Raw genomic sequence first — 72,089 nt, 5'->3', positions numbered from 1 at the left:
AAGCAGGGATCTTACTATGTTTTAGGATTTTGGAGAATGTGACATAGAGGACACTATTGCATTAGTTGAGTCTTGTGCATCTCAACGTGTTTGGGTTGAGGTATAAAATGACTATTACCATAACACAGTCACTATAAACAAGAAACACATGGGCACATTAACTATTGCTTTATTTTATCAACAGAAATGCTGGAATATTTTGTCAGTACTGTTTACCCAAATGCAAAGAAAAGGGGGAAAAGAGTAGGATAGTAGGTATAGAGTTGGAGTTGAAATGCTCTGGTAGTTCATCACACACTAATCAAGCTGGTAAGTATGCTGATGTGTCAGTCTTTTCACTTTCTGATGAATTTTGCACTCGTGCAAAGCTCCATATTGCACGTTGGAGAAGTGTTAGTGTTCTGCTTTAAGCTGTGATCAAAATGTTTATTTGTCTCAAAAACAAGGAAATATTATCTTATCTATCTATACATAAGTGGGCCCATCCCAACATATCCACCCTGCTCAGGGGTCCTCTATGTTTAAGAAATGTTTCTGTCAGCAGCTGGCAGCTTTATTGGTCAATCTGTGAGACTGTCTGCGGGTCTATATCCAGCTTGAAGAGCTTCCAGGAAGTAGCTAATGCACATCAGCCAGAAAGCTGTTTGGCAGCTGACCACGGGGAGTGTGATGACAGGTGTTTGTAACAGTGGCACGGACACTGCAGAAAGTGAGAATAGAAGGATAAGCCAACACAGAGCTTTTTGCGTCTGTGTAATGAGAGCTGTGTGCGTGTCTTTGTATGTGCATAGGTGCATATGTGTGTGTGTCCGAGCATGTTTATTTCCTTTGTATGAATGTAGCTTTGTATGTGAAAGTTGGGAAAAGTGTGTATGTTGCATGTCCGTGCAGTGGAAATAAATATCCCAACTGGTCGTTCTGCCATGTAATTAGTTCTAGAAAATTGCATATCATATAGATTCTGCAATCCATGCATGTTGTGCATTTGTGTCCATGGCAACTAATATACACTGGCTGCGTGCTGTAACGGTCATACTTCCTGTGCCCTTGGATTTGACACCAGAGGTTTAGAGATTTAACTCCTTGCTAAATTTGTCGCCTGGAACCCGGAAGAGATCAGCAGTTCAACTGACACCAACAGCATCAGCACTAGTTCCAGTTCTGATGGGAAACAGATCACCTCCAAATCTGCTCTGTTTTGTGCCTCATCATGGCTCAAATTAGCACTATTAATTAGTTCTATGTACCTGTGTCAAAAAAAGTAATTCACAAAGAGAAGTAAGTCAAGATCTTAAATCAGTGACATGCATACTTTGGTTACTGTTCTATCTCTACAAAACAGGTAACATCAGCATTAACAAACACTGTTTTTAGTTATGTTAGCAAGGCATGGGATGGCAATGTCGGTCGGTCCACCACTTTGGTCTGGAGAGAAATGTCTAGATGAGATGGATTACCACGAAATTGTGTACATTCATGGCTTCCAGAGGATACATCCTCATCACCACGAAACAGTGAAACATCTCAACAGCTCCTGGATGGATTGGCACAAAATACAGACATTCATGGTTCAAAGATGCCATATCCCAGTAACTCTGATGCTCTCCTCCCTCTCCCGCTTTCCCTCTAGCGCCACCAGGAGGTTGGCCTTTTTGGTCAACAGTAAAATAAGTAAGTATTGCTGATGGATTGCTGTGACCTTTGCTGCGGACATTCATGTTCTCCTCAGGATGAACTGCAATCATTTTGGTGATCTCCACACTTTTCATTCAACGCCATCAAGTCAAAATTCTTATCACCAAATACCTGCTAAACTAATGTCACTCCCAGCTGTACTCTATTGAATGATATTGAGCAAATGTTAGTGTTAGCCCTATTCTTTAGTTGGAAGCCCAAGAAAAAACTGGAGCAATGTTCAGTTCACAGATGTAAACTTTATTTCGGTCACAGGTAAAGTAAATGCAGCGCTGGGCTCGGAGTGACAGAGCTCTCGCAGGATCTCAGTCAGAAGGAGCCCCGATGTCCGAAAATGATTCACATTTATCTTCTTGGGCTGGACCTGCCCGGTACAGAGTCGGACTTATGAAATGTGGTATGAAACATGTGTATGTTGTTGGTACGGCGTGTATCTAAAGTATCAGACCTAACAGATAGAATAGAGAAGTTTCAGCTGTCTCCTGGTATGAAAACCAGTTCTAACCAGTCATGTTATCTTCAAGGACGTACATTGTGCTCAGTAGAAAAGTACAAAACAGGATCATAGGTTCAGTGGAGAAATACAGAATCAGAATACATGATAGCTCGAAACATAGCCAATTATAACATTAGCATGCCAACTAGTATGTGAGAATGTTAAAACTAAGAAGGAGACCATTGTAAACGTTTTTTGCTAAATAGCTTAACATTGTCATTGTGAGCATGTTAGCATGCTGATGTTAGCATTTAGCTCAAAGCACTAGCGCTTAGCTCAACCTTCAATCCAGGACTGTTTGCCTGTAACACTCGGGAGCTGCTTGGTTCACAATTATCTGCACTGACAAGCTGAAATGCCCACACACTGCTGGTTCGCTCCTTGTTCTGTTTATTCTACAACTTTTCCACCACAGGTAGTCTACCCACACACTGCTTGTGTTTCTATGTCTGCAGAGAATTGGGGAAAAAACAATTGGGAACATTCACCTTTCTTTTTATTATTTCCATATAGACCTTTTTATTTCTATTTAGAAATAAAAGATGAACAGGGAAAAGCAATCGTTGTGCAGCCTGTATCTTATTGACATATTATTGACCAGTACGGTTAGTCACTCTTCTTTACAATGGAGTTGAATGAGACCAAGGCAATGTGTCCCATTTTCATTGTTCATTCTGTTTTTCCTCCATTAGAGCGTGTGGATGTTGTCTTTAAGGCACAACACAACGTGTGAGCCCGGCTTAATTGGTTGTTTAACATTTTGTTCCTCTTGCTTCACGAAGACAAAACAAGGTTTTCCTCAAGTAAAGTCAGTCTGCAAGCCGCACTGGAATGTTCAACAATTTACACAACTCCTCTCAGTTAAGTAGAGGAAGGGGGAAGAGGTGGCTTGTTTGTGGAGCCGACTGTTCAGGACGTCTGCTAACAAGACAAACTGCAGAGCGTAGATGTGCTATCACACGAGGAAATGTCTGCCCAGGTTGCTCACTACTGAGGGGGCCACGGGCACTTAACAGTCTTCCTGCAATTGTGAGAAACCACTGCCTTGAAGTGTGTATACTGTCTTTGCCTGTTGTCGTTAAGATAGTTATGTTTCTCCACCCAAACCAGTGCGTAGTCGAGGGCTAATTGGAGGGAAAAAATACATTAGAGAAAGCAAAACAAATAACGTACTCAGGGTTTCTATAGTCCCTTTTCTGGAGAGCAAGGAGGTAAGACATAGTACTTTTTGTATTTGTTCAATTCTATAATATTCCAGTTCAATAAAGTGTACAGGATCCTGTAGGATCCATTGAGCCAAGTGCTGAGAAGGCTGCTCAGTCAATATGTAGATGTACAGCATTTGTCACATTGGATATCCAGATTAACTTGTTAACTCATTATAGTTTGTCTGTATAGCCGTCTGGCCCTGCTCCATTGTACCCATTTGTCACCAGTACGGCAAAGTATCAGAATATGCCGTCGACTCTTCAGTCGGCGAGACTATGCACTAAACTGTGCACTACACTGCTGTCTGTGCTGCAGGGACTTTATGCAAACACCACACACCGCAGAGCCATATTGCAAACATAACTGGAGGAGATGGCTCTTTATTAAATAATGAGCTGATCTGATCAGTAATAGCAAGATCAATGTGTCCCAACCAGCTCAATTATTCATATGAGTCATGCCCACAAGAGAAGGGATAGACGCATACATCCTGATAAATCTTCCACTGCAGTTAGTCAGAAGGAACACAATCTAAACACGATCAGGGAGATATATTATTAGTATCAGTATAAGTGAAGTGGGCGTGTGTTTGTGGTAGCGGACGGACCCAGTGGGTATATATATAGACTTCTGCTTCGTCCTTATCCCACTAGCGATAGCCTTAGAGGGAAAAGTCTATACGATATAGAGTGTTAGTTACTAATGTAACTCCAGGTTCTATGAGCTTAGACGCAGCCCTCTGAGCTCTGGGCCTCACTGGTTCCTCTTATAACTGAAGAAAAAGCTATTTTTGGGAGCCGATTGTCCGGTCTCAGTCCAATTCATACACAAGGTGAGACTGAGGTGAGGCCCACACAACGTGTGGGTGTGGACTCAAGTTTTTTCAGTGCTATACCATTCATATGTATACAATCATTGTGTTTACGATTAAATTGTTTACAAGAGCACACAATCCTTCATAGATCTAGCCTCTTAATGACCCCCTAGAGGGTCCGAGGTCCACCCACCACAGTCCCACAAAATCCTGTGGGAAACACTGCAGTTAGTCTAAGATAAGAGGGGTCATGAAATGATTGATGGGGTAGGAACAAAGATCATCACGTTCGTATTCAAAATTCAGACTTTTCTCTGATCTTTGCTTTTTTTGTGAAATGTTGGCAAGTTTTACCTCTTTGAGCCATGTTGTTGAGAGATGAGTGGATTTTGAATGTAAAACAAGAGCTCCTACAGTGGGTTTAGCAGCAGGCTGTGTGCTGCACGTCTTGCATGAACCAGTGTAAGAGCAGGTCATGTACTGTAAATATGCTGGCGTGTCATGAGAATGAACCGCAGCAATCAGCTGAATGAGCATTGCACCTTGCAAAATGCATTACACATGAATGCACACACAGCCCAGCTCGTATAGAGGTGCTCTTAATAAATAATACAATGTCGTTTTTCCGTTTATTACAGTACACATCTGTACACATCTGTGCCAATGTGTCGAATTTTACCAAATTGTCCTTAAAATGAATTAAAGCATCTGACGAACAGAAAGCACTGAACTAGTGCGTCAGGTTAAATGCAGATATTTATTCACCATAATGCACTGGTTCCCAACTGTTTTGGCCTGTGACCCTTCGATGCCCGTCAACACAGATGGTCTGTGGGCTGCAAGCACTTCAGCCAGATAGTGATGTTTTCTTCTCTGACTGTTTCATTTTCTTTAGGTTTTAAAGTCCCGGTGAAGTAGAAGTCTTCAGTATTTCGCCTGAAAAAAAAGCAATTTGAGAAAAGCCAGAAAAAATGAACAAAAATGATGTGCACTGATGTTTTCTCTTCTTCTTTCCTGTCTAGTTAATCATTTCCTGACCCCCTCACATTTATCTTGCAACCACCCGAGAAGTTTCAGGCAGAGCAACAGATGTAAATGCCAAATGTAACTGCGTGTCTTTAAGCAAAAAAAAAAAAAAAAAATGGAAGTGAAACAATAATACAATGACATTATTAAAATACAATAGAGTACCCAAAAACAATATAAACGTGTTTACTCCTGCAGAACTGATCTAATTGTTTAAAGGCCGTGGTTTGAATGTCATATTTATGATTTATACCTACTGGACTCGGGAGTTGCAATAGCTTTTTCCTTTTCGAGTCCTAAACAAAACAAATCTTCCTCGTGTTTAATCTCCTGCACATCCCCAGATAAGAAGTTTCTGTAAACAGAGGATGGATTGTTTTCAAAATCTCGGCTCCTTCTTTTCCCTTTTTCTCGTAGTTGAACGCAATAAAGGAAATGATATTGAATTAATGTTGACTTCAGTGTGGGAGTGCTGCCGGTGCTTTGCATCAGAGGACAGACTGAAAAAACAAGTTTATCATAGCTTTAAAACCTCAGACATTGAATAGTTTTGGCTTGACTCACTTTGGTACAAGCATATACTCACAATCCATATTTGATTTGTTTGGTGGAGTCTAAAGAATATAGATGGTGTCAGGTAAGGAGCAACAGAAATTCTCTGATTCCCTTCAGATGCTTGTCTTCACAGCCCCCTAACCTTAATCTTTTGGTATTTCAGTCAGTTTAAAAACCTAACTCTAAGAACTTAATAACGCTGAAATATAGGTTAGAATGATTCATTATAAAAATGAAATTATTGATAAAACGAGTGTGCATCCGTCAACAGATCCATCTCCACAGCAACTGATCAAACTCCATCTACGGATGAGGACCATGTTATATGATTGAAGATCCAGAAAAAGCTCGTAGGTGGATTTTCTTCCCCGTCCAGTTTTGTCACATTCGTCATCGAAATGAAACAGTTGTACTGACTGGATGCTTTATGTGAATGTTAGACTTGGGATGTACAGTAGATGATATCAAAAATAGATATCTACTGTAGCGCTTGAAAATAAAGTCTGCATCTGACGCAGAGTTCTTGTCCCGTTAGTTGCAGCACTGCAGCATGAATGACTCATCATAACAATGACTAACATGACCTGTGAGCCCACTTAAAGTGACAGTCAACTCACGGAAAATAGAATTTGCTCTCACACCGTTGCATTATGGAAAAAAGAGGCAACACAGCCCACTTACGGTTTCAAGTACTCAACACACAGGTTTTGATGAGTTTCAGGAATAGTCCAGCCACCCTCACTCAATGCTCATGCACAAAATATGAAATCATGTCCTTAATTGATTTTGGTGTGTTGCATCAGTGGATGGGCATTATCAATTCTGCATTGTGAAGCTAAAAATGTGTTTCAAAGATTGTTTCATGCTTTCATGCTGTTTAGGACAACATAAAGTATTGGTATCCTATAGTTAGGTTCCTGAAATGACACACATAATAATTCAGCTGTTTTGATGCCTCTCCCTGCTGGAATATTGGCTCACCAATAGCTTACTAATGTAGTGTTTTGTGAACTTTAATGTATTTGCATACATTTGCAACTTATAATCATCACCTGAGTCATCATTGTTGTCTTTGCTTATGTAGCAAAACAGTTGCAAGTCGTAAAAGCAACAAGGACAAAGAAAGACTTATAAAAGGCAAAAGAGACAAGATAAAAGATAACAGATTCAGCCTGGCAGAGTTCCTCATGCAAGTTGTTTTAAAGTTGACTAGCCCTAATGGCAAAGGCCAGATCATTTGTCTTTAATCTACAGCCAGCTAATAAAAAACTGCCGGAGGACCTGAGGCTACAGTCAGGCTCATCTGGAGTTGAACCAGCTGCCTCGACAGATTACAAAGCTGTTGAACTTTAAAAGGAAGTGCTTTCTCTGCAGAGCTGCCCCGGGGCAGCGCCTGCTCTCCACCACTCAGCCACCAGGGGGCCCCTCAAACAGATGTGAAAATGTAAACTCCAGTTTTTAATCAAGTTTTGTCATATTTTATATTGTAACTAGAGTCTACAGCCATGCAACATGCTTACAATGACAATGCAAACATGCTGATGTTTAGCATTTATAATGTCCACCATCTTGAGTTGATATGGTGAACATGTTAGCAAACATTTGCTTATTTACACACACAGCATACACGGTACAACATTAGCATTCATTTGAAGTCGTGTTTCAGGCGACTTTAAGAATTGAAGTCCTTCACTCTCCTTTAACATCAGGTTTGTTCTTCCCCAACTCCTACTGGAAATATCTGGCTCTTTAGCTGCTAAATGCGCCGCTATGTTCATCAGATGGTCGCTACCTTTGCTGTGTCAGGTAGAGTATAGTGGGTTTTAAGAGCTGAAAACAGTCTGATATGTCTGGAACTGCAGAGTCTAGTGATAACTTCTGAAGGTTAAAAAAATGTATACAAGCTCTAAAACAAAAGGTGTGGCAGATCAGAAAATGCTCATAGGAATAGGTGATATTGGTTGCTTTGGTGGACAAAAGGCCGGCTTTGTCATTTGTGTCTGAGGACTTATTGAGGTCAAAGTATCAGATGGGACTGTAGAACATTTGGTGTGTCAGCGTCACTGGACCAGCTAAAATCGACAGGGCAATATGTTCCATACCATTCTGTTTATATCCACTGAGTTCTTGGCAACAGAGCAGGGCATGTTCATCTAAACTCAGGCCCAGACAAAAGACAATGAGCCTATTCATGACTTTTTCTGTCACAAATAATTGCTATGATAAGATTTACAGTAAGCTTCATTGTGTTTGTCACAATCTGTTTCCTGCCTCTGTGATTTGCTGATATTGTGACAATCTGGACCTGACAGCGACAGAAAATACAAGTGTCAGACCCACACAGAGCAGATTATTTCTCAAACATGACACACTTTCTAATACAGCACAGTACAATGATAGATATTTAGGGGTTATCTTAGCGATTGTAAATGGTTTTGCATGAAAATATCATTTAAATGCTAAAAAGTGAAAGTTTCATGTATTGTTTCACGTCATGTTTTCTGAATATGTTTCAAGGAATACTTATCTAAGGTTTATATGAGTCATGTATCACCTAATATTCCAAAGTCAGTATATATTAACATATCTTAGCATATTTGTATTCATATATTTGTAAGAGTTTAGCCTCTCTAAACCATAACAGTATTTCATATATCTCCTTCTGTTCAGTAAATCATTCATCAGAGGACAACCGTCTTTGGAATGGTGTCCCATTAGAATCAGGGTCTTCATGGGTCCCCTATGCCATTCTCATTCCTGTCTCATTTATACTGTAGAATAGTTAAAAATAAATAAATCATAAATCATAACATTTCTGCCAGTGTCCCTTCAAGGGCAAAAGCCTGGAGGAAGTCAAAAGAGTTATGAACTGGATGACTTCAAAATAATGATGTGGGTGAGCCTGAAATGGAAAATGTGAACAGCGCTGCAGCAGAGAGGCTCTTGAAAGATGAATATACTTTGGCTGTGAAATGTAGGTGTGGTGAGGGAAGATGAAAACGTTTCATGCCCTCAAGGTATTTGGTAGGATGTGCAGAAAGGATAAGGTGGAGCTAAGACAAACTAAGAGACACTGACACGCAATCTAAGGTCAAATCTGTGCTAGAACCAAACCCCTTATTGGCCCGCTTGTTGCGTCATACAACATGGGTTGTGCAGCGCATTATGTATTGCTCAGACAGTAACAAGGTATCAGTGACAGAAAGCTGTGCAAAATACAGTCAACGTCCTCCTGCGACTGAAACTAGCAAAGCACTTAAAGCACTTATTGCATTGTCCAAAAAGAAAAGTGTGCCAGTACAATTGTCTGGTCCACACAGATCCCCTCTCACACTCAACACTGAAACACAATGTTCTGATATCTTCCATTCAGCCGGTCTCTAGGACTTTGCGCAACATCTATCCCGGGGATGAACTGCATCCCAAAGTGCTCATCGAGTGGTAGTGGAGTGTCATGTGAAACAAGATACAGCCAACTAACCCAACCTCTTAAACAAACTCACAGCAACTGTTGAAAGGAAATGGGAGTTGGTGGTGGTATTAAATGGAATTAACAGCCTAAGTGGTGTGCCTGCACTGGGGATAGCCTGTGGAAACTTCCTGCATGTGTTGAAAAGAAAGTTGCGGTGCCCTTGATTTGGACCTGGAGCGTACTGGACCCCCTGCTTTCTCCTTTTCGTGGAACAGTGGCTTCCCCTTTGCTTCCCTGAACTTCTGTTCAGGAAGCCCGAGGCAATGAGAGTAGAAACTAGCTTTTGTGCTTGTGTGCATGTCTGCAAAAAGACTAGATCCTATAACATGTAAGAGATGTTCTGTTATTTTCTATGACAAGAACGTCTGTATTTTATGTAATTGGGCAGGTTGTGATAATGTAGGCTACTTTTTGTATCTTTTGGGCCACGGAAAATTAGGCTGTTTCACCACATCTTTAATGACTAAGCTAACGGTCAATATTACGTTATGAGTTACTTTGTAGATAAATATTTGAACCCACCAGTGTTTAATGGTAATGCACTGACACTGACAGGGGCTCTTCTGCTGCGTCGTGAGTACTTTTTACTTGATGTACTTTAAGTACATTTTGTTCAAAGTACTTCTATACGTCAACTGAAGTTAAATTATGAATGCAGGGTTTTTTTTAAGGAATTTGGGTGTGTGAGCCTGAGACGCTCAGTTGATAGAAATAAGGACACAGTTGACAACATTAGGCTAGCAGGTGGATTGTGTCACTATATACTGTATGATTGCATTGCCATGTGTGGAGATGCATATACATTTGTGCTCGTGTGTGTCCAGTCACATTAATACAGACAGAGTAGAAAAATAATTACACTGAGAGCAATAATTGCAGCAGTGAGGGGGGAAGCTGTACACTTATATAAAATAGTATTCAAACTTATGATATGAGGGACTTAAATAGCACAAGGCTATTAAATATGTAATTGAAATTGTTTTTTTCCCTCGTATTTATAATTTATAATATAAAACTGATACAGTAATAAAAGTGGTGACCAAATGACTTGGACATTCATTTACTTACAGGGGGGTGCAGTTTTGGGGGGAATGTTTTTCCTACTTACTTTTATGAACTGAACTTTTATCTGCAGTTTGATGGCCTTTTGAAGAGCTTTGCCAAACTTAACTGACTTAAACTTAAATGACTATGAGATCCAGTTACTTCTCCTAAAACACAGTTAACCTTCTCTGAAGATGAATGACTGCTCTTACTAAACAAATGTCAACGTTTTATTTAACATTCTCAACAATCAACAAGTTGTATTTTCCCACTTTTGATGAGGGGCAACTTAATTCAGCAGACATCCAGGACTTGAGCTAAGACAAGCCAAGCTCATAGTTCAATGTACAGACCTATAAAAGTACTGAGGACAGATCCCTCTCTGTGGGACATCTCTCCTGTGACCAGCAGCTCTATAGCTCGCTCCATCAGTTGGTTGGTCAGCCGGCCGGTCCACTAAAATCTTGCCACATTTGTGGCTGCATTTATCGCCCTAGGAGGCTGAAATTTTCATATTTCATTCTGATGCAGTTTCCATGGGAGCTGAGGTTGAGTTGATTGACTGCAGAAATTAAGGAAGCATATTGTCTGCTCAGAATCTGGTAAAATTCCCTTGTATTGTTTTATTTGAGGGAAAGTGGGTCAGTTTTAATCCAGTTAATGAGGTGGATATGACTAACAGTGCACAGATGTGCGGAATTAATTTGTGCCACAGCTGTAATGTGCAAGTACAAGCTATGTGTTCATGTGAAAACGAGAGGAGATGGGGTAAACCATCCTGACAGGGCGATAACATGCCATTTGTTATGGTCATCTTTCTTGTGCAGGAATTCCCTCTTCACAAGACATCGAGCGACTTCCTGTGAGTGAGGTATTGTATAACATGCAGTCAGTGTTTCCCACTGAGCTGAGCGCTATATTTGTCTGTGCTCACTGGCCAACCGTATGCATCTTTCTTTCTCTCGGAGTCTCTCGGAGCGCTCTGAAAGAAAAAGGTGTAGCGCCTTTTCTCTAGGCGGCCGCATGCGTAAAAACGCTTTTGCGATATTTCAACTTTTTTTTGCAAATTGAAAATGTGCATAAAAGCAGTTGGATGGAAATGCACTGATTAACATCCTGTGAGTCGGGCATATTCTGGCTGTTGTAACATCTTGCCGTAGCTTGTGAAGGTGACCAAGTCTTCACTGTCACAGTTCCCAAAGTTCCTTAGCTGACAAATTCCCTGTCGAATGATCTGCCAAGTGGAAACTTCCCAAGTTTTTGTTAATCTCAAGTAGTAGTACTTTACACACGAGATATCAAACACTAACAACCAGATTTCTATGAAATATGCTGTAAATATTCACCATCCTCAGCCCAAAATATCACCTTTACTAATATAAAAACTTACTAACTTGACTAACTGACTTTTTCTTGTGTTTCTTTCATTATATTTTATTGCGTACTTGAGGAAGCCTTATTCCCCTAGCTTTGAGCTGGGCTGTACGCTCTGTGACCTCTGACCTCAGAGCTGAGAATCCTCCAGATGTCTGCACATCTCAGTTCTCTTGCAGCAGTGACCTCTCACTGCCCTTCCAACTATTCTTACAGCTGTTATTGTTTTGTTGAGCCATCACAGCTAATATCGCATGGCCATCTCAAATAACGAATGGGCTCTTCTGGCCAAGCATTGTTGCAGCACATTGTTGTGGCACAATCGGCTGTAAATGGCAGAATTTAAAATCATAACTGACATTACATAAATGTATACATTAATAAATAGCATATAAAACATGCCATATAAGAATACCAACACATTTAATTGAGTTGTGCAGGATACACATTAAGATGTAGTACTAAAAGTGCATGCACAATTCTGACTTCTTAAGGATAAGTTATTTGCATGCTGACAAAGACAGGGAGTGGAATTTTAATGCAGGCGCAAAGTGTTAAATATTGGATCTCTTGTTCCAGAAAAACAATGTTTTTTAGGCTTAGAATTAGGAATTGAAATGGTTCAAAATGACCAAACTGGCACTTCTGTCCTTCTGCCAGCTCTGATATTATGTTTTGATGACAAAAGTGGATTGTTCCAGAGGAAGAGTGTTCCAAAGTTTTAGGAAATATAATAGAGGAAATCACTCTCTCTCACATTATAAATGCATCGGTGCTCCGTGGTTAATATCTAACGCTGGACATCAACAGATGCATCCACTCTCACTCAAAAAACAGATGTCAATGGGAAGTCCTAAAATATAATTTTTCAGTCCTGAAGGGAAACATGACTAAAAACATAGACAGACAGATACTGTGGCCATGGTTGGCTGGTTTAATTAAGGAAACATGTTTTCACTGCTCTGCTCAAACCTCAAAGCAAAATCATATTCTGAATAACTTTCTGACGTTCATTTTACAAATATTAAGGGCAGAGAGGTTCCTGTGGGACCTCAGTTAGTCTGCATCACACATCAGCCTGATCCTGCCTGAAATTCCTCATAACTCCTTGATAGATTGAGTACAGACAACGCTGGATTACAGTTTAGTTCATCCATGTGTGCGAAATAGGTGATGCTAAAAGCCCGTTGCCGGAGACAGTACTCGCAGCGACAGTGGGGGAACTACTGTAGCTGGTGGGCTAACTAACATGCTAGATAGCCAGGAACATGTCAGTCAGTCACAGCAGTTCACCAGGCAGTTCACTATCTTTCTAGAAAGGAAGCTAGCGAGACTGGTTGCTAAGGAGGGTTGCCAACTCTCGTGCTTTTGGTGTGGGACCTCCACTTTCAGTACTTTGTCCCGTCAATTGATCATCAAAGGTAGGACACTCACTACCAATGAAGTCGAGTTAATGAAGCAATATTAAAAAAATAATAATAATGATAAATATATATACAGTATCACTGAAGTATCAAGCTCTTAAAGCCTTTTAAATGTCTCCAGGTATTCATGGCATTGATTGCAGCCTTTTTGAATTCTTGCTCTGAATATTAAACACTCTGCTGGTCCGCTCCTCAAGGCAGAGCACCAGAAGCCCTGTGAGTGCTCAGGGTGATGCTTGTATTATGAATGACCAGGCTTGTCCCCAACTAGCCAAAAGGGAAAACAAGGCAGAACAATAGAGATAGAAAGTGTGGAAGGTAAAGTTCTTCCTGTTCTCCTTTTGTCCCCTCCTTGAGTGAGAGAGCATGTGGCTGTGTCTGTGTTTTAAAGTGGAAAATAGGGTTGGTGGGTTGAAGACCCGCACTCTGTCCTTCCAAGGACACAGGAAACTGAGGGAAAAAGAAGGAAATGCTCATACATTTTTGTGGGGATGCTAGCGAGACACTGTCAGCTCACCAGACAGAGCTTCAGCATCTATCTACATCCACTTTGAAGATGGGTAAACAAAATGGCTTTGTTGATGTATGTTGCCGACAGCATCGGTCAGCAGACTGAAGAGAGGGAAGGAGTCAACAGAGGAAGGAAGTGGTCATGGTGCTGACTGTCTGCTGGCTGGCTGGCAAGGCAAGAGACACTCAGACAGGCTTCCAGGATTTTGTTTTTTCAATTACATTAAACACTCGACACACACAACATGTCCCTTGTCATCATTCCAATGATTGCATTTATAATGCGATGATATACTTCAAAACCTAAATTAGACTTTTAGATAAGTTGCATTTTATTGTCCGTATTTTCTAACTTTAAAACATTTTGCCATGAAATGAAAGGAATGATTAAAGAACTTTCTTGAGTCAAAACAAAAGAGCTCACTCATTAAAAGGGACTATTTCTTGGCCCAGAGAAGCAGTAACTGCAAACCTACAACACGTACCTTTTGCACTTCGGTTTTCGTACCGTTTTAACCAACAAGATATAGCGTGTTAATAAAGCTAGCTGTTTCCAGTATTTCTGCTAAGCTAAGCTAACTGGCTGCTGGCTCCAGCTTCATACTCAACATACTTATACAATGTGTGGTGTCGATCTTCTCATCTGACTCTCTGCCAGAAAGCAATTAAACCTATTTCCCAAAAGGTCAAACTAGTCCTTTAAGCTCTGCACAAACACCTGAAACTGCACAAGAACATATAAATATTTTATGTCTTGTGTGTTTTCATTTTAAAGGTTAAACTGTAAAAAATATATACTGTACATACAATGCCTCTGATATGAATGTCATACACACAGTATAGCTTAATCCTAAACCACTGCACTGCGAAAAATGGTTCCCATATTTTAAAGATTTGATCCTTCACTACAGAAGGGGGCAGCAGGTCCTGTCTGCAAAACCAAAAAATGAAATCCAGATGTTACCCCAGAAAATTCCCACAGACGGAAAAAATATGTATGCATCACAATGGGAAAAAAACGTAACCATATAGGGACATACCATAAATAATAAATGTCGAAACATGTCGACACACTAGTGCTATGAAGAGGACAGATTCTTTCTTTTTTATATATATTTCAGCCTTTCATCAGCTCATTTTAAGTGCAGTGAATCTCGTGCCATGTTGTTGGAGAACATCATAACAATTAGTATTACGAGTGCTGAGTATGTCAGATTTCAGACACATGATCACTCTCAACCATTTTCTAAAAGTGGAGAGCAAATAAACAGAATGGAAGTTAAATGTCAGCACCTGAAACCTTGACAGCCAAAAGCACAGCCAGTGGGCTCTGCCTCAGAGCAAAGTTACCAGGACAACTGATGACCTGCTCGCATGTGTTGGTTGAACCTTTGTCATGCCTCTTCCTGTGAGGCCTTTGGGTTGGGCAGGGAACATATTATACACCCTGCAGGCTCTGAGCGGCCTGCGCAGTATTAACAACGAAAAGGTCCTACGCTGAATATAACAAGGGCTCCGCAATGATTGCGAACACTCACATCTGTTTTTACATGTGTACGTTTTTACATGTGGAACAAAACACAACCATAGAAAGGAAAAAAAGACTCTCGCATTCACTGAAGTATTGAAGGGATGAATTTATTTGTCCTGCTTTGAGAGTCTCGGTAATGTTGCACTGATGTGGTGTTCCACTGTAATCTTGAACATTATGTCCTTGGTAAGTTTAGTCTCCCATACATATTTACATTATGGACTCTGGAAGGTGAGGTAAGTGAAATAGTGAAAAAAAATAAATGCTTAATATGGATGTCAAAGAACTTTTGATTGAATTGTGAAGAGATATGCTGTGCAGACTTTATTCCATGTGCTCACACAGTGCATAGCCATCAGTATACAGAGCTCCTGCTTCCTTTTCCAACTTATTGCAGTTGTTTGCAACCTGCCTGCAGGGTAAACGCACTGTATAAGCTACACAATGCATTGTGATTGTGTTCCATAATGGTTCATAAACACTCACTAGCTCAAGTATTCGAGGATTCAAAGGTTCATTTGTTACAAACCAAAGTAATATGTTTAGTGAAACATAATGCGGCATGCTCCTACAGGCTGTGCTAAAATACTGGTCAGAAAAATAATTAGAAGAACAAAGAAATGACGCAGTGATGGGATTACATTGGTGTAATATACGTTTTTTTCTTATTACCATGACTGTGTTAAGTCTGCACGCATAATTGTATGTATTCATCAAGTGTCTGTTGTACAGCACTGTTTAGCTTCACAGCAAATCAGACTCCCATTGTTTTTCAGAAATCCATTAACGCTTCCAGTAATATACTTCCACCTTGACTAATGAAATACATTTTTCTGATCCTAAATCTCTCCAATTGTTTTCGGTGAGGTTTACTCGTACAGGTCTTCCAAATTGGATTAACAAAAACTCTCAATAAAAGAAATAGATAAATGTGTGAGATTTGATCATTAACATAACTGATGCTCCTAAATCGCTATATAAGGCTGTTTGGCACAGTTTTGTTTTTATTTCAGTTAAATCTGTTATTTTAGTTGATTTCAGTGTCTTGTATTCAAACTCAGTCAGTACTAAGGCAGCACAATATATATTTTTTCTGCTGTGGAGAAAGGCGGGTTATCTGAAGAGTCAGAAGTAAAAATTAAACCATTAAACCTGATTCTTTGCTACATGAAGTCAGGTGAATCTGATGAATTACAGGGTCGATTTTATCTCGCTGCATTAAAATACAGTTCAAATCAAATCACAAGTTTGTATGTGCATGTTGTAGTTGATTTGTAGCTTTATTTATTTACGCCTTATGTGAGATATTACATGCCATACGGATTCTAGTGACAGCGATGATTGTTCCATATGTTGAACACAATTCTGTTACTCAAGAGAAGTGATGATGTGTGCCAAAGGACATTATGTAATGTCTGGGAGCTTGGATACCGATGAAAAGAACGAAAAGAAGGGGTGAATGATCTTTACCTTAAGAAGTGAGACATCTTTGTGCAAACATCAGCATCTTTAGATCCATGGCTCAGTGTCATCATTAGGAGCATGCAGGATAACAAGCTTCCTTGTTAAATGCAGCTGTACAATCAATCCTCAAGGATCAAACAGGGTGACATCACCGCAGATCAATAAAGATAATAGCATTCTGCTCAAGGCACAATCAGAGACAGGAGGTGGGGGGCCCAAGGCTTTACTTTTTTTCTTTTTTACCATATATTTAATTTGACTGTTTACTGATTTAAAATCCTCACTACTGTAACCTTTAAGGCAACATTTAATATCATGCCGTGGGCTATGCTTCTGCTGTTTTCCTGTACCCTCTATTCTGGTTCCTACATTGTCCCTGCCCCCTGACCTCCGTTTGCTTCTGCTGTTTTGGTCATTTAGTCTGTTATATAAATTGCAAAATATATTTCATGTAGTTCTCTGTCCCGTCTTTTCCATGGATACTGCATTACAGTCTATAAGAGCTAAGCTTAAATCTTGTACACAGACGCATTAACGCAGAGAAGCTTTTTTTTGTGAATCTTGTCGTGTTCATCAGGTTTGTCAGTATGAAACACAGACGGACGGACATCTGCAACTGGACATTAACTTGTATTTAGTTTTAGGAGAAGTGAATAATTCATTGTCTTGGAGTTGAACCAGGCATCATTGAGAAACACACAGAGCGTGACAGTAATGGAGAAACTAGTTTAGTGTGGTGGGTTTGTGGCTGCAAAACCGTGCAGCTAATCTTAATGTAAGGGATGAGCCGGCAATGGTGCTGTTGTTATCATACTGTTGACAGGCAGGATGGTATTTTCTGACACTGGTTTTGTTTATTGATTCAATCAGACCTGTTGCGTACGTTGTCCTTGATACTGAAGGGATGCTGATGTTGTTGTCATCTGTCAGATCACTCTCTGGATCACTGCCTTGCAGTAGTGGTAAAGGCCAGCGACACTGATTATCATATGAGAGTTATTATCATTGGCATGCTAGAATGTGCTATTTTAAGTGGTGCAGCATTTTAAGCTTATTGTAAGTTACTATACCACCACATACTGTATGTTCTGAGTCCAGACAGAGTTACGATAGGAATATTATTATAATATCATACTATCAATAATGTTCAGATTCATGATCTATACTGTGTTTATTACTGATTATATTATTGAGTGACTGGGGAAGAGGGTCCTCAAACAAAGCCTGTGGATGCCTCGTCCTTTTCACTCTATTCACCAGAGAACAATCCAGAAAGGTCTCCAGTGGCCTCTGACGGCAGCAGTCAATTTGCAGGCTGGTGGTCTTTACACATGCATGCCAGACACCCACGCAACACCATGCCTCCCACACAGAGCACCAGCAAACCCCAATGAAAGAGCTCAGATGAAATCTGCTTGCCACTTTGAGCCAGCAACAAATATAAATTTGACGTTCCAAATCATGTCTGACAAACTTTCCCAGAGGTTCCCACTGGACTACACCTCATATACACGTATAATCTTCTGTAGGTTTTTGATTTTGATTGAACAATTAAGTAATTTGACAGCTAATCTGGCCTTGTCAAAATACTTCTATTGGGCAAATGAGTTGAGGTGAAGAGTTCAACATTTTTAATCCCACACATGGTCAACAAAAAATTGATTACATTTAAATTGTATTTCAAAGCAGAAACAGATGTGCAACTTAAAGGTCCCATATTGTAGAAAGTGAGATTTCCATGTCTTGTGTGATTATAAAGCAGGTCTGTATAAATGCTGTGAAAGTACCAAAACGCTCCACAGGGAAATGCACACAGCCCGTATTCAGACACTGTGCCTTTAAACGTAAGGTCCGTAAGGTTGTGATGTCACAACTATACAGTCACCGCACTCAGCCACGCCCCCCAGCAGGTCATCTGCTCCAATCACAGCATTCCCACCAAGTACATGTACGCTCATCCACCCCGTCAGTCTAAGTTATTGGAGCGCTCTGCTCAGGACTACTCTTCAAGTTTTTGGAGGTTGTTCTAAAACGTGTTGTTTCAGACAGACGGGGGAACTGAACAATTGTCCTAAGACCCGTCATTAGAGAACTAAAAATGCTTGGTGATTTTGGTGAAGACGAGGAAGACATTTTGCAGGATCACGATCTGCTCTTATTTTTCAAATGTCACTCCGAGCAGGATCAGATCAGTTATGCATGCGAAAAATGCGCGTGAATGGCAAGAGTAACAGAAAATGTACATTTGGGATGTGAAATGGTTTCAGCTCCGGTTTTCTAACCCTTTTCTGCTTTGTTAAATTCAGAAAGCCTTTTGTGACAAAGCTAAATATCTCTTCATTGCTGCATTATGTCCCAAATCCACAGGGGCTCCTGTGAGACAGCTGTGGCTATTCCAAAAGAAAATTGGCTTTGGCAGGGAAACAAAAAGAGCCAAAGGGCTTGACTTGAGGTTTGCTTATACTCAAATTGTATCTCTTTTCCTTTTTTTTCCTTTGTCCCCTCAAACAACCCCCTGCTGTCTAGAGATAACAGTGGTACAGTTCAGTCTGGGAGATGGCAATGTCATGGGGAGAGGGGAGGCGAGAGAGACAGAGGCTACGGTACAGTCAGCATATCACTGGCTATTTTGTAGAAGTATTGTATTATCTATTATCCTGGCTCACCTGCACATTTCATTTGAAAGTGGCTGTAATTCCACCCCAAGTTCTTCTTTTGCAATACAGGGCAGTTTCTGCTGGACTGCATTAATGCTGCTCTGAGGGAAAGGCTGGTAGGACTGGATGAGATCATTGGGAGGCTGACATGCTTTATGACCATGGATCATTGGCTAACATTAGAGTTACATAAGAACTACCATTTCTACACCGAGTGTTTCAGAGATGATACCAGACAGGAGAGGGGAGTCAGATTGTGAAATGAGCAGTGGAGCAATAACTCACATCACCTCACAACTAAATGTTTGGGAAGGAGAGTTTTACAAATACAAGTACACATATTTTTTTTTTCTTCACATTCAGCTCCTACAGGGATCATGTCAAGTACTGTTATTGTCTCCATCCTTGTAAATGAATGGGACTTCACTCCCTGTGCTCATGCTCTCGTTTGAAGACGAGGCCTCGGCTCCTGCTTTAGACAGCCCCGTCATTTTCAAGTAATCTGAAATATGAAATGAAATACTAAATATTATGTTAAAGGCCACGTACAGTTCTCCTAACACATGGCAACGTTAAATGAATGAATGGATTGTTTAAATATACTCTAATTTCTGTAGCAAACTGGCGAATTAGCATGTTGATTTAAATAAAACCAAACTGTAAATTGGTATTTTCTTTATGCCTAAATAAAAATAAATTAATAAATAAATCATTAGCCAGTAAGTATACATTTGGACTGTACAAAACCCTTTGATTTATCTCTTTGTTTATTTATTTTTTTCATTAATCAACACTTCTCAAAATCAACCATATATGGTAAACCTCTTGAAATATTTGTAAGGATGATCTGTGTCAGTTGAGGAAATTAAACATGGAACACAAATAATCATGAGGTGCACAAGCTAGGATCATTAAAGAGTTTTTCGTGCCTGAAGACCTACACGGCTGCATGATGCACCAAAAAACCTCCATGTTCCATGATTTATATGGGAGACGTCTAAATGAGGAGAAACAGATGCTGAGCAGGACCATGCACCTGTTCCACAGATTGAAATTACAGCCATAGCAGTTGAAAACATGTATGCCTTGTGGCCTCTTACAGTACACCAAAAGGTCAATGTTCTACTGTACAAAAGGGTAAAGAGAGGTTACCAAAGGATTTGCTCTTATCATGTCTTCCACATGGACATACTGCGATAGATAGCCTCATCTTCCTGACCTCTCAGTGCAACCCCTAACAACATTATTTGGCTCAATTAAACTGACATTTGAAACTTTGCCTCAGTCTCATATTATCTCATTTCCAGCCGCGGCTGCACGTACACACAATCATCTGTGTGCAGCCACCAATTTGCAATTAGCCCCATCTCTGTAGCTGGGAGGAATGATTTATTTCCATTATTTTCAAGGCCAAATGCTTCCTGGCTGCTTATTGTTTTGCTGATAAACCAGGGCTGGCTTGCCCTCAAAAGACTGTTGATTGTTCAAGCTATTTTATTTAGGCTTTCATCATCTGTGTTTTATCATTTCCCTCTATCATTAAATTTAGAAAAGCAGTCATAAAGCAGATGAGTTAAAGAGTTCACATCCAGGAACCGAGCACGGTTCATGCGATCAAACCCTGAGCTCCCCTTTTCTGACCCTTATCTCACTCCATACAGGTGTCAGACCACAAACATGGCAACTCAAACACATCATCCCAGCGTGGAGCCTGCTTCCCTTTATTTGTACAGCTGAAGCCCCGGTCGCCTCGGCTGAAAGGCACTGATGATGCACTTGCAATACTGAACAGATGAGGGACCTTTGCAGCCAGACGGCCATGAGAACGTCAAGTAAAATAAACATGTGTGTTCCCGTCATGCTTTCACTCATTCACTGCTGTCATATCTTTTACAAAGTGCTTTGGGCTGTTTGATTTTCACACTCAGGCTTATGATGCCCACACACACAGTAACATTTCCCATGACTCGAAAGTCACCTCTCTCACAGTAAAGAGATTTTGAATTTTTCAACCAATCAAGGAACTTGAATGAGTTCCTGTTAAAGACATTATCAGCTAATAAGAAAGATGTTAATATACCTGGAGAGCCTACTGTCTGAGACAAAGCAAAACCTGGAATAACTGATTGTTTTGCCACTTGGGGGCAGCAGAAACAAGCTGTGAGCAAAACACTGACATATTACCACCTTTTAAGTTGATATGATGAACTTTTTAGCAAACAGTTGCTTAATTACACATCCAGTGAATAATTTTGACTGTCCGCCGTTTGGTGCTGGGTGGCATATCAGAATGATTCTGTTGAAAATAGCTGCCTACTGTATCTGATTTTGCTATGAGAGCAATGAGAGTAAAAGAAAAACAGTCAAATTCTGGCCCGCAAAACCAAAACTTAGCTTAAAGATGCTAAAACAGTCTGTAGAGCCCAGAGGAGCAGCAGAGTTTGGTGATAGTTTTCTCTTGGTTTATCACTTTCGACACCTTTCACACACGTAGTGGCGTGATCCATTGAATATAATATTGATTATAGCTGCTTTAATGGCATGTTTGAACAACTTTGCAATTAGATAAATTCCATTTTATTGTCACCTTTCCATCGAATGAACACATTTTAACTTGAGTGTAGATTTGAAAAAATCAAGATTTAGAATCTGCCTCTTACTTTCCCACAATATCAAGTACAAACACACGAGAGCCACACAGACCCGGAATCAACAACCATCTGTCAGATATATGGCTGAAATGAAGCAGAACATGAAAAACAAGTCAATGTCAAGAAACATCCTCATCATCAAAGCTAATCTCGCATAACAGAACGTCTGTTAAGCGTTTAACCACAACAGACCACAGACAGAGCGAAGCCCATTATCCTTACCGAGCAGTTCTTGTGACATACGTTGGACCCAGAACAGCATGACAAACAGCTGCTCTGCATTTGCACACCAAGCCAAATAAATACTGAAGCGCGTTCCAGCTAAACTTTATAAGCAACATTGCCGTTCTATCCGGCAAGGGCGAATGTTTGTATGTAATTCAGTCAGCTGTAAAAGGCTGAAACAGCAAGTCCACCATCATAAATCAGTTTGGTGTTCTTTAAGGCTCTAAAGCTATCACCAGCTATCTTTGATCCACCCTGTCTGCAGAGCACATGTCCCATTTTCTATTGTTCACAGCAGAACAGAATCCCTTTGTCTTTTGGAATTAAGATGTTGAAATCAGCACTAATGGAAGCTGTGGTTGTGCAAATAACATATATTGAATTGCGATAGATGTTCTGTCATGTTGTACAAGTCTTTAGCCATGCTAGCAGTAGGTGTCTTGGAGGGAAATGTCGGTCGGTCAGTCAGTCCACCACTTTGGTCCAGATTGAAATACCTCAACAACTAGAGGATGGATTGCCATGCACTTTTGTATGAGCATTCATGTTCCCCAGAGGATGAATCCTAATGACTTTGTTGAGTCCTTGACTTTTCCTCCCGTGCCACCATGAGGTTAAAATGTTTTGGTTTTGTTTGAATTCTCTCAGCAACTATGAGGTGGATGCCATGGGATTTGGTACAGATGTCCACGGTTCACAGAGAATGAGTTGTAATAACTTAACTTTTCCTGTTGCGCCATCATCCGGTCAAATTTATAATTTGTCCAATACTTTGGCTTATAACCAAATACACATGTCGCGCACACAGATAATAATTACACAATCAGCCTCAGCTGTGCTTTGTGTTTGGTGCTGCCATCATGCTGAGCTAAGACATTGCTAGCATGTTAGCATGCTGATGTTAGCATTGAGCTCAAAGCACCGCTGCTACATGCAACCTGGCTGTTGTCTTTTTATTTTTCTATTATATATATATACATATATTCTATTATATCTTTATGTTTTCTCCCTACTGTGCACAGTGCTGATTGCAGGAGGACCTCATTTACTATCAGCTGTGGCCGTCTTGCGGTATAGACACACATAACCACAAGCTTTAGGTGTGAATGGGGAAATCTGACTGAAACGTGTTTTTTAAGTGTTTTTATAACATTTCAGCTTTTGACTAAGATACAGGATCTTGTTGAAACTATAAAGCTTGGTTTTTAATAATAAACATACTTTTCATTTTGTTGCAATTGAATCTGGTGAGTTTGCTTTCCGCTTTCTATGGATTTTTTCTTTATCAGTTGCTGTGAGTTCATCAGGTGGGTTTCTACTGTATATTTGTGTTTGGCCAATAGAGGCTTCAGATTTCCTGTACACATACTGTCGACCAACAGACTGTCTTGACACTGGAGTCAGTGACCTCAAATTCCATCATCTTGACCCCCAACCCTTATCACATGTTGAACTAAGCCAACTGTAGCATTACATATTTAATGAATCCAATTAGCTTTATTTACTGCATGCAATTCGGCTTCTTCACAACTTTTTCTTCCCTGAGAATATACTGTAAATTAAAAGTGCACAGTTTAATATCTAAAACAGGCTTCTGTTTTCATAGATGGTGCTGATGTGGCAAAAAGTAGAGACACTAATGAAGGCCTGATTAATGAATGGTGCACTTAACCTATAGAATGTCCTGTGCATGTTTTGTATGCACAGCACAAGTGTATATAAAGCCGAAACACCTTTGATTCAGTAAGACACTGCATGAATAAAGAGAATACAGTACAAAGTGAATGGTGTGTGGTAAACCTTTACAAATACATAGAACAAAGATGTAAACTTGGATTAGTTGTTTGTTGAGGAACAGAATTCATGGGCATAAATCCCCTCCTCCTGCTTGAGTCTAAAACTGCACAGTACAAAATAGGCTTTCAATGTAAACTCACGTCTACTACACAGATGTTGAAAATGAGAACCTATATGACTGGCACTTCTATAAGCACATACACGTATGTATGTGTGACACAAACAAAATGAAGGAAGTGAGACGACGCCTGAGACCCAACAATCTCTCAGGGTATCTATGTCCACCCCTTTTCAACTCCAGGCTATTTCTGAACCCATTTACGCCAAGCAGTGCTATTTTGGGACAACTGGGGGACTGGTGTGTGAGTGTGTACAAAGAAAGGGCGTTGAGTAATTCCAAAAAACTAAATGTAATAATGTGACATAGATTGCTTTATACCCTCAGACAGTGAAACCAACCCTTTCCATTCTCTTTGTAGAGGAAACACAAGTTGAGATTCTTACAGGCTGATTTACAATTGAAACCAGTATAGCATACCTCTATTGCTGTCCAAGTGCACCAAATGTATATTCATTCACAGCTGAAAATAGTCCCCAACAAATGCACTATTAACTCCTCTTTCAGATATGCTTTGCTAAAAACTGAATATAAGTCCAATACTCCTTTCACATAAATAAAAGCATTAATCATTGCGGCTTTGATATAACAATATTGGTTACAGCAGCTTTAAAGTTAGCATTAGTCTCTGGGAAATGAATGTTTCTGCACTGTAAATATAATGTCAGGGTTAGGGGTTAGTGGCTACGTGACTTAAATGTAAATACAGAAAAATGGAAAAAAAAGGCATACACACATGCGTTTGTTTAGAGGAAACACTGTCACTCCCTTTCAAAAAGAATGGCTAACTTTTAATTTCACTTATTCAGAATAGTACGACAAACTACAGCTCACTTGTAAATGCCTTGGAATTCATTTTGACTTTCAACAAATGGAATAATAACCTCCTCCTCCCAAAGGACCTTCCCTCTTGCCTGAGCACGATCCACTTCCTACCATACCTGCAGTAGTTTTGTGGTCCGAGCACAACACGTGCTAGTGGACATTACTGTTTTCTTGCTACAATGGTCTTTAAAGAGATCACAAATGAAAACATCTCAGCACCTTTATTGTGACTCTCAAAGCAGTGTGATATCCAGTTCCACTCAGTCTTGATACTTTACAGCCTGAATGAATTAGGAATCCAACCCTTTATCTTTAATGCTGAGCAGGATTTTTGACATGATTGGACACTCTTGTAAATACACAAGACAAGCATGCCTGCTAACAGCCTGCTGTTAAAACAAATACTGTTGAGCTGGCCTCTTGCCTGTGTAACAGATACCCCCTTTCTCACCACCGGGTTGCATTCGCTGTCTGGCCTGGCAGGGGTTCATGTTTCGAAAGCTTGGCAGTGCAGTGGCATGTGAAAAATGTCCCCCCATGTTGGGACGGCAGGAGAAAAGTAGAACAATAGGGCATGCTAATGTATTCTGATGTTTGGTGCCATCATATTCCGTTAGGGAACACTTTGTTAATGAGTAAAACGGGTTACTATGACTTTCATTTGAGCTGATGCATACGCAGTAACTAACACTGTCAGAATGTCACCTGAAATCTAAAATGTTTAATTCCAGCTGATCAACAGTATGTCACCATGAAAATCACGTGATATTAATAATATAATATTCAGTCTGGGGACCAGAGGAGGGCCTGGGAAAACTCCTTATTTAGACTTTCTTTCTTTACTTCAACAACCAAATTTAATGGAGACCCCCCCCCCCCATGATTTAATCAAAGGCACTTAATCTTTAAAACACCTCTGGGAAATATGAGGTTTCTCTTTTACGCACTGCACACAACATGGAATGTGAAGTTGCACAAGCCTTGCTTGTTCGTTTTGGTGTGTTTGGGGTCAGTTTGAACAAATTCAGAACTCACAAAACTAGGTTGAATTATGTTCTAAACACTGTAAGTCATTTATCATGTAAATTCTCATAACTGGTTATGATTAAAGGGGAACTCCACTGATTTGACACATCAGAGTCTGTTTGCAGGTCTTGGGGAGGACAGACAGAGTTAGACAGAAGCGAAGTTACCAGACCTCTGTAGCCCCCCGCTCCTCATCTCTGCTTGAGGCTAGCAGCTCGAGGCTACATTTACCACTACTAGCATAACACACCTGAATCTCCGGCTAAACTGTTTGCGGTCGAGTTGCATTGTGTGTAATGTAAGCGTCAGGTTTTGACGAGGAAGAAGGATGTGGAACAAAACAGACGATATCTCTGGTTCTGTTGGTCTGGTGAAACAGACGTGGCTCACTGTAAATCTCCTGGGTGCAGGCAACATATCAGCATACTCAAAAAAGGCTTTTTGTCATGTGATTGTAACAGTTTCCCCAAACAAATCATTCACAGTTGGGTGCTTTTGCTTCGAATAAAAAATCCATAAAAATGCTAGAAAAATGACATGGCTGTGAGGCAAGCGCACAGTTCACGAGGTGTAAGAGTGTGTTTGTCATTCACTGTCCCCCATAGGCCAGCGCTAATCCTGCTGCCGTTTTATGATCCACCAAGTGCGTCACACTGTTTCCATTCCAAACAGACCCTCCAGCCACCTTGCCTCTGCACTCTTACTCCACACATGCAGAGCTACTTGGTCCAAAGCCAGGTGCCCCAGGCCTCTTTCCAGGGCAGAGAGGCGGGGGTGTTACTGTAAGCAAGTCAAAATATTCATATTCACCTGTCAGTATTTCTATGTAGCAACATACTGTGGAGCAGAAGCAGTTGGATGTGACCCAACAATGAATGTTCCACTGCGAATACAATTAACCGTGTGGGGTGATTGGGTAAACCCCTGCACACCCTGATCTGGTATCAATTATCGGTTAAGCCAATTTATTTCCCATTTCAATTGAATATTCCCTGACATCTGATACACTGGAGAAAGACACAAAAAGGTACGATGCTGCGTAGCTATAAGAGTTAATGGCAGTATCATATCAAACTAATCGACTCATTTGGGTAATAGCACACATAAACTCTGATGAGTGTGTGCATGTGGTTGGGGGTGAAAGTGTTTCTTAGATGCTTGGTTAAAGCCTAAAAGTATCGTGTTGCAATTGTGACCTCTAGTGGCTCGGTAGATTACTTGCAGTAGCATGCTTTGAACTATATAACATGCATTAATCAATTAATAATGTATGAACATTTGCAAATGTCTCAGATAATAGATGAGGCCTTCTGCTCAATCAACTGTGATCCTTTCCACTAGCATCTAAATAAGAAGATTTAGAAAAATGGGCAGTTACAATACAAAGTACACAGACAAAATGAAAGCATATCATTCATGTAATTCAACACAGCCAATTTCTCCACATTTAGCCTACAAACCTTTAGCCTTTCATTGACATTACAATTACATTGGTTATGCATTGCCTCCACCACTGCTTATCTCCATTTGTTTGAGCTGTGGATACGTCCTGAGAACATCGGGCTGTTTGAGTACTTCGAGAAAAAGAGAGCAGGTCTCTTGACCTTTACCAATCACCTGATCGATCAGGTTAGTAACAGTCTTTTCTGGCAGTGAGCTGTGCTTAATATCCTGGTATTGTCGGTCTGTGACGATGTGTTTGGCGTGCACATGCTGCAGAATGAAGGAGTGATCCCCCCTCAGGCAGTCAATGAGTTCCACCTTGTGCGAAGTTATCCATGTCACAGCGGGGCCCTGTAAAAGACAGCAGGGTTTGTTTATCAATCCTAAATGAATGAGGTTTTGGGGGGTTATTCTGTATGAAATAGGTATTTTTTTTACAAATTCCACCCACCTGCACCTCTAAAGCACACAATTAACACGTTGTTTGTTTAATCCCTTCAAAAAGTTGCAGTGTTAAGCGGGACAGTTTCTTGGCCGGGAGCAACAAAGTTTGAATCCATTCCTTTAAAGACAGGCTATCAAGTGCAAAGCATTCATCTGAAATGGAGGAGGTCAATTTCTAAATACTATGGCTGTATTTGAAACCGCCTACTATACTGGCAGTACGTATTGATTTGCCCAAAATGTAGCATGTAGTATGAAAACTAAAGCAAAATCTGCAGTATGTGAAAAACACCTGCATGTCGTACTGATTGGGAATGCATCGGACCGGTCCACCTCGCATACTGTGTCCCACAATGCAAAGCGCTGGCGGTGGTTTGCCATTAACTCTGTTTCTGAAGAAATCTGAGGTGAGAAATAAGCAACCCAGTGAACTGAATCTTCACTCATATTAGATCTACAAGGCCTAATTTAAAAGTTTGTTCCGGCTTTCATATGCTGGGGGCACCACTGATCCAATATTCATAATACCCGCATGATTATTACTTCTGCTCTCTAAAATGGACACCAGCTAAGCCTGGCCAGCGTACTGCAAAATATATGGAATTGACAGTTTCATACAACGTACTACTATGAAAAGCAGTGTGCAGTATGTAGTACATACTGTGCAGTATGTACTACATACTCCTGTCATTTCCCTCCTGACCTGGAGTAACCCCTGTTCCTGCCACTCCCCCATCACCTGACTGCCCCACCTGCCTGTTCCCAATTCCCTCATCAGCCCTGCAGTGTATATATACCGGCCAATTTCCACCTGTTCCCGGTCCGATACTCTTATGTGTTAAGCGGTCAAGCTGGTTTGCCTAATCCCTGCCTGGTTGACTGCGCCTGTCTTTGTTCCCCTGCCTGGTTTCCTGACTCCTGCCGTTTAAAACAAAACAAGACAAACTTGAATCTTTTTCTGCTTGGTTTTTGGGTCCAAACCTGCCTTTACTGAGTCTTTACATTGTGTCACTGTTCAGCATATCCCTAAACTGCAGAGGCATAAAAAAGGCATCCCACTCTTGGTGAATCTATCCATGTGCATCTTACTGTGTAACTTTTTCTACCACTCTTGTGTGTGTATTTACCTGAGAAGAAGGAAGTGTCTCGTCTGCTGTTCCTGAGGAAAGCAGTGTCAGGATTTCTGGTTAAATGCTTTGATTAATGAATGAGAGACTGACAGAAAACACATGCTTATATTGTACAGATCACTAGTCAGAAGAGGGCAAAATGTTACCTGCATGTACTTGTGATGATTTCACAGACACTGAGAGATCAATATCACCATCAATATCGATACCAGATATTTTATCAGCACATATTACACTGGCGCCAAGCGCTGTGTAATTTGCTTGGGGAACCTGTCCGACATTCCCTGAACAAGGAAGAGAAACATACATCGAAACAACGTCGCACAACACGGTTGACTTTGGAAACAAGAACAGCTACGCGCTTTACTGACGCACAGCAATTTATTCTACAACTTTCGTTTCATGCTTTCATACTACAGGAAATACTTGAACACTCACCGGATGGACTACTTCCTGGATCACTCACTCTTTCAATCTTCATGTTGAGAGATTTTCCTTTTATGTTGGTTATTTCTCTGACATTAACAACACTTGTATTGTCAGCAAACACTGTTGGAGCGGGTGACCCTGTGAATATGGACGGCAGTCATCATAACTTGCGTGGCACTGTCCTTCACACACTTTTATTACAATCTATAAAAAAAGAGACACTTGCAAAAGTTGAGGCTCACTTACAGTATATACAGTACAGACAAGAGCTGTGTACAGGCAGATGTTTACCTGCAGTGTTTGGGTGGAAAAGCTGTTGCAGTGGCTGGTAACGGGCTTGATTCTCCCTGAGAATCTCACAGAAGCTCCGGCAGCTCTCTCCTCCCTTTTCAATGATTGTTTCCAGAAGCGCTCTCATCTGGTCCGACGCGCTGCTTTGCTTTTCTACCTTTAGGAATTCATTCCTAGATAAAATATCCCCACACTGATCCAGGATGTAACGAGGGTCACTGGAAAGCCACAAACAAAGTTTGTCCTTCTCTGACTTCAGCGTGTCCATGATCTGCGATGAGACAGGAAGCAGAAAGGCGGTAGGAGAGAGACATGGCATGCTGAGTGTGGATGTGTTGGTTCCCTCTGTAAATCCTCTGTAATCCTCATGTAACATCATGCAAGAGATGACTGCTAGTTTTTATATTCTAACCTTGTTTAATAAAGTGTTTCCTCCATGTAACTGACCGAATAAGACAATAATCAACACTTTATCGTGACTAACCGCCGCTCGCATAAATACCTTTTTTAACTTGAAATGATCTTTAAGTGACAAAGTAGATGAAGTCTGATGAAAACACGTCTTCGTGCATATGCAAGCAGAAATGTCAGATCACCAGCGGACTCACACGACAAGCAGACCCACATCTGGAGTCTCCTCATGACACAACAGACGGCCTACCTCTCTTTAGTTGGTGTGGAAAATCTGCAGGTATAAAAATGGATCTGAAGATTAAATATTTAAAACGTTTCCTGCTTTTACTCGACAGAGTCCCGCGCCCACTTCCTCGTCCCGTCCCCGGTCCCTGCGGCGGCCAGAGTTCAGCATCTCCAGGTGGGCCAAGCCCAGAAACACGGGCCGTGACGTGAACTTGAACTCTGTAATTTCCCCCCGGGGATCAATAAAGTATTTCTGATTCTGGTTCTGAGTTGTTATACAGAGGCTTTAGACTTGGACAGCCCTCCGTGCAGCTGCTTGGTCTTGGATGCAAGTTGAAATAGTTAAAAGTTAGTTCACCTTTTTCGAAGCGACGTGCGCAGTTTGAATGTTATATTTGATATATTGTGTAATGACTTTCTATAAAGTCTTTCAATGGCTCCTAACAGCAGCACTCTGTGTAACGACAGGGTCCACATAAACCTGAACCACCTCAGGATTCTGAAGTCCCCTGGAAGTACAATGATATATACACAGTAACATATCGGCTGGAGGCCTGCAGTCTGCTCCTGACACTGGTCTCTTCCCTGGACCTGTTTGTTCCAAAGTCAGAATACAAATGTACTGTAGGAATTATTATGTAGGACCTTTGTAGTTAGCCTCCAGCTTTGTTGCTCAGTAGTTCTGTACCCTGTAATAACACCCGTAAGTTAAAAATACCTACAGTATGAATTCTTTTCAAGAAACTAAATGTTATAAAAAAGTCTTTCTTTTAAATTTTAGGAGAACATATTGTGCAATACTAGTTTCCCACTTTAAAGGCCTTCAAATTCAAGTTGAATTGAATCAATGAAACAATCTGAAAAGTGAACGTCACTGTTCAAGAGCTGCGAGTAGACTTTCCTTTTCTCTGAAGCGTAAAATATTAGGAACCACCAATTACTAACCTGAGAGTAAACATCCACTAGCTGCTCAGGTAATATTAACATAATGATGATATGATTCAATTTCTATAATTTAACTGTATTTATAAAGAGGAAGTTAAAAACTGTGGGTTTAACGCATGAAGTGACTCATATCTGTGGTCAGTTGCATTTTGACTAATAATAAACAAGTAGTACTTATACATCATAGACATATACATTTTTTGTATTAAAATATAATTAAATGATTGCTTTAATGACAATATAGACCAAAACATGCACAGATACAAATCCACTGACATTGTTAAAATAACAAACATCCAGTCATGTTAAGTTAGCCATGGCACTCTGTCCATTCATTACATAAAGGTTAATGACTGGTCATTATGGCAGTGTTAATCCCAATCCCATTGCTGTCTTTGTCACGGTGGAGGGGCACAAAAGGGGCGACTGGAACTATGTAAATAATCAGTAAGAAATGTTTTTGACACTTTACAAAATGATGCATATTTCTGGTTAAAACTGACTGTTGAGGCAGGAGATGAGCGATAAGACGAAGGCTGTTTACACTTTTGTATACACTTATGCACAACAGTTGCAACGCAGACTTGTGTGGAATCTGATGGTAGAAATGGGCCTGCACCCCCGACTTGGATTGGCGCTTTAACATTAATATGTAAAAGATGACGCAATAAGGTAGATAAGTCACTTGTGATAGATAGAATAGTACTGATGCTGTTCATTCACAAAGGGTTGTAGTCATGGAGGCCGGAAGAGTTTTTACTGTTGAGGTGCATGTTTACTTTTGACAAACGTAGCATTGCGCTCCAGTGTTACAGCCCTCCTTCCGGACATCTGCTGGTTCAGCTCGCTCATATCCACCCCTGAGTCTAAGCTGGTTTCCCGACTCTCGACTGGCATTCGCCTCCTCTGCTGCTCTGACACGGCGTGATGGATCTCAGCTGCAGGTTTGCCCTCCAGGGATACGAACCAGGCCCGGGGAGGCTGAAGTGAGGGGATCTTGGAAAGTTCTGCCAAGGCATGCACAGAGTGTCTGCTGTCCACCATTTTATTTAATATTCCTGGGACGGACACCGACTCTGGGAGGCCGAAGTGACCCCTGGATGTGCTGGCAGAGGTCGGTGCCTGAGAGCCCTCTAGAACCCCAAGCTGGTCCTCAGTTTCCACGGCCTGGTTCTGGGTGGCAGAGGGACCTTTCGGCTGAGTCTGTGTAAAGCTGTCTTTACTCAGCGGCTCGGTGGCGGCACTGTTCGAAGCCCCTGCACGGGGAAGAGTGGCCGACCTGCTCCACTGCGGCTGCTCCAGCTGCTCCTCCACATGGAAGAACGCTGGAGCGTGAAGAATGGCAACAGGCTGGTTGTAGAAAAACAAATTCTCCGTCAGCGAGGCTGGAACTTTGATCTGCTCTGTCATTTTATGCAAACACATCTGATCACTCAGGTCCGTGTTGAGCTCCAGTTCGTCACACTCCAGCGTAATGGCCACAGCACTGGGGTTGGCTATCACGTTGCCATTGTGCATAGAAATAACAGAGACATTGTGCCGATCACCCCCCCTTTCTGTGAATGACTGGCGCAGTCCGTCCTGTGGACGTGAGGAGCCCCCTTCATCGTCACATGTGGAGGTGGTTTGGTCTTTCCTCATCACTGCTGGGATGTTCTTTCTTTTGCTTTCACTGAGCGAACTCCTGTAGACAAGACAGAGCATGTGCCTCAACCAGTGCAGTGCTACTGAAACTGAGCACACAGCAGGACTGCAGACATTCTGAACATGTTCAACTGGACAAATGCTGGATTTGATTTTGTGGTGAGCTGAAAATGATAAAATACCCAATGCCCTGTAGGCTTGGAGGGCAGCTATAATCAGCTTGGATTCAACACAAAAATACTATTTAAGCAACTTATAATAACTGATTAATAGGAACTACAACCTTCAGTTACAGCTCATAAAGCCTAGTGTTAACCTAATAGTTATAAAAGATATATTTTGAGATATGCTTGATTTTTGAGATTGCAACAAAACCAGAAAGTGCATCTTTAAATGTTATTCTGAGGAATCACATTGACATCACCACAACTTCTAGTATATGTGGACGAGTATGAGATGAAATCCTCTGTTACCTGCGATAAAACAACAACCCAGACAGAAGGCAGGTGACAAGAACAAGCATTCCTCCAAGGACAACCATCAGGAAAGATGAATGGCGCAAGAGGAAGTCAATGGGGATGGCAAGTCCAAAGAAACCTAAAGCATATAAACGGGCAGAAGGAGTTTCAATGAAAAACGTGTGGCATTTAATACATTTATAATATGTATTATAATTTATCTAATAAATGCAATTTCAATGGATTGTGAAAATGATTTTAAGATGATTTAAAATTATGTTTTTTTTCTTCCACTTGATTCCAAGGTTAGGAAAATTCAATTATCACAATCAGAACAATTCTGAAATACAGTAGTTTTACAACAACCGTCAACAAATCAGTGCTTGTATTTATATTGATTACCATGACATTTCCACCTTAGTGCTGAACACGCCAAGGGTAGTAGAATCAAAACACACAGAGCAATGTATTCTAGTTACAGCGTTCAGTATTCACTTGCCTCTGGTGGATGACAGAGGTGCTGCTATCCAGTAACCAAGGTGAGGAGCTGTGAACGTCCACATGAGCTTTCCTTCAACTGCCACCACCGTCCCCAGTCCCTTTCTCATCCATCCACCTAAAACAAATCACAAACACATCCACATTGTTTGTATAAAACTGTCTTCAATTTCCCACAACAACCTGTCACATTAAAATAAATCTCCTTCCAAAGACAGTCTATGGTAACGAGGAGGGTTCTGAAATCAATTGTCTAATTGGTGGAGACTCCACATTGTTGCTCCTCTGAGTAATTAATAATGCTTTTCCTTATTTTCTGTCATATATATAATGTTACAATGTTGGATATTCATATTAAACTTTGCTAAAGTTGCCAAATACGGAGCTAAACACAGGCTTCAGACTGCTGAACGTTACGTTTCCAACATTTATTTGTTGGAAGCTGATGTCACTAGAGGGAGGCGCTCATCCACCCGCTCAGACCGCTCTGCTCAGGACTACTCTTTTAAGTTTTTGGAGGTTGTACAGTATGTCGCGCAGAACGTGCTTTTCCAGTTGTGAAGGAAAGTTGGTTCATTTCTTGATGGACAGATGGCTTCATTTGTTGCTAAAGTAACGTGCCAAATTCAAGCACAAATATTTTCACATTATCCTTAGTTCAGCTCTGTGTTCATTTAGGCCTTAAGCCTACTCTTTTAGACCTGTGCCTACACAACATAGCTTTTTTATAAGGGTAAAAAATAAGTTTTAGTAATACTGGGGAGGTGTGTTTTATGGTGTAGATTTGAGATAATAGTGTATTACTTCTGAGCGTGGTTGCAAAACCATTTTGTATTGCCAAGGTATCCCTTAATTAGAGGAATGTGTTGTACAAGTACTGTTCTTTTTAATGGACTTATTGAAGGAACTGGTGGGATTGCATTGTGTTGTAATTGTATCTTGCATGATTGCATGTGACAAATAAATTGATTTATTGAACTACCAGCAATCACTTGAATCCAGTGGAGTTTGTAGTACAGTCAGTAGTAAAAAGTCTTGCAGAACTCACATAGTCAAAGTACCAATAATTCTCAATTTTACTTGAATAAATATGAAATATGTACCTACTTTACAACATCAGAAAATAATAAAAATCACCAGAAGAAGCACAACTGCTGAAAAATACCCCTACAACATAAAATGTGTCAACACACCTTTCCTGCATGATGGCACCCCTCAAACATTACTTCATACTATAATTCTCTACAGAAATGAAACGCAGGAATCACATTCTTATTTTTTTATTTATTTTTTTTAACATGAACAATACAGTGGAAAGAAATCATATCATATCTCCAGTGAAGAGTGGGCGTTCATTTGTACTCGGAGCGTGTGAAGTGCCTGGCAGCCAGCCTTTCTTCTTCTTGGACTTTCTGGCCAGCATCTCCCGACCCACCAGGTCGTCCATCCTTTTTCTGGTGCTCCAGCTGAGTCACGTAGGAGGCCCGTGTCTTTTCTACCTCCTCCGGAGCTTGCTCCTTCATCCTCAGTAGGTCTTTCTCCAGCTGACCCACTTTTGATTGAGCCTCTTCCACAGCAAAGTTCATTTTGCAGAGCTCAACCTCCAGTTCCAGGGCCACTGTCTCATGTTTTATTCTGAGGGACTTTTCAGCACTGAGGTTTTCTTTGAGCTGCTGCATCTCAAGCAAAAGAACGTGTTCGTCCTCCTGTTTTTTGGCAACCTCCTCCCTCAGGTCCTGTCCTTCCTCTTTGAGCTGTGGCTCTGGAACAGCAGCATCCATAAACTGCATCTCTGCTATCTCTTGGAGCTGGTCAGTCTGCTGCTCCTGGTCCCGGTGGGTTCTGTACCACTGGTACTTTGTTGGAGCCTTCTCTTTTTTTACACACTTTTCACACACTTTTTACACTCAGTGCTTGCTGCAGCAGCTCCATCTGAAGCTTCTGCAGCTGGAGGTTCATCTTCCTCCATTCAGATTGTGTCTTCTGGCTGGTGCATTCATCTTCAGTGATGCAGGGAACAAGCTTGAAGGCCTTCTTCATCAAAGTGACTTGCTTCTGCTGCAGTCTCACACTGAGATCCATGATGCCCTTTTTCAAAGCCGTGACATTCTTGTGCTGCTCTTGCTCAGCCACCTCAGTCTGGTCCACACTGGACTGGAATTTGGCCGTGAACTTCTCCAAATCTTCGTGAGCCTTCTGCAGCTGCAGAGTCGGCTGGCAGCAGAAACCATGCTCACATTTGAGCTTTGCTGCTCCAGCTTCTGCTTGGCCATGTCCATCTTGACATTAAGACTGGCAACTTTGTTGTCAGAGTTGACCAGGTCTCCGCGTGCCTCCTCCAGCTGGGTCTTCAAATCTTGGATGTTCCTCTAAGCAGCTGCTTGTTTACAATGAGACATGTGCTGCTTGAATTGAGAGTCTTTCAGCTGATCTCTTAAATGAGCATTTTCTCTCCTCAGCTTTGTCAATTCGTCCCTCTGGACACTTGCTTGCTGTGACTTCCATTTCTTTCTATATTTTCGTCTCTTCTCTGGTTTTCGTGCTCTCTGGAAACTACTGACTGAACAAACTGAACTGTGCTCCTCTTCGTCTTTGATCCTTTTTGATACTTTTGAATCACCACAGTTGATAACCATATGTGACAGTAAACTCTAAACCCTATTACTCTTACCCTACCTGCTGTTATGTTAATTACCATTACCATTTACAACTGAGTCCCCGTTGTTAAAGCTACATTTCCAAGCAGATGCCATACAATCCTCCCCACTGTATCACAATCTGTGCATGATAGCGACTTCTACTCACCGGTGGTCCGGTTAAAGAACCACGCCGGAACAACATTTGAACTCTGGAGTCCCCAGCTGTCAGGAATGCTGAGGCGGATCTGTATGGGCCCGCTCACATGTAACTCTACGTCTCCTGAGAAAAGCTGCACGCTGACCGCCGCCAGCGGACTCAACTCCACACCGACGTATCCTTGAAAAACAGAGGAGGTAATGCTTGAGAGAATTTGTGGATGAGACTAATACAACTTTCTTGGATGAAATTGTCTGGAATCAAATGTTCATGAATAAACACCTTAGCTAAATGGTTCAGTTTGAATCAGATCATTCTGATGGCACCTCTTTATATGTGCTGCTTTTAGCCCATTTATCTGCATTAGTCTGCATTCTCTCTACCACAGTGTCTTTTTTCATGCTACCACTAGATGGCACTACAGGAAAAAGATCCAAATCTTACACATTGTGGGTTTTAACTTGCAGTCACTTCACATTTCAGATAAACTGGAAATACTAATACTAGAAAAAGTGCTTTGGGTCACTTTTCTGGGAAAAAAAGTCAAATCACACATAAATTAATAAACATACTATTGTTTCCAGGGTACTGTTACTGCAACACACACCTGATGTACTGCTCATGATGCCTAGAGTGTTCAGAAAGCTGTCCTCTGACGGCAGCTTGGGAATGGTCAGGTAGGCTTTGACAGAAGTCACATTACTGCTTTCTGTCAGGTTCAGCAGGCTCTTGGGAAACTGGACAGCGGGCTGTGACGAAGCATCTACAAAATAAAAGAAAAAAACGTGATAAATAACAGCTGAAAATATGTATTTTTACGTACAACATACGCTTGTATTGACAATCAAAGAGAGAGACAGAGAGAACAAGACTTTAACGATATATACAGTACCAGATGTTTTGCCAGTGATCAGGACAGAATCATCAAAGAGCCAGATGTTCCCCTGATTCAGACCAAGCAGTGACATGGTCACAGATGAAAACACTGCAGAAATGAGAAGAGGAAGGGGAGAGATGCTATATTAGCATTAGGTACTTCCTTAAAAAATGTACTGGTTTTCCACTAGATGGCAGTGTGACATTGTGTTATATCAAGTCTGGTATATAACCTTACACAGAGGCAAGAAATGGCAAGCGCATAACTAAGCTTTTACTACAAAAACTATAGCTCGAGGTTCAGTTCTTTGCCGTCATTAGAAATGCATAGCACTCTGGATGGCAGATGAGGAAGAAGAAGACGCACACTCCAGATGTGGGTCATAAAAAGATCCCAAATAGCTTTGCCTGGGTGCTGCGCCTAATTAGGTGTCAAATGCAATGAGGTGGAGCAAAAAAAATGGCCTTGCAATGACAAGAAGAAAGTTTTGAAGTACATGAAGCTCAGTATTTCCACATTTTGAAGTGAAAAAAAAACACCTGCTATCTATCCTTCTGTGCTGAGTGTGAATGTGCAGATCCACTGACATGTGACTGCACAGGACGCAGCTGAAAGTGTAGTTACACAACGATTTTTCAGAAGGTGAAATTATGTTATAGGTTGAATTAAACCTCAACGAGCAGAGCCATGGAGCAGCTGATTACCTGGGCTGATGAAAAGAGATGATGGATAATGGAGTCTAGAACTCCTGCCACTCAATGGAAGAAATTAGGCCATTCTGAGCTCAGAGAACAGTCTAAACGTACTTGCAGACAATGAATAAAGAAACAACACTGCCTTTCTTATTTTCATCCATTTGATAAAGCTCATTATCTGGTGTTTCAGCTAAACCACATCCACATAAAGCACATACACACATTCTACATCTTGCCTGGCATTCTGTTGGTTTTACAAGGCAGCAGTGTGCAAATGTAGCCTTCCTTGCTGGCCACAATTGTGATAGGCGTCCCAGTTTGGTAAGGTACATGAAGCAAAACGCCCCCATCCTCCCCAGTAAGATCTGTGTTGGTCCTGGTGTAGTTGATGTAGACCTCCACCATCGCCTGGCTCAGGTACCGACGACTCAGCACGTCGTTGACCTGGACCTTTAGGTCAAAGGCAGAACCTGGGGGGGAAAATAAAGGTTGTGTTAAGACAAACAAAATATCAATTTACAGTTGAGCATGAAAGTTTATAGGAATTCAGGCTCACACATACACATCTACAAGGGATGGTCAAAATAACAAGAATACCTTACGATATCATACAGTCCACTAAAACACCACAAAAACAGTCTCAAAAATGACACCTCTCTTGACAAAATTATACATTATATACATTATAAGCGCCACAAAGGTAGTATTTGTTGCTGATTGCACTGAAGTACAAGGTATTGTAAGGTGTTCCTGTTATTTTGTCCACACCTTTTATGCAGCACCACCATGTGCTTTAATGCTTTAACAGAATGGAGTTGGTAGCATTTCCAATTAATGTTGACGGGGCCTTATTGACTACAAAACAGGGAAAGTAACTTGCAGAATCCCTTCGGGATATCAATCAATTAATCCCAGCAGATTTCACGGAGGTGGACACAAACGCAAATGGTAAAATAAGCCAGTTAGTACAGAAAAGTGTGCATTCAAGACAAAACTGCAACAACCCCACAGAGAATTAGCACCAAGTCTGCATTTCCCCTCAGCTCTGGAGCATTTTGTCAACTGTTCCGGTTTCACGGACGCAATTTTACTGTTTGGTTCAGACTAACAATCAGCTCTCATCAAGCCTGGTAGCTTTTTTTTACCCCTAAAAAAGTCTATGATAAAAAAAATCAGTTAAGTCAAGTTAACGACTAGCTGGGGAACATGGAGGAGCATTTAGCTGCTAAAGAGCCAGATATTTCCATCAGGAGTTGGTGACTGAATACTGAATACATTTAGTGGGTGGCCTGAAACACGACGCAGAATGAATGCTAATGTCAGACGTGTAAATAAGCAACTGTGTGCTAAGATGTTCACCATAATAACTTGGTGATATTATGTCACTGTTGTGTTTACAGCTTACTCTGCAACACCCACGTGGCCAAAAGAAAAATCAGTGAAATTGTAAATGGAATTCACTTAGAAAATTGTGAAAAGTCAAGTTTAGCATTCCAAACACCACCGTTTATTGGGGTAAATATGTGTGAATTTATTGCTGTGGACAAATCTGAAGGATGGCATAGCACGAGAGAACAGCGCATTTATATCAAACATGATTTCACAAACCAGCTGGAAGAAAAAACCTGAGCACAAGTGCCCCATAACAACTACTGAACGACGCTTCAAGGAAACTGCTCAGTATCCAGAGTACTGTTTACAGCTGCAAAGCTCTAGCACTGGCCAACTTCCTTCACCTACTGCCCCGCTATAAATATTCTCTACTGAACTGTACTGTTTCTACGCAGTCTGGCCCAGAGAGCCAGAAATCGCAGCAGCTGGCTCATTATGAACCTTCCACAGTTACAGTATAGCAGAGTTATTTTGTGCTAGGGGGCCATAAAAAAGATCCTTACCTCACTTTTTATTTCTATCTAAATGCTGCAATATCGCTATAGCAGCAATCTCACCGATGATAATGTCTTAAGCATCTTCCTGTAATGGTGGTAGTTCGACACTCACAGTAGCAGTGGTTGAATTGCTGCTGGTCTGATTGCTCACAATCCTGCTGCCAAAGCCTTACTGGAAACTCAGGAAGCCATGCCTTCGACTACCAGCTTTCACAATCTTTCAGCAAGTGCCAAAACCAGATAACCAGATCACCCTATATCATTGCCCCCAACAATTCCCTTTGATCAGAAGCAGACAAATGCCTGGAGCTGCCAGGAGTGCCTCCATTTTCAGCCACAATATGAAACAAGCATGTACATTTGGCGGGCGTTAAGTGTCATCCCACTGGGATACATACACCAGTGCAGATGGACAAGAGGATGCTCGTTTTGGGAGAGGCGACCGTTTTATGTGTGTTATGCCTTAGTGGCCAAACATAACAGAAGGGGGTCCCTACATCTGAAGTGGAGGTGTTTCGTGCCAGATTACTATAATCTCCCCATTTGGCGAACTGAACCACGCCACAAAGAGGTTTATGAAGTGGATTGAAATGGTCTGAGGCCGCTGAGGCAGATGAGAAATAGATCCCATGTTGCGTGTGATGCTGCTCGAACACTGTTATTATTGGGCACATAACAGCGCTGGTGACCAATAAAAAGAATGCATTTCTACTGAAGTGAAGTGTTTTCAGACGCTTTCGACTCCATTCATCAAACATTAAATGACCAAAGATGCTCTCCCCAGAAATGGAGACAGTAAATACTAGAGCAGCATGTTATTATTAGAATTGAAAACACCATGCTTGTTTGCTGACGTATCAGGCGGATTCAGCGTGACATTATTACAATTTCACAAAAGACTACGATCAAAATCAACGTACAGGGAGCACAAACATGTTGACTGTCCAGTTCTGCACAAACAGATGGTCCAACAGGGACTTATCTCTGGTGAGTGACCCCCCCCCGTCCCCCCAGCCCTCCCCACAAACATGCCTGCTTGTGTGTGTGTGTGTGTGTGTGAGAATTGGAATCAGGCCACACATTCCAACTGATGGAGGAAAACACAAGTGCACCCTTTGATATGTGGGCCAAATCGGCCTCAAGCACGAGTCAGCAATATCCAATTGAACTGCGACAAAAGATGTTCAGGGTGGAGCTGGGTGAGGGGGGGTGATGTCCGAACAACGACCAGTCAAATAATTACAACCCTCCCTGGAGCAAAAAGATTAAATCTTTAAGTCTGTTGCTTTGCCCATTATGAACGGATAACAATGAAGATGTTAATCTCAGCACGGCAGAATTGACCATCTGCTTCAAGAAAGGAGGAGGTTTTTGTGCATTTGTATTCCTACGTTTTCTCTTTTTATTAAGTGGAAGTGGAAAGTGTTCCCATGAGAGTTCACGCTGTAATGGGGGGGCAGGAGGGCTCGGAGGAGAAGGTTTGGCAGGACACAAGGCATGCCGGCAGGAGGGGGGTGGGGTGGGGGGGGGGTGATGGTACCAGGGACAACGGCATGCTTGGGTACATATCCAAGTGTTTCAGCCGACAACGCAGACATGGAGGATCATGTGATGACGGATGGTGATGCACTCCTACGGCAGCATGAATTAGTCATGAACCGCTTGATAAGTGAACAGGGCCACAAATCCCTCTTTCATTTCAGCTCCTCTCCGCTGCTCTGCTGTAAACAGGAAGGCTGTGATGAAAAGTGCATGCATCATATGAGACAGAAGGGGGGGGGGGGGGGCCTGCAGAGCTGCTCTCTGAGCCCCCACACATATGTTTAACACACTTGTTTTAATGGACAGCTTTTTTGTGCTTCTTGGCCGACTCCAAAGTCACTTTAAACATGTTAATACTGCAAATGATGCACAAAGACACTGATGAGTTGCTGCCTTGCTGGTGGTGATGCAGTTAAAGTGGACAGATGGAGAAACCGTTACTCATCACTTATTACTCATGAACAGATCAGTAGATTTGCGAGCAAATCCTGATACAGATGGTCCAGGCCTACTGAATGAGGACATCTATAATCCGTTAGAGGAGGACCTGTAATATGATGGTTGATAGAGTGAAAAAAACAACATTAATCCTTATTCTCCAGCTACAACGTCATTTAACAGTGATAACTATAAGTCTGAAGTTTTGCTGAAGCTGAAATCTCCCTGTGATGCAGCGAAGCCTCTACAAACCTGACAGGGGACCGGGCACTTGTTGTTGGCGCTGAGGAGGCTCTTGTTTCATGTGATCCCGGTTTGAAAAGTTCCCGTCATTGATATGCAGAAAGTGTCCTTGCGGAGTGAACTCTCCCCCCGTCGCGTTCCCATTCTCGCACACAGCCAGCGCGGACAGCAGACAGATCAACAGGCGCATGACTTTCAAAAAAAAAAAAGAAAAAAAGAAAAAAAGAAACGGTCGATCGGTGTTACTTTTTACTCGCCACGGGTCCAACTTTCATCTCCAACACGAGCAGAGATGCCCACTCTACTGCCATCCAATCTCCTCTCCTGTCAGACTCTGCGCAGGGAAACTCCTCCCCTCTAAGCTGCTTCGTGAGGCCCATACAGAGCTGCTCTATCCATCTATCTGTCCATCTATCCATCTATCTGTCCATCTATCCATCTATCTATCTGTCTATCTGTCTATCTATCTATCCATCTATCTATCTATCTATCTATCTATCTATCTATCTATCTGTCTATCTGTCCATCTATCTATCTATCTATCTATCTATCTATCTATCTATCTATCTGTCCATCTGTCCATCTATCTATCTATCTATCCATCTATCTATCTATCTATCTATCTATCTATCTATCTATCTATCTATCCATCTATCTATCTATCTATCTATCTATCTATCTATCCATCTATCTATCTATCTATCTATCTATCTATCTATCTATCTATCTATCTATCTATCTATCTATCTATCTGTCCATCTATCTATCTATCTATCTATCTATCTATCTATCTATCTATCCATCCATCCATCCATCCATCCATCCATCTATCTATCTGTCTATCTATGTATCTATCTATCTAGATAGACTATCTATCTTTTTTTTTTTTTTTTTTACTATATCCTTCAGATAAAAGCAGTTTAGTCAAAAGTACAATATTTGCTTCTCAAATGTTAGTAGTAGTCATTTAAATGAACATTATATGAAAAAAATTAGGTAAAGTACATGAAAAAGGTACTTAAGTACAGCACTTAAATGTTTCTTTCCACCACTGAAAGTTTATGTATTCCAGCTGTCATTGCTGGATCAATACTCACAATACTAACACATTCATTTTCTCTGTAGGCTGGATGGTGTGTAAAACCAAACCAAACACTTGCATCAATGGATTTCTACCACTAGATGGTGATAAGGCAATGTCAGGTCAACAGACACACAAAACTTTTAGTTAGCCATTAATGATCCCATTCATTAACAGATTAGCATGTTGATAAGAAATGGCATTTAACCTCCAAGTCTGACATTGGGGAACATGACTTGAATATGAATCTATACTTGTATGATCAGTAGTAGTGATCATAGTAGTAGTAGTAGTGGTAGTAGTAGTAGTGATAGTGGTAGTATAGTGACAGCAGCAGCTCTTATGGCATTAATGTTAGTGATATCAGTTCTATAGGTGTCTTTATTGACTACTTATTTGTACCTTTGTACACCAACCAGAAAGTGCTAAATGAATTCACCTCTTATGGTTTGATGGTTTATGTGTTTGAGGGTAAGATTGCGTGCAACATGTGGAGTCCTGCTCTGGTTGGCCATACATGTAGTTAGTGACCCCTACTGAACAGATATAGACTCACATTTTAGAAGAGATTGAGACATAAATTTATAAATCAAACTGGTCCAAACTAAAATTATAAGTAAAACATTCTCTACTCATGTTAATTATTCTATATTTCTTGTCTATTTTAAAACACTTTCCTCCTGTGTTTTCTGTTATCTTTCATTTGTTTTTTAGAGTAGGAGTTGCGCCCTGCTTCACTTTATTACGTCCTTCTGGTTGCACCTCAAGCTGGGCTTCCTCAGTGATGTCCGCCTGCAGAGCTTCCTGTCGCCAAAACGTGAGTGAATCCTTCCTCGGCTGGCTTCTTCACCATCATAGCTCTTGTGTGACAGGGGCCTCAGAGAGGCAACGAGCTGACACATTTGTCCTCCCAGCTCTATTCCCCTCTGACAAAGTATGAATCGGAGTCTAAACACACAAGCAAGGAGGACGGATGACAGCCTGAGTCTCCAGGATCAATTTGCCACAAATTAGATACAGTAATGGTTCATTTCTCTACATAAATAGCTGCATCTACTGGGACTATTTTGGAAATCTGCTCACTTTCACCCTGGAAATCTGTGCCTGCTCTCTGCTCCATCCCTGGCTGCTTTCTTCCATTAATCTTGTAACAGAACAGATTGACTTCCTCTTGTTTTTCTACTCACAATGCCGCCTAGTTTAATAATAACGCAAGGAGATTATTCTGTTGCAATGTTTTTCATTTTGCTCGTTCTGGCCATCTTTTCCATTGGACATCTTTCCCATTTATTACCAGTGAAATAACAGTTTGCTCTGTCTTAAAGGACTGAGTGCTAAGAAATGTTGCTACATAAATAATACAATTTAATAAAAATCAATATCAACATTAATATATTGCCTATAGGTGTCCTCAAGCTTAAATAAAAAAGCGTTCAATAGAGTATAGACCTCTGCCATGTTTGATCTGACGGTGTATTTCATAAGGTCACAAAAACCTATGTTCTCTTCCTTTTACACAAACATGAACTCAACATTTCTTGCGAGTTGTGGGTTAAAGCTTCACAGACAGATGAAAAGACAGATGCAGGTTGAAATCTAATAGTTTGCTGACATAAAAGATATCGGCATCAGTGTCAGTTTTTAAAACCCCACAAAGGTTACACATGATTTAGTGCTATAACATCCATTAAAGCAATAAAAGGCAGCACCAATGCAGTCGTACCACAAAACTCCTTTAAAACTTGTGAATTGATTTCTAAACTTTTAACGATATCAGAAATACATATCTCAAAATACTCTAAACAATGATGAGTAATCTTGTGGTAATTGGTCTAAGCCATTTTGGGAGAGACGACAGTCTGCCAGGTGACGTCTGTGGCGAGTGGAACAGATTAAACGTAAGGCTTTGCAGCTGTGCTCTCTTTCAAAATACACAAGATGGACCAGAGGCAACAAAGTGATGTGAGCATGTAAGACAGGAAACATTGCAAAGTGATAGACAATGTCGTACGGTGAATAAGCCCTTGCCCGGAGAGACAGGTGCATGACTTGCCATTAATAATGATGACATCAGCATTGAGGTATACTGACATGCCGTGGAATATTATTGGAAGATAATAAAGTTTATAAAGTCAGGAAGAAAGCCATTCATTGTGTTACTCTTTCTAGGGGAGACATTGCAGGACATTACATCAGGACTAAACTGTACCGACGTTAAAGGAGGATTCAGAGGCTTTCTACAATATCTCCACTGTTCTTCACATGAGTTTTCAGAGCTTTTTAAACTTTCCATCTAGTTTTTGGTAAAAGATTACTGCCTCTGGATAGCTACTGGATTTGATTTAATTCAAGTAAAAAGTAAAAAGACTAGTACTAAAGCTTAGCATGCAGCTTTGTACAACTTTTGTAAGTCTTGTGGCTTTAAATGCAAGACATGTAACCATGGAAATTCTAGTGAATTGAGAAAAGGGATATTGGACGGCATATTTGATATTAGCACCTGTTGGGCTTTGCGTGCATGCGTATAAGAAAAATCGAGACAAACATCATAATAACATACCAAGCTTTAATTCACAAACTAAGACTTGCCTGGCCAAAATTCATCCAGAATATTTAAGATTTTCACGCTAGCAGAGGGACCTACCGTTCAGACGGCAGTGTCAGTCCATCGGTCCGCCCCTTCGCCACTGGCCAAGAATAGCTCAGGCTATTGGATAGAAAACCATGATATGTGGTGCAGATTTTTATGGACCCCAGGATGAATACTAATTGTTTTGTTGATCTCTTGACTTTTGGCAGCAAATGTTAGCTTGCTAACAGGCTAAAGATGGGCACCATGGTAAACCTTCCCTGCAAAACATCAGCGTGCTAACGAGGTACAGCTGTGCCTCATGTCGCATTCACGTCATATGGGATGGATGGTAGAGACGGGGAAAGTTCCCCACGTTTAAGACCTGCTAGCGTTCACGTCATTGGACAGTTCAAGATGATGGTATGACTGCAGACATACATTATACATACATATACATTGACAATATAGAGCTTTGTCCTTTTAAAATATGGGTTTAAAGGTTCCCCGTGGAGGTTTTGACCTCTAGTAGTGCAATGAAGCTGTTTCTCTGCGTCCCAGCTGTGCACGATACACATTCCTGCTAACGGTTTCACACTACTGGACTCATCTACAGGTCAAAAAATGCAGCGATGCGCCAACAAAAGGCAGGGATGAAGAATGACGGGATGGCGCATCCATATTTGTGTGGTTTTTAGGCACTTCTGTTTTATTAAACACCAAATTGAATATTTCGAAGCTTTCTGAAAAATCTGACTCGGATGTTGACATTAACGTTACTTACAAGTCAGGAACTGGTAATTACAATAACCTAAGGATAAGTGCAGCCTCACAGAGCCGCTAGCATAGCTGTAGACTTTTGTCTTTACTTTGTTTGTGTCAGTAGCACAGTATCAGTTCAATTTACTATCATATAATTGATCATTGAAGAAAACCCATTTCGTCAGTGGAGTTGATGGTCTGTCAAAACCAATCTGCTGCCCACTGCCAGTGGTAAAATATCGCCTTGTGATGAGAAGTGTCTGTTAGCTGTCTTTAACTTCCAGAACTCCACCTCAGACTGTGGATGTGCCCGAAGGAAAGTTTTCCTGACACTGTAATTAGACTGCCAAGGAAGTGGCGTTACCCTATGTGAAAAACTGAGCTCCTCCAGCAGCAACCATCATCACTTCCTGTTCTGTAACGCAAGAACGTGACATGACTTTTTAAACCTGTGGCAGGTTGACGTGAAAGGCTGTCAGGGAGGAAAGGTGAGGCGGGGAGGGCTGCCTCTAGCTTCTCCTCCTTAATCAGTGGGTTTATATATCATTTATTGACCTAGTGCAAAATGGATTTACACCTAGGTTAAAGAAAGTTAGATTGTGCATGGTGGGTGTATTGCAACAAAGTCCAGGTTAATTGAGTGTGTGTTGAATGAGCAGAATTTAAACAGCACAGCACAAAATGGTGGGATGTCTATACCCTGCAGAAAGAATTCTGTGCACAAACTTCATTACAGATACTCAGCATCCCTCTTCACATTAGAGAATACTTTCACTGCAGTCTCCAAAAGTGGGCACATTAGCACTGAGCTTCAGTGGAGCTTTATGTATTACCCAGCCTGAGACATGAAATCCATCGCCAAAAGACCTTTGCTGATTAAAATGCTTATTGACTGTTTGTTAAACTTTTTTTTTTTTTTATCCCAGAAGAGGTGAATGCTAAATCTTTTACACACTGTATTTGTTCTCCGAAATGAACTGGATTTGGAGATTAGGAGAGAAGATGAGGACTAGCAGAATAGGACGTTAATTGATGTTGTTTATCGTTGCATTGTCATTGCCTCTGCTGCACCAGTCCATTTACAGCAGCACTAATACTGACCCCCTGCACGGCAACCAAAATAACCGGGGTTAGAGCTGATGTGCTTTCTGAATGATTGATGGAGTTGGTGTGGAGAGCATCAGCTACGATGCTCCAGACTGGTATGATACAGTAGCAAACTATCAGAGCTGGCTTCCCACGAGCAGCATGCAGAATCTCATCCAAGTGCATTATCATGGACAGCTGCCTCATTTCCATAAAGTCTTTGAGAAGAAATCAGGGCCTGTTTCCCCACATGTTCTACTTAATCTGTTACTGACCAAGACCTGCTCCGGTTTTCAAAAGCTCATTTGCGTAATCAACCGTTCACTTCGCCCAGGCCCCCCTCCTGTAGCTACTGTTGCTACACCCGTCAAGCTTTCCATTCTTGCAGTTAACAATGAAAACGGCAGATTTACCATCGAAATTAGTAATCTCGGAAACAATGGGTCTATGATTTCAGACAGAAGCAGACAATCTCATTTCTAGCTGGCAACTGTCAATTTTTCTGGCTGAAATGAACTGTTGCTGGCAGATTTTATTGGCTGTAGCTAGTTAGCTAATTACTTAGCTAACATTAGCATTGTTTGAAAACAGTCTACAGCTGACTTGTTAATGTTTCCAGTTGACTCACTTTAAAAAAAGCGGTCTTGCATATTAACTTGATGGCTACTTACAGGACTCGATATCGTGCTGAAAGATTGAGGTTAAGGTTTGACCCAGACAAAGAGTCGGCATCCTCAACCGTTGACGCAGCATCATTGTCCTTAGATTGCAGAGAGCTAGTTAGTCCAAATAAAGAAGTATAATGAGGGAATATGTAAGATCAGACAGTATGTTTTTAACGTACATACAAGAGAAAGGCTTTGAGGATGAGGGCTAATGAATGTGTTTGACAGACTATCCTCAGTAACATTGCTACTGTTGCTGGAGTGTAATTTTTCCCCTAAATCCATTAAAGAGCATATTTATTTTATTTTTGTAGCATTGAATGAAATGCCTCCCTGTGTAAAAGGGTTGCTGGTTCTGCTGATCCTGCTGAGAATTGAGAGTCAAAGCTGATGCTTAATTTGGAGCTTTCAGGTCATTTTTTGTGGCTCTCTGCTCCATGTGGTTGAGTCCCAGTGGCTCTCACCAACTCTGCTATATAAATCTATTGGCAGCCTCCCAGCACATAAACTCACACAAGCATCATATACTACCTGAATTTGGGTGAAGAATAAACATCCAGAAGGTCAAAGAGACCTCGAATCTGTACCAAATTAGGACCACAAACCACTTAATATTGGACATGGGATTGTTGTTATTCACACTCACAATGTGAGCAAAAGCCTGGATCCTCTTCCCACACCATTTAACTGAGCACACTAGTTTCAGGGTTAATTTAACTGGCTCCCCTAAAAGCCTACTGGCATGAGTCTCAATGGTAATTCAGTGTCACTGTTTAACATCAGAGTTAATATAGAAAGTGTACTCAAATATAGTGCAATTTTAGTATACTACATTAATACTATTTTAACAATTAGTTATTGCTTTGTAACACACAATAGTAATGTTTTAAGCTCATATAAGGATAAATGTTGTAAATGTTTATGCATTTGTAAATACACAAATAACTCCTTTTGTCCTTTGTCATTTCTTCAGTATGTGGTCTCAAACAGACCCTGGCTGAACTTTTATTGTGACCCAACCCAACCAAGGTCCGAAGTTGTATCTCGCTGTTAGACCTGTAAAATAGTCCAAACACATTTTAGGTACACTGTGGTGTGAATAAGAGAATGCATTTGTCTATGTGTGTTAGCCCTTTAATAGACTGGAAATGGCTCCAGCCTCCTGTGACCCTGAACAGGATAAGAGGTTCAGAGAATGGATGGATGCAGTATTTGGAAATTCGGAAAAGTCCAGCTTTTCTTAGCCTCCTTTCTGAAATAGCACCATCATCTACATTCAGTTCAGCGGTTTTTAGGGCACTTAGCAGTGTATGAAAACCTACAGGAGTTTCAAGTGATGCAGTGGAAGTTTCGAGTGCAGCACTAAGGATGTGGCTTCCCACATACACTACAAGTTGTGCTGGTTGAAACGTACGCTCAAGCCAGGAGCCACGAGGAGGAAAATCTTTCCTGCAGTTCCACCATCAGGCAGACTTTGAATAACCTGTATTCATATGCAATAAAATGTCACATTACATGAGTTGATGGTGAATAAATTGTATAAACAGTGACTTGAATCCATCCCATCTACCCACTGAATACTAACAGTTCTTAGGGCTTTGGGAAGGAAGCTGGCAGATGAGTGTTATGAAACATTGTCAGTTTAGGGACTATTTTACAGGCATGTGATGATGGATATTCTTCTAATATTGCAATTATGCACAACAAAGCTGCACTGTAACTGTCAGAATGTTACACAGTGGTTCGTGTCCACATTACCCACGTGTGTGCTGTTTTTCTTCCTACTCAGCCCTTTCTCTATTCTATCAAATCTCTCCCAGGTTCCCTTTCGGATTTGGCATTATTCAGCACAAAGACTGTTAATGATTCAACCTGTTCTTTTTATCAGACAGATATGTTTTATGATACCCACTTTACAATCATATGACTTCAATAGCTCAAACATTGGCATTCTGCTCATTCTACTTTTACTCTCCTCAGTGCCAATTTAACCCTACCCTCCCTTTTTCATTCCTAGACATGACTTGATATGTCTGTATGGTATGATGTAATCTGACTCACTGGATGTAGGCTGCTGGGATGAGTCTGGCAATTATTTCAGTTGCCATTCTCCTCCCCTTCTGCTATCTGCGAGTTACTGTTTTCAAAGTCCCCGTCGGTACATGAAACAGCAACATCATCAACCTCCGCGCGAGCAGCCTGCATGCTGAAAATGGCAAGTTTTGACAAAGAGTTGGATCGTCTGTGATTTTAATGGGTCCAGTGAGCTCCTCCAGACCTAAAGTATAGGTAGGCTTGACCTCTAGGACACTGATGATCAAGTTATGTTTGTCTTTTTTAACAGTAAAAGTTGCAAAATCACATAGCTTACATATGTCGTTTACTATTTTATATGACATTTTCTTTTGCAGGGATTTAGCCATTTTAATGCCAGGGCTCACCTCCCCACGTGCAAATGTTCCACCAAAACAAGTTCCTCTCGGACACTATTTTGCAAGGGCACCGTCGCTGCATTCTGGGCTTAGCGCCACCCGATTGTGATCAGTTTAAAGAACCTGGCCAGGTCTGGCTATGCGAGACTAGGTATGATGTATCAAGTGGTGGGGGGACCTCCTTTCAGGAAGACGAGTGAAGTGAATTCTTCTGGCGGTCATGATGGTCTGAGAGGAAGGGAAAATGAATTTCACTTTTTTGCTTGTTTAAATAGAGATAGAGATCTTCCAACAACAAAAAAATGAGGCGATCAACAGTACTTGCTTGTCATTTCCCACCCCTGTCATGCTGGCACTGATACATTAACACTCTGCAATACTGAATCAAATCTCAAAGGGTAAGTTTAACATTTTTTAAATCATTTTTAATTTGGCCTTCTTCCAAGTGATTTAGTGAGGACATTGCCATTATGTCCCTAGTCTGATCAGGCCATCAGATAACAGAGAGAGACTGGAAGCCATGAAGGCAGTACAACCCGCTATAAATAATTCCACTTGGAGATTGGACTGTTTATAGCATCAACTCCACAATTCAGTAACCAGGACAAGAGTCTGTGCATCTTTTTCCAGGGCAGATACAAAAGGGACAATAAGCTTCCAAGGCTTTGTAAATAGAAGTTTTATGCTTTTCCCATGAGCCCCGTTTCTTTCACAGTTCCCAGTATTACCAATGTTCACCTTATTTGGAAATGGATTTGTCAACAGTGTTTATAATCTATTTCACCATGCATTGTACAGCACTCAGTAATCCAGAAGCGCTGTTTTCTTGTTTTGTACTTTGCTATAATTGGACGGTGAAGAGGCTTACCCATGGCAACAATACAGACTTATTAAGGTGAGACATCCTGAAAAGTTCCCCATGCTCTCATTATTTTTTCAGTCAGTAAGAAAGTAAGTGAAATGAGCAAAATGACTTACTGCAGGTTCTTCTTTCTTTCTTTCTTTCTTTTTTGCTCTCCTGCACCAAAATAGAGGTAAAGTCTGATACTGTAGGTGTGTTTAATTCCACTCAGTGCTGAACAATCTCCACAGACGCAGCAGGGGCCAACGGCTGACATATGCAGGTATCACAAGCGGCTCATCTTCCCAGAGGGAAAACAGGGCAGCGCAGACATATCTCCTGTTTCCTGCCTCAGTTCTTTATTGGTTAGAACTTGGTACTAGGTAAGAGCTCGTCCCTCTGTTTATCTTCAAGGCTGAGGGGCCCGCTCGATAAATCCTCCCGTGTGTATTATAAGATTGATCTTCCTATAATCAAGAAACTCCACAGCGGGTTTGTTGTGACACAAATCCCTTGGTTTCACTCTTTTGAAATGGTGGGCCACATGCCAAATGGGGCAGAGAAAGGGGTCAGCTGCAGGTGCTGCACTGGATGGAAGTGTTCCAAACTGACGAACCCCTCGCGATGCATCACACGCTTTAATTGGGTAGCAAAATGAGTGTCGTTAAAATATATATATATATATATATATATATTCGCTCCTGTTGTGGCTCAGATGTTTCTGTTGACTGCTGGGGGTTGCAATGATGACACATAAACCGAAGATGCCACAATTTAAAGCAGCATTCGTTTAAAATAACTGACACGTGATCACCTTATAAAGCTGTTGTGGTGAATGTGTTGACAAAGAGTTGTCTATTAACAGACATCCAGCAGAGACACTGGCGTCGTGCTTCTGGTGACATGGTGATGATGATGATGATGACGTGTGACCTGTGGGGAACTGCAGACTCAGTTGAGTGAACTACGAGCGATCATTTGACCTGTTGTTAATAAGAAAGTACTTTCTTTGCAGTTTTAAAGGACAAGGCTGGCGTCAACAAATCGCATGAAACGAAAACCAATGTGTTAGTCTGTCTCTCAATACTACTGAAGACGTAAATCTTCAAAACCAAATACATAGTTCTGAAAAAAGCAACTTCCTGAAACAGCTGGGCATTGTAGTTTTTAGGAGTAAAAAGTGCATTTGTTAGGGACTATTTTCAGCCACGGACTCACTCAAAGAGCTAGTGAGTGTTAGGACGGCATATTTGGGATTAAAAAACATGTCACCCCATGCAGTGGTGTGTCTCACTGATGTGTTTTTAAAAGTTTTTGGACAACAGATGGCAAAATTGCATTTCATTCGGAAGAAGAAACAGAAGTAATCTTGTCTGTGCTGCAGTTGGTATTCTTGCTGATGTGTGCTCTCATCATTATTTTTGCATGAGCCATGTCTCAAGACACTGCACCACTCTTACCGATTGTAGCAACAATTGTGTCCGTCTGTTCTCAATACATACTACGCATACTGAAGAGTTCCTAGCAGACATGATACCAAAGCATTACAGATTTCAGATAGAAGCCTTTCAGATTGAATTACTATTTCAAGAGCACTCTCTCCAGGTAATAAGATTTCAAGCATCTGCTGAGCATCATCTTCTCCAGAGCTGAGAATCCAGTCACCGGCAGGGATGAAGGTTTGAAGTATTGAAGACTCACAACCACGTTGTGGCTTATTGTCTGGGTGACCATTCATCTAACCTATAGAGTGCAGCCACCGCACATGAAGTGACAAACATTTAAGAAGTAATCAACTTCAAGCTTGAGCTTTGTTGCACCACATGTCTAATATAGCATTCTGCTTTCGATTTTCTGCCGGCTGTGGCTTTGCTGTTGTGGAAATATTTCTAAGGAAAGTGGTCATTTGAAGGGTTTGTGGCAATACATGGATTTTATGAACATATTTATTTTTGCTCAATTTCCTTTTGGCCATGGTCTCATAGCTGTGGAAAATGTGCCAGGAAAGTGGTGAATAGAAGAATTCTGTCAGAATATCTTCTCTTTTATGGGCATATTTCATGATAGGAAGATCTTGAGTGAGTTTTAAAGTGTAAAAATGCAATAATAATTGTAATTTTGGATACACACAAAACAATCATGCTGCATGTCCTTTAGATGCCCTTTAGCTGTGCAAGCAGGACATCTAAAAATAGCTCCTCTCCCTCCTTTGTTAACATCCTTAAAGGAGTTGAGCTGGTCCAGCTTGCATGAAGCACAGAGGTGATTGGATGATGAATATCAGGGTAAATCAATACCACTGTCACAGCAACACTTAGGAGTAATCACCATGGTCTCTGAGAAACGGGAAGACCAAATCTTTATCATGTTTCACTGGGGATTGTCCTCTTTTCCAACCACCTGGTTCAATAAAGTGAAGTGTTGAAGCGGATATGTGTGCAACTGTGGGTAGTGATTTTTTCTGCTGATAATAAGAAACAAAGGAAAGGTATCATAATGGACAGTTTCATCTCTTAGACTACACATAGGGAGAAGAGGGAGAAGGTAAGTCTATGGTTCAATCCACTCTGCTTTATCATTATTATTATTATCTTTAATTTTTTGTATTAGTGGAGACACTAGTCAGCGTACTGCAGTACATTTCTCATTATCATTCACTAAACCAACCGATTTAAAATGAAACCTAAATTGCAGATGACGTGAGAAATGAAACTGACAACCATGCTGGCTCAGCGAAGCTGTACTGTTGATTTAGGCCAGATGCTATCCTCAGAATGTGAACCACATCCATGTCATGCTCACAATGACAAAGTTAGTGTGCTGATGTTAAACAGGTGTAATGTTTACCTCGATCACCATCTTCGTCTTAGCATATTATCAAGGAAATCAAAAAAGTGTTTGCTAAAGAGAAATCTGGAGCTGTCAGGATTCTACATACCCGTGTGTGTACATCCCTACCAGTGTCAAGCTGGCCCTTATCTTCTGCCTGACCAGCGCTGCTGGCTGCTCTGTCCTGCTCCGCTGATTTCCTGAATATTCTTTTCATACTGAAATAGTCGCATGACACTCATGCATACATTATGTACGTGTAATACATACATGCAGCACACTTACTCAGGCCAAGTCAAGTTACACAAGACAGATTTAAATAGCGTTGACGATTACCAAACAACTACGACAGGTTTACTAGCAAGCTGAGATGATGACAGACCTGCACCACGTCATCAGAAAGTAAAAAAAAAAGATGGGGAAACTTGAAACTACAGCTTTTACAGCTTTTCTACAGCTACATTTTTTAACTACTGGTGTGGTATTTCTATCTAAAAGTGAAGTCACATCTTTCAGGATTGACAAGGAGCGAGACAAGAAGACGAGGGCAACACAAGTAGCCCAGACCTGATCCTGAGATTTCTTGATCCAAATAAAAAAATAAAAATAAAAATCTTATTGTCCTTCTTATTCTGTGTTTTTGGCCAGTTAGGTACTACTCCTGCGTATTAAGGTCCATAAGATTCATCCTCTGTGGTTCATGGACGTCTGAAATAATCTCTCTAACTATTGGATGGAATGTCGTATTTTGTACAGTCTGGACAAGTGTGGCAGACTGATCTACCGACAGATCAACATTGCCATCCCTACAGACCACAGCATTAGTGTGACTGAAAATAAATAAATGAAAAACTGTGAGGTGATTCAAATCCAGTTACTTCTCATGTAATTAACTTTGGAGACACTGGAGTTTGGAGGGCATTATCTGATTTATTGCTTTGAGAAACATACTCCCACATGCTCTGAACAGACCAGTCCCAGCAAATCTGATGCTGTTCTCTTCAGCTGTCTTCCATTTGGCAATTTGCATGCAGACACAGGATAATCTAATGCTGCGATCACATCTTTAAAATCATAAGCTGTGTTGAAGAGAATTGAAGTGAAAGGTCTAATCACTTCGTCTTTGGTTGGCCATAGCGTAATAAAATATGTTTGAGTGTGAATGGACTGCACAGACAGCAGATGACCCGCCAGGCCCTAAAATGTTATTTCCAGACGTTGCTTTGACTACGATCTACCTGTAACAGAGTGTGTTGACAGTGGTGGAGAGTGGGAGGTGAGTTCTGCCATGGCCTTAATTTGATGAACACAGGCGGGATGCAAAGCAGGCGCATTGCCTTCGAATCCTCAGGGCCACCTCGAAGAGGCTGGCAGCTGTTTGGATAAACTGCAAATCTGATGGTAATTTGATTATAAAACGCATTTGTCTGACCCAGGTTAGTCACTGAACCAGTGTTAACGTCACTGTGAGTAGGGACCACATGTGGAGATCCCTCAATACTATATGTTCTGGCAATGAAAAGAGTCATTAAATTTGTATTTTAAAGGGCCAGTTCACTCAAATTATATATAAATAAAAGAAAACACATTTTCTCTCGTCCCTACAGCCTAATACAATGGACGTGAATGGAATTTCATTTGAGGTGCTCGAAGCATTGGAAATGAAATATTGAACAACATTCCTCAGTTCAGTTCTCTAAGGAACTGAAGTTGATGTATCACATACATAACTGGGTGTTACGTATGTGATATGTATTGACACCTACTGGTACTAACACCTCTACCTGACCCTCGTGATGGAGGTAAAATCAAAAGAGTGAAACAGAAAATATGCCCCTGTCCTTTATGGGAGTAACGCTGTCCTTAGGGTGAAATATCTCCACAAATTGGCTAGATTGTCATTCAATTGATGACATGAATTATAATCACTTTTTCATTTAGTGCCACCAACAGATCCAAATTTCCACTTGTCCACTTCAGTTCTTGACAGGATACCAAACTAATGTTCGTTAGCCTGAGCTGCACCTACAGCGTTAAGTGCATGCTCATATGCCACCAATACTAAATGTAATGTTAACATGACAATCTGACAGGCTAAATGTTCCTGCCTGTGAGCATGTTAGAAAACTATTATTAGCATTCAGGTCAAACTGCAGCTGAGCCTAAAGGTATGCTACTCTCTCTTGGCACCTGGCCCAATCGCTACGTGAAGTGAGCATGAATGTCGGATTGTCAGTTCCGAAAAGTTATAGAAATTGTTCAGTGTAGCCCTCCCAATTCCCACGTCACAGAGCTTTGATGGGAGGGGTATTCAGAAGATCCCGTCTTCAAGTGGCCATACAGAAGATAAAACCTTTGGATTAAGGTATTAAAGGCCCCGAAAACATATTCTCTCAATCAGCTTCCCACTGTAAGTGATGGGGTCCAACGTGAACACACGATTTTCTGCCAAAAATAGAAACATTTTGGTTATTTCAATTTAAAGATTTGTGTTTTTGTCCTTGCCACTGGTTTGAAGTGGGCGGGGCTCAGTTGGAAAAAGGTGATGTCACATACTTACATGCACCAATCAGAGGTTAACAATATTTTGAATCAAAATGTGATGACTGTTCTGGGGTTGCATGTGTATGTTGCCAGCACTGTTACACCACAAACCACACTCACGCAGGCTGGACTTGCTGATTAGCATGAGTTTTTGAGTGTTACACAATGCCTACACAGGAAGTGAAGAGTGGGCAGCACATTAGCAGAGCAGCAGCTTCAGTTCAGGTGCCGTATTGAGTGTAGGTCACCCTTGATGGCAGTGCTGGCAGCACTAAGAGCCCAACACACAATCACTGATGTTACACGTGTAACAAGGAAGAAAACACACGAAGTGCAACAATGCACTTCAGGTCACGTATACGTGCGTATAGCGTGAGTGAAACGCTTTTCATTGAGTTGCCTGTTGAGACAGCTACAGTATATTGATTCAAACAGGAGTGCGTCTGTGCCGTCGGACACACGGCTGAACCACTTTTTGTGTCGACACACCATGGCACTATACTAATATAATAAGAATGTTTTTTTTTTTCAAGCTTGAACTTTGACTGTTGCTTATTTAGTCAATTAACATTTAATGATATAGAGAAATACAACGTTTGTAACATGGCCTTTTCTCCAGGCCAAACTTCAAGAGATATTGCATATCACAGTATGCCCTGAAAAATGTGGAAGATCGGACTCATTTCAAATTTAACATGCACCTTGGGCAATTGGTTTGGATGTACACAGTGTACAGTACATCTGCTTCTGATGTAACATGATTACCTGTATAGTTAATCTTACATACACATTTGTGTGATATTTTGGCATTCCTCTAGTGATGCTTGTTCACCATATAAGATGGCATCGGCACTTAACAGAATGGCACAAAACACCCATGGAAATATATCAATCAAAGTTAAAGGAGGGTAAAATAGTTACTTAGAGTAATTTTTTAAGTCGTGTAACATGTTGTCTAAACACACCAAGGAAGCATGTAAGAGCTAAATAGTAAAGGGCACCAAGGAGACAACCGAGGCTGGTGAGTCCAACCTTCTTACGATGAATCAGCACCTCAAGGCTGTTTAGCTAACACTATGGATTTCACCCATTTCTAAGATATGTTATTTCTTGTACGCGGAGATCCCAGCAGCAACATTTCAGATGAGTCTACCAGGTCCACATTAGGAGGAACAGAATGCTTCTCTGTGCTGCAGTTCTGCTTATGTGGATGTTTTGCACAAATAGACACTGATTGTTAGTGGAGATTGTTTTACACAAATCAAGAGCATCCTCAATCTGATTCACAGAGAGTAGAAATTTTTACCCCATACACCAAAGACGGCTTTGAGGCCCTACCTATGACATCTGAGACAGGAGAGAATGACCCTTGAAGATCCACACATCCTTTGAACGTCACGTATCCTTCCATGGATAATTGCATGCTGAAACATACCACATGGTAATGGCAATCATTAATCCATAGATGTGTGCAGCTACATTTTGCCATGGTGTTAAAATGTGGCATCTCGTTTACATTCAGCTCATTCATTGGCAGAATTGGCACCAGACAATAGAGGGTAATATTAACATAATAAAATGTATTCTTTTTCATCAATTTATGCTTCTTATAATTTCAGAAGAAGACAAGAAAAATATGCTATAGACTTCAGTTCTATCAGAACTGAAGTGCACTCAGAGGGCCCATGCACGCTACGAAATTCAGAAACTAGAGCGTGTTGGACTCCCAATAGACAAATCAACAAAACTGGAAAAACATTTTGAAATATGAAAGCAATAACAAATAAAGGTCTATGGAAATGAGGTTTCAGATACAAGCCTCCTCCGTACACTTCCTTCTGCAACTTGTTCCAAAGTTGTAGCTGGGACCTGACCTTGCATACGAAAACAGCTATATGAAGACTGCCGTACACAATTTATTTCTCATTACGGGAAGATATCATTCAGACAAAGGTGAAAGGGAATGGGGCACAAATGCAAGCCCTAAATATATCCTCTGTGTACGGCAATATAGTTTTAGTGCTTCAGTAAAGGTGTTCTTCCACAGTGAAGGCCCCAGTTATAAAGTTAATATAGTTCTTGAGACAGGGACGTATATCTGAGACATACAGACAATCCGAGCCAACACCATCCACAAATGCCCCTGGGGTGGATAGAAAATACATAATTGAGGAGAAAGATACATTCTTGTGTCATGGATGAGATGGTGCAATGTCATCCCAAGAATAATAAGAGTGCGCCTTGAGCAACCCCGAATCTGGGTAAGGTGCAATCGCATCTGTCAGCCCAAATCTTGTCTGTCAAACTGTGTGTTTGTTCTACATCCCTCGAGACACATTTTTCTTTTTAGGAAATAAAAACACTTAAACCTGTTAGGAAGCTATAGTAAAAAAAAAAAGCATATAATCAATAAATCGAGTAAAAAAAATAACAGAATGGAATATTAAAACACTTTTTATCCTCTCTGCTCTCTTGTTAAAATGACTGTACCCAAATAAATTGATTTTCTCTAATAATGAGTGCAGTGATGATACAGAAAGACATTAAAAGCCCTGAAAACCTTTTTTTATAAGCTTCTTACTACGAGCAATAGGATGAATTCTTAATAAATAATAACTAACTTCTGCTTTGATTGTTGCTTAAACGTGCTTAAAGTAAACTTTACTTACTATTTATAGTTTGCATTGTTTTCTCTGCAATAGCCATTCAATGTATTCGCATTCAGTCTTTTTCATTGTTAGTGGTGGAGCCATTCTCGCACTCTGTGTTTAACATACAGACATGAGCATGGTGTCAATCTTCTTGTCTCACTCTGGGCAAGAAAGCGAATGAGCGTATTTAGCATTTTACTTGCCCAGCTGTGACATCTGGAACACATGATACGAACTCATGTGCTTAATATGCTCAACATTTCTCTCCAAACGTCCTCTCTGCGACGTCTCTGCAGTAGAAGAACCTCACACCTCACAGAATTAATTTCTCATTTCCTCCATAAAGAATTTGCCAATGTAAATTGTGTTTATGTAAACATACTTTGTAGGAAAACGGACTGCTGTGTGCAGTGATTGATGCTCCTTCAGTCACTACCCTGTACCTTGATCTCACCACACGTCTCCTGGCCTGGCATCCACCACAGCTCTGGATGTCCCCATTTGAAAAATCCATTAACTAAACATTGCACTGAAGCAGGTCACCTCCTTTATTGGCTACACTGAAAATCACATTTACTACGCTGCACTGCTTGTCAGTTTCTGACATCATGTTATTGAAACTCGGGTATTGATTTAAGTCCACTGCCCTCCAAAATCTGGAGTCATGTATAGATAACATTTACACGCACTTAATAGCCTGCCATTAATCTCTGCAGGGAGAAAGTGACTGGTTGGAGTCGGGGTTTGGAGCCTTTGAGGCTGCACAAGTAAATAATTTGTCTTAAAGTGCAATTTCTTTTTTTTTGTCTTTGTGGAGATTGCCAGGCTTGGCAAAAAAACGCACATTTTGCCTCTGTGAGGATACAAATCAATACCCTTCATGCAACTGGAGACACATATACCCTACTCAAAAGTCATTACTATTCACAAATAGGCATATCACTTCTCATAAAGTCGGGTGAAATCAAGTCAGAGAAATGGTATTAAGGCACCGTCGTATAAAATAACACCCATACGAGTGGAAATGATGGTGAGTGAGGGTGACTGCCTGAGCCTGAGCTGGAACCAAAGCAGCGGTGGCCACTGTGCCAGGTGCTAGCGAAATATGGTGGGGGGTTAATTGAACACATTCTCCCACCAGGACCTGTGGAGTTGAGATGATGATTGTAGTTTTCAGAGACGGTGTAATGATGCACTGATCCTGATCCTGTGGGAAAGCAAAGTGCTTTCTCATCTAAATGAGATGAATGAAGAACAGTGCAGAAACGCCCGCGCTCTTAAAAGTCGCCTGCTGATTGGTGTGGTGTCAGATCTATTTAAAAGAGCCGATGCTTAGTTTTTGACAAAGTTACAAAAACTGTGTTTTAATTATAACTTAAGGAAGACTGCTGATATGATGCTGATGATGTCTCTCAATATTGTGCATGATTGGATTTAAATGTGGACATATGTGACTTAAGTATCCAATCATGCACAACTGCAAATTATGATCAGCTATGGTCATGTCAAAGAATACAGGGGTTTCACAGTTAGTTTTTATTACTGTAACATGATATATAAGTAGTGGGAACCAACAATGGCATTACTTGAAACACTCACAGCCCCCCCTAAATTGAAAAAAAAATCACGACTCTAGAAATACATTTAGGAACCTGAGCCGTGAAAAGCTGAAAAGGTACATTGCCAAGTTTCCCTTGCTTTCTCTTGCTGCACTAGATCCTTTTCCAATTTTCAAGCTAGCATCAACTTTCTGTACAGTTGTTACTAAAACAGCAGCAGTGTACATGTCTAAAATGATTCAGCATGTCCACGTCCAAGAAGTTGGAGATTTTGGCTTGTGGCTAGTTATCGCCTTGCTCAAGGACACTTTGATGCGGCTAGACACATTCACCATTTCAGGGGATTCAAACTGTGACCTTCCTTGGCAGTCTCTCTGCCACCTGCTACCCATGCCCTCCAAATGGCCCAAGCTGTCCGAAGCTATGAGACTTGAGAGTTTCAGGTTGGTGAACTGCAGGAAGGGTTACAGCTAGGAATGATTCAGGATGACCCAAACTGTCACATGTCATTAATGGAGTTGCCATTTAAGGCCAGTGTAATGGTTTGCCCTACATGAAGATGTTCAACCTGAAAAGTTTTTCTTTTTGACAAAGGCAAACCTGAAGGATAGCTAAATGATTTGCTTAATTAGCCTCGGATCAGCATTAAAACTATTGTTTTTTGACCATTTTGTTAAAGCTGCACCACTGAATATATTTATATGAACAATGGATCAAATGACTACTTGTGATGTGAAAGGGGTCACCCATAATGACAAACTCACAGAGAATTATCACCCAACCTTTTAATGTCTTTCAGGGCATTTTCTAGCCCGCAAATGTACTGCTCTCATCAACCTTGTTTTCAGGCTCAGCAGGCAGCTGTTGTTAGCGAAAATCCACGGTACCCTACATTTGGCCAACAAACAAACAAACAATGAATGCATCTTCAATTAGAATGGAGATTTTAGGTTAATGTCTTTATGATGTGTCCATCAAAATAGTATCTGATTTCTCAGCATACATGAATCCCTTTTGAGTAGTGCAGTTTGATTTTCCAGCCGGAACACCCTGCAAAGCTTCTACTGCCTTTTCAGGTGTTTATTGCAAATAGTTTTTTTATGGTTCTTGTAAAGTGGAGTTATCAATCTTAATTCTATTACGTTCTGTCTGTGCCTTCTCCAAGTACAAAGTGCATATCTGGCACAGCGCGTTTCCGCTCTGACAAAATTACCAGAGCAGTTTCTCACCGCACAACACCTGAGTAAAAATGAGCTCTTAAAAAGCACCTTTCAGACATCTTGACATATTTAAGACAAATTGTACACATTAAAATTCTGGCCTGTGATAAATGGTAATCACTCTGAGAAGATTTTAGGTGAAAACAAAGTGTAAATTGTCAGTAGGGTTTGGGTTTTTAAGATGCCATTATAAAGAGAAAGATACTCATTTCTGTCTGGATGGAAAAGCATCTGAAACAAGAGAACAACTTCACTCGCAATGATGCACAGTAGGCGTGGAACAGATTCTGACATATGACACATGACGTTGCTTTTGCAGTCGTTACTGAAGCTCTGGATGAGTCACATTCTTCTTACACCATGTTTTAGACACAGAACACTACAGATCAGCTTAAGATGACTACCTTCATCCCTTCACTCATTTCCAAGTTTGATTGAGAGCATTTGATTACATGCAAATGTATTTAAGAATATGCACCGTGTGCCTCAAGAAAAGGTATAAATGCAGAAGCTATGTTACGGCCCTTATCCTTTCCGTTTTTATCAGGCTTTTGGGGTGCATATTAGCAAATAAATGAATATACTGAGTATACAGGGCCCTCAAAGATACTACAATGAATAGCCATGGATGCAGGGAGGGGTCCATAGAGAATGCCTATGTACAGGGTCCAGAAGTTTGTGCTACGCCTCTGGCCTGATGCCTTTGATTTAATAGAAATGAAGGAAACACAAAAGAAGTCATGTTGTATAATTACAAATGATCAATAAAGATTACAGAATGGACTTTTAAAATACAAATCAGGCACATTGGATACTTGCACCTTATAGGGTCCTCCATAGGTGGTGGATGTTTTGGCAGCTAAACTCAAGGGCTTCCGAACAAGGAAGAATCACATCCGCTTTCTCTTGTCTCCCTCATAAGAGGAATCAGGGTCTTTAATCAACATGTTAATGAGATTTAAATGAACAGATGGTGCAAAGGGCAAACAGCCAGCATGGACACACACAGGAAGGCGAACGAGTGGGTCACATTCCAGCCAAGAGTGTCGTTCTACATGTTAATCACCAGAAGAGAACAATAGATTATGTTTTCGATGGAGGCAACAAAAAAGCAGAGTGATGGAGCATGCCAAGAAAATAATCAGGGAGAGGATTGAGACAAAACACAACATCTGAATGGCACTTAGCCATGCATTTCCTATTCTCTGCACTGGGGTGGTTTGGGATGTGGGTCAACACCTTCAATTCTGAGGACATGGTACTCTGTTAAAAACGATTGCCTCCTTCTGGTTGGGAGCACGTAGGGTATGATGGAGTGTGAGATCAACAGGTGGATTTATGGGGCATCCACAATTAGGAGTTCGCCTCCTGTGTTAGACCTGGACCTGCCACTAACCCTAATCCTAACCCTTTCCCTAACCTTAACTGTATCGTAGTTGCCAGATATTGTAGAAACTCATTCTCAGAAACTCTGGAGACAAAGAAGAAATGAGATGCTACTACAAGGTCCATCAGGAAAACAAGCCAAAAAGAAAACAATGCAGTGCTGAAGGTTTAGGAAGTGCCAATTCAAATAATTGCTACAGTATGTCACCGAGCTTTAGTGACATTGACCTTTAAAACCGATGCAGCAGACCACGGTTCTCCCAGTAATGAGTCTTTCATCGATCTCCGTACCGTGCACTCAAACTCCTGGCTGAATAAGCCAAATGCTTGCCTACTCATTAGAGAACAGGGTTCTCTGGACACCCTGCACTGTGAGGTGCAATTGCTTGGAAGATTCAAAAGTAATGTTATTTATCATGATAATGCCAGCTCACTCTGTTCCATCATGAAACCTCCTCCCAACAAAGAAATGAGCCAGAATCCTTGACTGCTGATAAGTCCCAACAAATGTTTTTGTGTTTTATGCATGTTTAACTTTCACAAAGAAACTGTTCTTGTCAGTGACGGAAAAAAATATAGTTGCTATCAACCTTTTTTTCTGTAGTTTGTTGAACCCACTGAGTGTAAATGGATTAAGTAAGAAGGCAAGGCTGAGGAGAAAAATCTGAAAGGAAGAGGGTCCGCCTAATACACTGGTGTGATGACGAAAGCTGGCTTTCTTCAGAAAATATTTGGCCGTTTATTGTATGGAGAGACAAAATACAAAAATGTGAGGAGACTGAACTGTCTTGGAAAATATTTTTTTATTTTCAAATGCTGGTAAAGTGTCCATTGAAATCCAGAAAACAAAACAAACATACAGTAGTTACTGAAACCACAAAGATTTAAAAAAAAAATGTGATTATCACAAACAAAATGATTGGAGCCCTTTCATTTCCATCACAGAAATACACAGCTCGTCGACCAATTCTTCTACAGATGAAGAAAAGACATTGACCAATTACAAGACATCCAAACACGTTGATCTGGGTTTAGCTAAACACATATTTTACAAAATAACAACATAGATGGCATGTGTGCGTTAGACTGTAAAAGTTGTATACACACTGGCCAGCACAAACACTGTTATATAACAGACCTACCGTAGTATAAAAAGACAGATGTAAATACTGTATGCTCTACCTAAAGTAGATCAAGTATTAGTTGCAAATAATTGTGTTTATTTTAACCTGCTTGAACAACTAGATGAGTGGGAATCACCACATGAGGACAGGTACAGTAAGTTGTCAATCACAGAAAAGCATGTAACATTTACTTTCAAAGACTTTTCTGTCATTGTCTTCTGGCACTCGTTCTTGTCCTTTTTTGGAAAAATCCACCCATCTGGGGAATTGGGCTTTGACACCTTTATGACTCAGGTCCCCAGCCCTACACTGAAGCTGGCTAGGCCATACGTTGTGACTGACTGAGTTCTGCAATGGCTAGGGTGGACAGGGAGAGGACTTGACACTCAGTTGTCTAACTCAGTGCACAGTGCTATGGTGTAGAAGTCCCAGAGAGTAGGCACTTGGACACAATCAACTCCTCACCAACAAAGTAACGCATAAGCAATTACAGTAAAAAAAGTAAATAAATATTGAGTTTGTGTCCAAACAAACAGTGTGATGCTACAATCAAATCAATAGTAGTAATGATTGTGACATGTTAATTCAGCTATTTGTGGTTTGCTGCAGTGGTTAACGAATAACAAAAATGATGTGTTTGACATTCAACAGAAATACATTCATACATACAGTCAATTTAGACTCCAAAAACTCTGCAAATGATCAGCATACAAAGCTGCATTAATCAGTGCTTTTTATATTAAAATTAAAGTTTTTTTTTAGTTTTTTTTTTACCTGTGCTTACTCATCCAACACGTAATAAAACCAAACATGTTTTTGCATGTTTCTCAAACCACCAGGACATTCACAACAGACTGCAGTTGGGATTTCTGACCTTCTTCCCAGGGTACCGTATCATGTTATCACGTAGGACTTTATCACTCAACTATGAGCTTTTTAGCCTCTTTTAAGATCCTTAATCTGCTTTTTACAGTCCGCACATACAGACTTTAATTATGCTTCTCTGGGCGAACATGCACAGGGGTGGTTCGGATACATTCGACCAATCAACTCGCCTGATGGGCTGGTCCACCTGAAGATTTGGGAGGTGTGCGCCTGGTGTCGCCAGGTAATAAAGTAGACATGTTAACATTCTTTCCTCACATAACCTTGGCATGGGATGCTGAAATACATGTTTAGATCATTTTGGGATGGACCAAAAACACATCAGAGCTGCAGGTGTATGACAACTTTTCCTTCTTTGAATACATTTTGTCTTCGACATGACACGATGCAGCGTTTGCCCAGAGTAACCTTATTTCCTGGGTAAGTAGTTTCACGTGTCATGTTTGTTGGAGGCCGAGCTCTTATGCATGTGTAATGCAAACTAACACCTTGTCCTAGTTCATGTGAGAGCCAAAGTCTCGTAAAACGCCCTTTACCTTGATAGTGTGACATGAGGAACATAAATCAATACAAAGATACAAAGTATGCGGGCGACGCAGTCGTCGTCCTCATTCGTCTCAGTCCAAATTCAATCAAACTGTGGATCGACACCAGAGTGGGAACATTTATCTCTCCACTCTAGATCTATCATCGGTCATGGAAATATGAGCATTTTGCTTATTTTGTGCTATCACTGTTGCCCTGTCCAGCTGTAGAGTCGGATTTACTCATATTTAATAAAAGGAAAATAATACAAAGGAATAATACAAAAGATACATTTATGAGACTGAAAAAATCTGACTGACGCATTTTAGTCACTGAAAGACCCCAATTGATGTGCTCAGAAACACTGGTGATGGTGTGTTGCAACAGCTTTTTAGTCATTTTGTACAGAACCACACATTTACTCACATATTTACAGACACACGCACACACACCACATCCCCGGTTTCCAGCTAGAGAACAGTGCTGATGGTGTCAAAGTCCTTGCTGATCTGGGAGCTGCTGGGCAGCGACTTGAGGTACTCCAGGTGCCTCCTAGCATCCTCCTGATTGTGTCTCACATAGTAGATGACGTACGCAATCACCATGGTGAACCACCCGAACATGGTGACAAACATGGCTACATCGGTGGTCTTGTGGTGAAAGTTGCAGAAGTTGATCCCTGAGTCCAGCACCTGGATTACCGGTTTGCCTGCGTACTCCTCCTGCACCGCTGTGTGGCAGATCACCTCATTCACCGTCTCGGGGTCCAGCCGCAGCTCCCTCAGGACCTCCTGCAGCGTACACTCACAGTGCCATGGGTTGTTTGAGAGGCTGATCTTTGCTCGGAGGCGGGCAAACGCCTCTTTAGGGACACTTTGGATGCGATTGTTTGATAGATCCAGGACAAGGAGGCTGTCAGAAACACCTTGAAAAGCTCCGACGTCCACAGTTTCAATGTCATTGTTAGACAGGTCCAGCTCCTGAAGGTAGTGCAGCTCTCTGAAGGCGTGGTTGGGGATGTGGGTGATGTGGTTGGATGCCAAAAGTAGGACAACAGTATCTCTTGGAAGATCTGATGGGATCTTCTCCAAGTTGCGAGACATACACTGGACCACAGTCATGCCACTCTTCTCTATACAGTGACAGCTCGTGGGACAAGCCATCACTGGTGCACCTGCAATGAATAATCCAAAGAACAAGCCCCATAAGAGGGCGAAGCCATCAAAGATAGGGGATTTCCTGGGCATATCAGGCCCCGCTAAGTCCTGCATATTCAGCAGCGACCGCCCACAAGTCCTGTCAGGCAAAAGCAATCATAGTTTCACCTATTTTCCTGCTTTAAATGGTGATGACTGCAGCTTCATTAGCTTTCAAAATGCCAAAATTACCAGTTTATTCACACAAACACATGAGCTTGTCATGAGATAATCCTTCAAAATTGATTTGATAAGAGTTTCATATAAATTTCAAAGGAGCTCATCCGAACATGGAGCTGCTCACTGAGCATATTCCAGCAGGGAACTGTAATCTCAGGTTTATTGTGAGGACGTCGAAAGCTTCAGAGAGTTAGGAGCGGGGCAAGCGACGCTGGAATCAACGTGCCAAGTTGTTCACTGAAAGAAACAAAGACAAGACTGTTATTCTTGAACCGAGTTTTAGTTCTTCAGTGCAGCAGGAGACGGCAATAGTTGCTGTCAGTGCGCATAGAATCCAACTCATCCAGACAGTGACGTTTGCTGGGATAAGTCATTTCTAAGTGCACAGGCATTACCTTTGTCTTTCCAAATTGAGCTGAGTGAATGCTATTCCCACAATGTTTACAAATGTGTAATGTGATTATTGAGAAAAATCCATCTCACTTTAGCAAATCTCATAAAGCGGCAGGCACACTCATGGGTCATCGCCAGCATCCCCTCATTCAATTAGGAAAACGTGCTTTTGTTCTGCACTGTCTACTATAAATGTTACATGAAATTATTTTCTGATGCTAGAGCAGTGCAGTGCATATCAATATGAATTACATTACTTCATAGCTGGATAACAAAGAAGAAAGAAAACCCCCACACAGAAGAACCCTGAACAGCTCATCTCCCTTTGACTCCAACAATGAGGACGAGCTTCGTCTTTTTTTTTCTTTGCAGAGCTCCCTCATTTCAAGGACCGCTGTCTCTCACTCTCAGGCACACGATAAGAATAGCTGCGGGCTCTAAAATCACTCCATCTGTCCTGCAGGAGGATCATCACTTCAGGGCTGCGCACCCTCTGGTGGGCTCAACTGATCACACAATGAACCCCTCGCTGCGTTCGAGGTCATCCGCCCCATGGAGCCGGTGTCTTCCTCTAATTTATCTTTCATTTTTTTTTTGCCTTTGTCTTTGGCAAGGGCTTCACAGCTTAAGGCCACACACACATGGTGTATCTCTCTTTATCTCTCTCTCTCTCACACACACACACACACACACACACACACACACCACTCACGAGTCTTAAATAAACCCCTCACGTTCAGTCTGAGCCCAGCAGGAGGTGTGAACAAGATGTGGCATCTACACACACAAGGGCGGCTGAAACACACTGCGCTCGTGTTATGACACCACTACACCATCAAGTCAAATACTACATATGACAGTTTACACAAGGACATTGTGCTGCAGCTTGTCTGAGCGGCTGTTTCCGACATATTTCTCTGTACTCATCTCTTAAAATGAAATTCGGTGGCAAATTGGCTCTTAAATTGGCTCCATCAACAGATGCTTTCTGCAGTTTTGCAAGGAAACATGTCATTTCAGTTAAAACACTAAACGCATCACAGCTTGGCACAAAATGTAGCAGAAGTGAACATTTACGTCCTACATGAGAATATTAGGTGGACCTGTGGGGGCTAAGATTTAACTGGAATAACGATGTCCAAGTGCAGAAAACAGCGTTTAGTAATACTGCGGTTTTTAATCACATTAACATGTGGCTCTGTGGACACCGGCAGGAACAAATAGGTAACTTAATAAGCAAGTAAGATACTTGCAGAGGCACTCACCATGAAAGAGTTGCAGCCTGGAAAGCATCAGTAGCTACTTTCTGGATCCATCCTGTGTGGCAGCAGAAGGCGGTGTTGAACCACAGCGCAGACATCGCCGGTGGAGCTGCGCGGTTTGCTCATATCACGTCTGTGTCCGCGTTGCAACAAGGCTGAAGCTCTCCGGAAACAAACACTACAACACATTTCTGTTTTTAAAAAGTGCAGTCAGCTACTTGAAGGCGTCCACGCCTCCGTGCGGGAAGAAAGAATATAACTGTGAAGTTCCTAAGCGGCACGCGGGGAAGTTATTCAGCCTCCGAGTGAAATGATTCTCCGCACGTGGCTCTTTTTATGTCTTCTCGAGAAGCACCACGCGACTGTCACACTTGTTGTTGTTGTTGTTGTTGATGATGATGATGATGATAATGGTGGTGGTGGTAGAGGTGGTGTTCCGGAAAGGTCTCGAGGGGTCCCATCGGTCCTGCTCATCACGCGCCTCTCTCCCCGAACCGCGCGCGCGTGGCGCCAGAAGGAGTCCCGGCTGCGCGTGGATAGGACTGCTGTTCTGCTGGCAGCTCTCCTCGTCCTTCTCTCCCCCCGCCTGTCTGCCTGTCTGTCTGCCTGTCTGTCTGCTCGTCCTCCTCCCTGGCTGCCCCGCCTGCACCTCCCCTCCCCTCCCCTCCCCTCTCCTCTAACACAATTAACCAAACAAATAACCTTTGACATTTATCATGTCAAGTCCGTTGGTAATGACTTTTAAAACGACTTCTTTGCTTTAAATCAAGTATAAACAGTCTGGACCAAGACTGTGTTTGATACCTAAATTAAGCTCTTAAAAGTTTTTAATGAAATCTTCTTCCCATTATTTATAACATTGTTTTCATCAAGTCCTATAAAATGCAGTGACAAAGTCAGAATTAAAGAGTGAAAGAGAGACTTTTTGGACTCTCGTGTAAAACACACCTCACATCAAGACCTCACCCATGTCACATGTCACCCCAAGTGCTGTATCAAACAGACTATCAAAGAGCCGGGATGTTAGGGATTTAGAGGGCGCAGCAGTGAATCAAGATGTCAGCTTTGAGGTCCGCACTGCATTCTGCTGGTAATTGCCCTATTCCATCTGCGGAGGCTTAATCCACACTCACAAACTGCGTGCAGAGTAGGCTGTATATTTTTGGTTTGTCATTCTACTTCATGCTACATGACTTTCTATGACTGAATCGAGCACCATGCATGTCTGCATCATCTAACAGCAGTTGTGAATATTCCCTCTAACAAATCTATTAGTGGTGCTTCATTAAAAAATAATTAAAATGATTACGAGGGGGTGTACGTGTACCTATGACTTCTTATAGACACAAGCCTTTTCCCTCACACCTCTTCCTGGAGGCGCATCAGCACCACGATGAGTACAATTTGCATCAGTGTGGCAAATAAGGTCACATCCCATGTGACCTTAAGAGATTGACTGTACATGACCACACATGCAGTGGAGCATTCAGCATTGTGTTGTTGTTTTTTTTTGTTTCATGTCACTAGTGGAACTAAAAAATGAAAAGCTATTTCAAAACAGTGTTGAGGCAACTTGCATTGCGGTTTTAAATTGCCTTTAGTCTGACGAAGTGCACTGAGCCTAAATCTCACTGTTCACGAAAACATATACTGTTACAATTTAGTGCCAGTTATAAGAAACACAGTGTCATGCCAATCCTCCAGGTAACCTTGACAAGAGCAAAAATACCTCTGCAAATACAGGCTTAGAAAAGTGAGTTTAACCGGCCGCTTCAATTCCATTTGCTCTCCCCCATGTGATTCAAATGTAGGTCAGCTGGTCCCAATGTTCCAGGTGTCATTTAAGCTACGAAGGAGTGCACGTTTTTCATGGGGCCAGTCCTGCCACAGTCCCAAACCCACAGGGTGCCAGCTGGCATGATGAATTGTGCTATATGTGGCACTTACCTATTGAACTCCTTGATTTAGGATGGTACACTACAATGTGTTATGGATTTGGGATAACCACAGGGCTGTTAGTCATGTCACACTCAGAAACCACACTTCTGTCAATAGCTATTGTTCACAACGAGAATCTATATGTCTTTAGTTCACATGACACTCATTTCAATCTCCCCGTGAGACTTAAAGCTTAAAGTCATGGGAATTAACAATACACTCTGTTTACTGGCTGGCAAATTGTGTGGAGTTAGCTGGTCAAGTAATGATATCTTAAAGCAGCACTAATCCATTTTTTGATATTAGCGATGGATCAAATGATTGAGTTTGCCTGTTGTGACAAACCCAAAGAGAAGCATCACCCAAGTTCCCTTCAGCTCTACGGAGAGTTTTAGCTTCTTTCAGCTATTTGTTTTTGTTGCATGTCCCGCAACTTTACTGTTTTGGTTGAGTCTCACCGCTCTCGTAAACCTTGTTTCCACCCATAGCACACAGCTGTTTTCCTGCCCAGCACCAAACAGCAGACAGACAGAAGTTAGGGACTTGCCGGTGAACATAGTGGAGCATTTAGCAGCTATCCCCCTCAGGAGTTGGTGGAGACCAAAGCAGAGCTAAGAAAGCCAGACACGGGGCTCCAAATGAATGCT

General features: G+C 41.3%; 3 protein-coding genes across 3 annotated transcripts; all 3 read right to left on the bottom strand.

Moving 5' to 3' along the window:
* Nucleotides 1-27,288: 27,288 nt before the first annotated feature.
* Nucleotides 27,289-29,910, bottom strand: LOC139292882 (uncharacterized). The gene is made up of 5 exons (XM_070915281.1): nucleotides 29,651-29,910; nucleotides 29,369-29,497; nucleotides 29,077-29,214; nucleotides 28,928-28,959; nucleotides 27,289-27,707 (listed from the first exon to the last, which is right to left on the bottom strand). The coding sequence occupies exons 1-5, from the start codon at nucleotides 29,775-29,777 to the stop codon at nucleotides 27,408-27,410; spliced, it is 726 nt and encodes a 241-aa protein (XP_070771382.1). The 5' UTR covers nucleotides 29,778-29,910; the 3' UTR covers nucleotides 27,289-27,407.
* Nucleotides 29,911-31,990: 2,080 nt separating this feature from the next.
* Nucleotides 31,991-42,589, bottom strand: LOC139292933 (protein FAM171B-like). The gene is given in 9 exon segments (XM_070915343.1): nucleotides 31,991-32,918; nucleotides 33,352-33,475; nucleotides 33,836-33,952; nucleotides 36,640-36,810; nucleotides 37,238-37,393; nucleotides 37,523-37,615; nucleotides 38,439-38,672; nucleotides 42,324-42,517; nucleotides 42,549-42,589. Coding segments are annotated over 9 exon segments (2,058 nt in total).
* Nucleotides 42,590-66,943: 24,354 nt separating this feature from the next.
* On the bottom strand, nucleotides 66,944-67,744 carry lrrc3 (leucine rich repeat containing 3). Its single transcript, XM_070915145.1, has one exon. It carries the CDS (start codon nucleotides 67,742-67,744, stop codon nucleotides 66,944-66,946), a length of 801 nt encoding a protein of 266 aa, XP_070771246.1.
* Nucleotides 67,745-72,089: the final 4,345 nt, after the last annotated feature.

The sequence above is a fragment of the Enoplosus armatus genome, chromosome 11 (assembly GCF_043641665.1).
Source record: "Enoplosus armatus isolate fEnoArm2 chromosome 11, fEnoArm2.hap1, whole genome shotgun sequence".
Lineage (NCBI taxonomy): Eukaryota > Metazoa > Chordata > Actinopteri > Centrarchiformes > Enoplosidae > Enoplosus > Enoplosus armatus.
This window is presented reverse-complemented; position numbering and strand designations above follow the sequence as displayed.

Bases quoted from the DNA above. Each gene is read 5' to 3' on its own strand.
- lrrc3 (XM_070915145.1), bottom strand. From the start codon at position 67,744: ATGCAGGACTTAGCGGGGCCTGATATGCCCAGGAAATCCCCTATCTTT.
- LOC139292882 (XM_070915281.1), bottom strand. From the start codon at position 29,777: ATGAGAGCGCTTCTGGAAACAATCATTGAAAAGGGAGGAGAGAGCTGC. The intron at 29,215-29,368 runs GTGAGTGTTCAA...TTCCTTGTTCAG, and splicing joins TCCAGGAAGTAGTCCATCCG to GGAATGTCGGACAGGTTCCC. The intron at 28,960-29,076 runs GTAACATTTTGC...TGCTTTCCTCAG, and splicing joins ATCATCACAAGTACATGCAG to GAACAGCAGACGAGACACTT.